We start from the raw sequence: 72089 nt of genomic DNA, 5'->3' as shown, positions 1-72089 counted from the left end.
TTAAAGGTAATAGAACATACAATAGTGTTCCCATATTTTCTAGGCTCTTCTCACTCAACTGTGATTTTCAGTGCAAGCAAACTTCTAAAGAAATGTAAATAACTCCTTGAAGTTAGGTATAACCTCTTTGCACCCTCCAACTGCAAATTATACAGTTTTATTGCAACAAGTGTATTTTTGCATTTTGCATTGTTGATTAGGACATCCCCCAAAACTTATTTTTTGAGAGGCTGAAAAAGCATGTTACAACATCATGAAGATTCAATCCACCATGCCTCACCTCCTAAAGTTAATGCATTGGACACTGTATATTCATTCAAAATTCATTAGTAGGAGTTTCTTACTTCCCAGAAAGAAAGGTTTATCAACTATGTTTAGGAGGTGGAACACCTTCTATTGACATCTAGCATATCTGCTGAGGCAGCATTGAAACCACAGTGCATATAAGAACCTGTTCCTCTAAAGAAATAAGGTTAATTTGCATATGTTTCTTATATTACTATTATTATTATTATTTTATTTACCATGATATAAAAATAAACAGAGTAATCAGTTAAACTAACAAATTGACCATTACAATATTTATTTTATACAAATTAATGTGCAACATTAACATAAGAAGCAGAAATGGAAATTAAATTAACTGTAAATCAGAGATGCTTCAGAAAAAGAGAAATACACTTTAGCTGTATGTATAAAAAGAAAATGGCTCAGTCCCATAATATATATTAACTACTATACCTATTAAATGTAACTGCAAAGTCCGGTTATTTTTATACCCTGTACAGTTAACCCCTTAAGCTTAGGAACATATGTTTACCCTGCTTCTGTTGGAAAATATGTTGCCTTTTAAATCTGTACCAGTTCACAATACAGATCCTCTTCAAATCTATACATCCATATTTAGGAGGTAGCAAACTCCTTACTTTTCAACCTGTAGACTTTGAAAGTAGGTGCAAAGGTTCTTGAAAAGTAGCCATACCCAGCTAAAATAGGAGTGCCTAATTAACATCAGGGGTGTAGCCAGAAAATTCCATTTTGAACTGGCATTCTGTTTTTACTGCCTTCCAATCCACATGACATTAAATAAAAATTGACACATCTTTCAAAATGCTGTACTCTAGCATTTAATAAATGTACACGTCATTTGCAGTAGTCCTCTCCAAAGCGATTAAAGATAATTGTTTTTTAGATTAGCAATCCTCTGTAAACAACTTGTGTACCTGCTGTTAGAAGCCATGCATTAGACAATTTAAGTCATAGGGCGGTATTCATAGTCTGGGGCTGTGTAGGTGCATAGCATGAGTCTGGGAGCAGTGGCTCTATGCAGATATGCAAATAAGGTCAGTGTAACCTAGTTGTGCTGAATACGGAAGCTTGAAGCAAATTCTGTAATCATGCCCTTTTTTATCAACATGTAAATTGTGTAAGGATTGTCTTTTCATATGTGTAAACTATTTTGCAGTATCGTACATAGGATGTGCATTGGCATATCACTGGCAAGTGCAGCTGAGCAAAGTCACGCTTAGAGCATTAGAGCAAAGCTGCAGACTGTGCAGCAGCTAAGACTGATTTTTTTTTTTAAATTAAAGAACTTGTAACAGTCTTATATGGGGTATCCTTTTGTGGATACCCTCATGGTTTCGTTAAAGAAAAGAAAGGGAGTGATATACAAATTCTGTAATCAGGCCCTTTTTTATCAACATGTAAATTGCCTAAGGATTGTCTTTTCATATGTGCAAACTATTTTGCAGTATCATACATAGGATGTGCATTGGCATATCACTGGCAAGTGCAGCTGAGCAAAGTCACTCTTAGAGCATTAGAGCAAAGCTGCAGACTGCACACAGCTAAGACTGTTTTTTTTTAAAAATTAAAGAGATTATAACAGTTTCATATGGGGTATCCTTTTGTGGATACCCTCATGGTTTCATTAAAGAAAACAAAGGGGGTGATAGAAAAGACTGAAAAAGGACAGATGAAGAGGGGAATACACAGGGGGAAATATCAAGAGGGTTTGAGCTGGAGGAAGTGAGAGAGGATGGGTACTGTGTTTTTGTTGAGGGATAGATTCCCCCCTTTTTCAATTTTTTTTTTTGTAAGACGGAAGACTGGATGGGAAATAGGGAAGAGGATGTAGCTGAAATGGTAAGAGAAGAAGGGCTGAAAAAGTCTCAACTGTGTACCCAGTCCACAGAGTCTCAAACATGTCCACAGCTAGATGGTGTTGCAGTGGAGGTCCCTGATGTTGAGAAAGTAGGGGCCTGTGTTGACACGATGATCAGCACCAACAGGGCGAGCATGTCTTCTACACATTGAAAGATGCTCTGACTGGTGTAATTCCTTTGTCTACCACATCTTTTAGTGCAGCCTCAACCAAACTATAGCCACCTGTTCAGTGAGGCCTTTCAAACTAGGACATGCTGGAGTGCTTGCAGGACCAGTGCCTCCACTCCAACTCTGCAATAACAGCCTCGGATGGGCAGAGGGTGATCTGTCCTTAGCCTGGGAGGTACATGCCTGGACTGCTCTTGAGGGATTTGAACCTTTATAAAAAAATGAAGTAGGAGGGAAACACAACAAAGTAAAAAGAAATGCATAAACAAAACAATAAAAAAAGAAAAAGGGTGGAAAGAGAAAAAACAGAAAAAAGCTCAATAAATCCACGCAATACTTTTGGAATGTAAGGTATGAAGTCAATAAACCATTTAGAGAAATATCTTTATTGAAGTCCAGTTGTGTATAGAAAGTGCTTATGTGATTGGGGAAGTGCTTATGTAACTTGGGCAAATGAGTTAGAGTAGTGCTTATGCATACTTAACTAGGATTTAAAATGTTTTTGTATTTCAGTTCCATACTTTTCAAACATATTTTACTGTACACAGTTATCAAACATGAAATAAATCGTAAAAATCAACTACCAATCATTAGCGGACCGGAGTTCCGCTGTGGCGACCCCTAACTGGGAAAAGCCGAAAGACACAACAACAACTACTGCAGATAATCATGCTTTAAAATGATAGCACAGTACAGCACAGAACATTTTCCTTTAGCTTCTCCTGTCTTCTTTTGAATTCCTTTCAGCTGCTAATGTATATCATCACTTGTTTGCAAGGTTACCACTGAAATCAGTTTTAAAAGCATTGCTGTACTACTGTTTGTGCTAACCTGAATCACATGTAATAATTTCTAGTGTAGTTACTTAAGCAATAAATATCTTATGTCCACCTGATACACTTACTAGAAGATTCCACCAGCTTCATGACTCTTCTCTTTTGTCATTGAGAATCACAAAGGATTTCTTCCTCAGCTACAAATAAAAGAGAGAAATATGATCTTGTTTACTTGTATTTGACTTTATTCCACAAATACAAGTCTTATATTCCCTGTACTCATTTTCATTTACATGATCCTGTCAGACTGAAAGCTGAATGCATACATGTGTGTATTAATACACTTCAGTAGTGAAATTTTCTCCTGCATTGTGCAGGGTAGTGAAGAATTATGAATGCAGGTCTATCTTTTGTTTTAGAAAATGTATGTATCACTCTGTGGTAAACCTGAACTGCAAAGGCTGAAGTGTAATAATTTTAAAGAAATAAGAATTTTCTTTTCTGCAGAACTTTTTTTCCTGTACAACAATTAAGCAAAATTCTGAAAGGGTACTGTGATGCCCCTGCACTGGCCCAGTAATCAAGGAGCCTCAATCCTCGCCACTAGCACCAGTGAGGGATGTGCACATTGGGAGGATGACAAGTACACACACAGTAAAGTACAATTTCCCTTAAGAGCACTCAGAGATCACAGTCAGTTTGGGGCTGGTTTCTCCTTCTTTCTCCAGATCCCCAATAAGACTACCCATTGGCACAGCTATAGGGTTAAGATCTCAGCCAAGTGGTCAAGTCAAAACCTCAGGCACCCTCTCTGTCCAACCAGTGCTTTGTGTCCCTGCCCAAGTTGCTGACACACACACACACACACACACACACACACACACACACACACACACACACACACACACACACACTTTGAGATTTGATTTATATACAAACACACAGACACTCCTGGGGAAGGCTGTCACAGGTTTACTAGCATTGCCCCCTTCTGCCCAGACTATAAGGTAGTTATCACTGCCACCAACTACTACTTATCAGCAACTATAAGGCCCTTCCCAAAGGGTGACCAATTCTAGTGTAATGTTACTATTATCCAAATGGTAAGTGTGACCAACAGCAAGGCTATTGGAGTGACCTATACAGTGTCACCAAATACATATGCTAGTACCCTAAGAGCTTAAATTTCTCTAAACAAACCAGTCACAATTAAAAGGCTTAAATATATTTAATAATAAATAATAAAAGAACAAGACAATACTCAATATCAGACACAGTCACTTCAGAGTTCAGAATCATAGGAAATAGTTTAAAACAACATTGCAGGACAGTCTCAAATAAATACAGAAAACATCTAAACTAATCTTTACTATATTCCTATTTATAGCTAAAAGATACTTTTCCCTAGTTACTTACTATTAGCAAGGCAAGTGCTGATGATGGATGTTTCCAGGTCCAAAGACAAATACAAAATGCACAGTCTCTGAGAGACTTCCCAAATTAATATCACATTTTACTGTTAGCTTGGGATGACATAACTCTTTGTCACCTGCCTTCAGTTCCCAGGCTAACAGTAACTTAGAATTTAGCACCTCTGTGTCAAAAATACATATTTCTCAGAAGTTTGCCTAGAAATAGAAGTTATGAAACAGTTAAGCACTTTTACATTTTAAACCTAGTAATTATTTCTGTTTCAAAACAATAGAAAAAACTTTAGCTCTAGACATCCTGTCATCTTGCTGAGCTGAAACTGAGATAACACAATCATAAACAATTTCAGTTTATTTTCTTGAGGGTTTGCATGTTAACTCTGTATGTTCCAGCCTTCTACCATCAAAACATACATTTGCATAGGCATATAGCTTATATACATTTCTGCTCTTTTCCAGTAGGGTACACTGTGGTTACATTCTTGAAGCTCAGTACATAACATACAGTTCAACACACACTTCTGCGCCAGTAGTTTAATATCCACATGACATATAGTTCTCTTACATTTGTAAGACAAGCATACAAATCATATTAATATTCACAAATGATATATGATTATTTACAAAATTCCAGATAGCTGGGCTGGCAGTGTCACATTCTATATAAATCATATTAATATTTTCAAGTGACATATAATTATTTACAAAATTCCAGGTAACTGGGCTGGCAGCATTTCAGTTTGTCACAGGTACTTGCAGGTCATCATTAAAGCGAAGTAACCCCCTCCCCCAACAGTCAATCTTACTAGGGTGTTGTGAATGCCATTTCAGCCATGTTGTATATGCAGCAATAAATACTTATGAACAAACAATTAGGTATGTCAATTATTTTTACTTATATTTATTTACTTCAAACAGAAACTGTCTTCTTGTAATAACTGTAAAAGGCCCTACAACTTTTTCAATGCAATTCAACACAATTCTTTACATTTGTAACTGGAATTTTTATTTCTGAATGTATTACACATCAACAGCATTGCTTTTATTGAGCATAGCTAATACATTTACAGAGTTGCACAAATTATTACTGACATATTCTCTACTGTCATTTTTATTTATTGACTGTAACTTCTAAATAGGTAACAGTATTTTGTGTCTGTCATGAACAGATAAATGGCTGACTATATCATATGGTATTTATTTATTTTTTCTTGATGTATTTTAGAATGTCACCCCCAAGTTCTTATAAGGATAAGCTGTTTGATTGTTGAATTACATGTACTTGTATATTTTTTATGTCCCTGTTATATTTTATAAATACAAATTTATATTTTATATGTCCCTGTTATAGTTTATAAATACAAATCTCTCTCTCTCTCTCTCTCTCTCTCTATATATATATATATATATATATATGGTTCCTATTATGTAATCAAAGTTTTAAAACCTCAAATACGACAATATTGAACTTGTCTGTTCTAAGTTTCAAAACTTCGAACACGGCAAAAAAAAAAATAAAAGATGCAACAGTAAACTAACTGTTACAAGCAGGGGGGCAAGCCACCCTGCCCCCCCACACACCCCGCTCTTTAAATATACCAACTCTGAGATCACACTACAGTGCAGTAAATTGAAATATTCCCTTTCTGCACTATAGTGCAGTCTCGGAGTGGGTATATTTAAAGAGCGGGGGGTGTGAGGGATGCAGGGGGGCTTGCCCCCCTGCTTGCAACAGTTAGTTTATTGTTGTATCTTTTTTTTTTCTATATTCGAACTTCAGCAAGTTCAACTATATGGTTTCGACCATATAGGGTTCGAACTTGTTGAAGTTCGATAATGTAATAGGAACCCATATATATATATATATATATATATATATATATATATATATATATATATATATATATATATATATATATATATATGTATATATGTATTCAGCTATACCTGGATTAAAAATTCCACTTTCAACAACTAAAACAAATACAGTGCCATGGCTCACAAAGGAAACCAAATTAAAAATCAAACTTAGAAATAAGGCCTGGGCCAACTGGCGAGAAACTAAAGTCCCTCTTGACCAACTGAAATACCGTCAGCTTAGGAATTATACAAAAAAAAATCCATTCAGCAAGACAAAAAAGCTACTACCAGAACCTGAAGCAAAAACACCAAAACAATCCCCAAAAGTTCTGGGCAGTTATAAACCAGCTTCTTCATCCAGGACAATCTACCACTCCAACCCCAACAAACTACACCCAAAACCCTCCTGAGACTATCGCTAGTGCCGTTAATTATTTCTTCACTGAAACAATCAAGTATGTTGCTAACCAACTCACTCCCATACACTCTAACTCCACCACTAACTAATCCACTACTCACCTCCCTTTAACTTCCAACCTGACTCTACCACTCTTATCCGAGCACTTATCAAAAAATTGAAGCACACCACCCTATCTGCTGACCTTCTCCCAGCAGAGTTCTTAAACATTGCTGCTGATGCCATAACATTCCCCATATCTATCCTGATCAATAGGTCCTTAACAGTCAGTGCCAGGGGCGGCACGTGCTATCGGGCTGCCGGACTGCAGCCCCCTCAACCAAAAAAAGAAAAGAAAAAATTTTTTTTTAAATTCGCGGACTTCACGCATGCGCAGTAGTCCAGACTACTGTGCATGCCCGCGGCAGTCCGGCAATCCAGGTAAGGAAACACAGGAGATGTCTGTGCACTTTTAAAGTGCACAGACTCGCTGGGAAAACACGTCGGGGCCGGACTGCAACAGCAGCAGTCAGCATCAGGACTGTGGATTAGGGTTTGGATCGCGAGAATCTCACGGGACTATGGAGTATTGCGCAGGCATTTGGATTAACGTTATGGAGAATGGGCAGCAAGGACAGGTAAGTGTGTTAATTACTTTAGTCTAGAATGGTAGGGAAGTGTGTGAATGAATGTATGCCTATTTGAATGGACTGGTGTGTGTTTATTGTTTAGTAGGGAAGCCTATTTGAATGGACTGGGGGTGTGTGTGTGTGTGTGTGTGTGAAAATGCCCCAGGTGCTCATGGTGGTGTGGTAGGGAATACCTCAGGCTTGAACCTTGTACCCTATATGCAGGTGTTAAAGACTTGAGTTCCCTACCCACCACCATTGGTCAAAAAATTGCAGATTTTTGCCTCATATTTGATCTGATCTGTTCCTCATAATATCTGTGGTTTGTAAACATTCCAATGCTTGATATTTGATGGTGTAGAAGTAGCATTGTTGCCTCACAGCTGCAGGTTCTCAGGTTTGATTCTTGGCTGGGGTTCCTTCTTTGTGGGGTCTTTATCTTCTCCCTGTGTTTTTGTGGGTTTGCTTTTGTGTCCTCCCATGTTACGAAGACATGTCTGCATTATTTCTTCCTGGGCCTCTGCTGAAAATTGTTTTTTTGTTCCAAGTCAGACTGTCCTGATTAACAAATGTTAAATAAAATTGACAGGCATTTGAATTTCAGACTTCAGGTTTCTGAATGTTTAAGTTCTTACATATTTGATGGTGCAGTGGCAGTATTGTTGCCTCATAGCTACAGGATTTGTGGTTTGATTCTTGGCTGTGGTGCCTTCTTTGTGGAGTCTCCATCTTATCTCTGTGTTTGTGTGGATTTGTTCTGGTATCCTGCCATTTTACAAAGACGTGTCTACAGTATTTCTCCCTGGGCCTCTGCTGAAAATTGTTTTTGTTCCATCAGAAGTAAAATTGACAGGCATTTGAATTTCAGACTTCATAGTCTTCAGAAAATACATAGTAAAACAACTTTTTATTCTAGCAATAAATATATAGTAACACAACCTTTTATTATAGCAATTTTTTATGTTTATAAGATGACTATTTGAAATTTTTCCTTATTTTTGGGACTGTAATACCCTGTCCTGTTAGTGGCTTTGTCCAGGTTTTTTGTGCTAAGGTTGACAGCTATGGCAAGAACTGAATTCACTGAATATGTTTGAGGTCTGTAGTCCCTCATTACTGGGTTTGTCCAGGTGTTTTGTGCTAAGGGGTTGACAGCTATGGTGAGAACTGAATTAATTAAATGATAGCCATTTAAGTTTCAGTCTTCCTCTCATTCACAAAACAGCTGATTTGGCGTAGTGGTATGTTGCTCTTGACTGTTTTGCACAGGGACCTTGTCTGTAAAATTACGATGGTAACACAGCATTTTTCTTTCACAAAGCAGGTGATTTGGCATAGTGGTATGTTCTGACTCTTTTTTGCACAGGGACTTTGGCAGTAAAATGTATGGTGGTACCGTGGTAACACAACATTTTATTCTAGCAGCTTTCCAAGATTATACAAGCAATGTTTAATGTGTCCCTGGTTTTTGCCCTTTTGACCCACCCCAATAAATTTTGCTTTTTCCAGACTTCTTGTGCTGCGAAGTTGAGATGCAGTTGAGTATTGAGCAGATTTTACAAGGAGCTGAGAGCTGCAAGGGAAGCGAAGTTTGGTGCTAATAGCACAACAGGCTGTGTGCTTGCTTTTGATGCAGAAGGTTGTTGGTTCTACTACCATAAGGGGTGAATGCTGAAAGTTAAGATACTAATTATGAGCCTGTTATCAGTTTGCCATCCATTTCCTATTGCAATATTACTAGCTTATTTTTAATGTAATTTAGGCAATTTATTCCACAGGGGCATCAGACACTTTATTGTTCGATGAAACCATGAAATGTAAAGGTGATTGCTAGCACCAACCTCTTCATTACAGATTTATTTAACGTGGAATTATTTAGATGACTTTTTTACTACTTTAGAGATTGTGCATATTTACTGATAATGGTGGACTGTAGAATTGTGCATATTTACTGATAATAGTGGACTGTACAAGTTTGAGTAGACTTTTATGATGGAAATGTTCTGAATTGGACAGTTTTCTTTCATTGTTTACTGGAAAAATGTTCAAAGCAATAGGAAGGTGTATCAAAGAGCACATGTATGTTTCATATGCAAGGGGCCTATGATTTGAAAACAGCCCAGAATTCATTTTTATCTGCCACGAGTAAAATGTATTTTCTTTGAATATGGATTTTAATGTTGTTTCAGTGAATGTGAGTTTCAAGGGCAGAGAAGGTTTAATGCCAAGTTTGTTATGTCTTAGTGTTTGTGCTGTAAAATGCAAAAAATAAAACTTTCAAATGAAGTTCAAATCATCATAGAAGTAAATCAGTATGCACATTAGTGTTTATGGTAAATGGAGTGAAATAGCAAATTAATGGATCATTGGAATGGCTGCAGGGAGGCTCCATTCAACCAGGGTTTTGTGAGGGGGAAGGGCAGCAAACTAAGACAGCCCCAGCTGAACCATACCTCTCAACTGTCCAGATTTTCAAAGAATGAATAGATGTTTTGCTTCTTATTTTTGATTTATTCCTCACAAAAATTTGTGGTTTTCTGGCAAATCATTTAGGAATTAAGTCACTAAATAATGACACACCTAGTTTCAGACTTCATAACCTTCAGAAAAATGCATGCTAAAGTAAGACCTGTTCTATCAACTGTCCCAGTTTATAGAAGAGCATTTTTTAGTACTGTTTATATGTTCCCCCCAATATATTTGGCCTTGTCCAGATTTATGTCCCAGTTTATACAAGAGCAATTTTTAGTACTGTTTATATGTTCCCCCAATATATCTGGCCTTGTCCAGATTTATTGCATTAACAGGTTGAGAGGTACATGCAAATAAATTGCTTTATAGAATTAGGCATAGCCAAACCTCTGAGCTGTCCCTGATTTTGACTCAAAATGTTGCTCTTCCCCTAATGATCCCTCCGCAAAATAGCAATTTTGGAAGAAAACATGGAGGGTTTATAATTAAGAAATAACTGTAATAATCAGATTACTTTTATTTCAGAAATGCATGTAGATTATTTTATTTTGTCAGCTACTCAAGTTAGCAGTACTAATATTAAAGTGTCCCTTCTTTTTTGTGGCTTTCCCACTGTTATTAAGCTAGCGACTGCATTTCGCCTGTTTTACTGCTACTTTAAGTGATTTCTGCATTTTACACTGTTTATTGCACTTTAAGTTACTAATTGTTGCAAATTGTTTCTGTAGGCTGCACACTAAAGTGCGCTAGCTGATTTACAGCATTTATAGCATTTACTGTCTGTTTTTTTCCTTGTCTCTGTAAAAAAACAAAAAAATCTCTTGTTTTCCCGCCTTACTGAACTAGAGTAGTCCAGTTTCAGAGTTGCTGATCCCTGGGCTTTGTTTTTAGTTCCTGTTACTGATCCATTGCCTTATTAGGAAGGAGGGAAATTTCTTTGCTTACCAGTGGGAGTGGGAAGCACTGAGCGGCCTTTTTATCCGATTTGGTGAAGTTTCAGCCAGAAACTAGTAGTCCATTGGTCGTTTTGGGCCAATTCCTAGCTCCCTTCAGCCCCCTGCTATAAAACACGCTAAACGTGCGTTGCGGAGTTGCCACTGTTGCACACAAGAGCAGCGGTGGTTAAACAAGGTTAAACTATTCGGGCCATCTAAATTCCACTCTTCAAATTTTCCCTTAGAACTACCTTCCTCGAGCTGTACTGCTGATCTAACCAGCATATCCTATAACTGAAAAGTTCATCTCTACTTGATTCCCAAGTAGACTATTCTCTATCTGTAAAGCCTAGCACTTACTCCTACAGTACTTGCACCTTGATAAAGCACTCTTATTATAGATAGTACCCCACCAGCCTAAAACCCACTTCCCCCGGAGTCCTTTGAAAGTCTCTTTATCTACTACTTCTAGTATGTCGAGGGATCAGTTGCTAGTGTCCTCTCCAGCTCAACTGGTGAACCTGGGAATATTGAGGCAATGTTACAATTGCCTCATGTACACAGACAATCCTCTCCTTCTCCCACAAAACACAAATACATGCGAGATGCAACTATACGGCCAAACTGGAGGCTGAGCTCTCTCAACATAGGACTGGCAAGACCAGACAGGAGGAGAAGGTAACCACACACAATACATACCCAGTCACACATGGTACCATCACAACTTCAAATCATACACATACTCACACAAAGACATACTCGGAGGCTCTGATCAAAAATTTACCAAAACAGCAGAGGCCACCAAAGCAGACACCCAAACAACTACCACCTCACGACCCAACACATGCAACACATAGACCACACAGTCAGAGTGTCAAACAGTCACAGCCCTTAAGGCCAAACAAAATGCCAGACACACTTGTCATTGGTGATTCCATAGTCAGACACACTGACGTCCCGCTCACCAGACTGGGTAAGGAGAGGGTCACAGTAAGCTGCCTATCGGGCGCTAGAATCCGCCACATAACGCAAGCACTCAGGTCTCTCAACAGCAGGTACAAATACGACTCAGTCATTGTCCACGCTGGTGTCAACAACCTGAGACGTACCTCCTTGGACTACATGAAAAGGAACATCGAGGAGCTCTCTGATTATGTAGCCCAGGCAGGTATGACCCTGACCTTGAGCAGTATCCTACCTTCACCTAGAATGATGCCACAATACAGTGATAAGATGATCAGCTTTAATAATTGGCTTAAATTCTGGTGTCATTCAAAGGGGATCCAATGTCTGTCTGCCTGGGATGACATGCTGGACAAGCCACGCTGCTTCGCAAGGGACGGCTTGCACCTGTCACCCTGGGCTTCCGGATATTGGCAAAGGCTCTTGCCACCCCCATAGTGCCTTTTTAGGCAAGGCTCAAATTCTAAACCTACCACCCTAGAACACCAAAAGGAAAAAACTAAGGGTAATGCTGCTCAATGCCAGAAGTCTCAATCTCAAGATGCACGCACTCGAGGCCCTTCTCAATATGGAGAACATTGATGTCTGTGCTGTGACAGAAACCTGGTTCAAGGCTCCTGAGAGCACCCCAGCACTAACAGGTTTCACCTCATATCATGCGTTCCGCCCCAAAATCCGGACAACACCAAGAAAGGAGGGTGTCCATATTCATAAAGGACACCCACACCTCAAGGTTGGTGGCAACGACGATGCATCGGAGACCATCCAGGTGCAATTAACCATAGGCAAGACTGCTCTGCAATTTGTAGCATGTTACAGGCCACCCTCTCAAACTCAGGAACCTCACATGGCCTTCCTGAAAACATTGGAGGGGATAAATGTATCTCCAAACACCATCATAATAGGTGACTTCAACTACCCTAATATAGACTGGGAACACTACTCAAGCCCGAACACTCTAACCCAAAGATTCCTGGAGTTCATAAACTCAAATGCCATGGAACAACTAGTCACCATCCCCACAAGAGGAGAAAACATACTTGATCTCATCATCACGAACATGGGATCAAAATGTTCAACACGCGAAGTATACCCCTCACTGGTGAGATCAGATCATAAACTAATCTCGCTGGAGGTCCTCATCCCGCCCCCACCTGAAACAAAAAGACCACAGTGAAAAACTTCTCAAAAGCCGATTTCACACTTCTAAAAACTAGTGTGGTCTCCTTTAAGGCCCCTGAGCCAGTGGTAAACATTACTCAAACTGCTGAATCACTTACAAATGCCTTCTACCAGCACCTACAGGACTGCATGGATCAGGCAATCCCAAACAAAACTAAGACTCTCTGTACCAAAGGCAAGCATCCAGTCTGGTGGACCCCAGCCATAAACAAGCTCTACAACAAAAGGAGGAAGCTACTACAAGATAGAGCAAAATCCTTGAAAGGTAAGACACCTTTGATCATTATAAGTAAAAACTAAGAGCTCTCATAAAATCATCCAAGGCAAATTTTGAGAGAAAAATCGCCAAGGACTCTAAAGACAATCATAAGGCCTTCTTTAGCTATGTTAGAAACCTAGGAGGAAACTCCCAGATATGCTCAGAATTAGTTCAAAATGATGTGAAAATTACTGAACCTACACACATTGCCAACATACTGGCTGACAGGTTCAGTGCAAACTTCCCCCAAAAGGAGAGATATCTATTCCAGAGGATTGTAGCCCCCAAACATCTCCAACGCCCAGGTGAGAACTGCCCTCACTAAGGCAAAAAACACAGCATCCATGGGACCGGATGGAGTCCCCGGCTGTGTGCTTCACGAACTCAACGAGGAATTAAACCCACAGTTAGGACAGCTGTTTAATCTTAGCCTCACCTCAGGATATGTACCCAAGGAGTGGCGCACGCACTGTGGTCCCACTTCATAAAGGCGGTGCCTCCACAGACCCTGGAAATTACCGCCCCATTAGCTTGACAAGCCTTATCTGCAAAGCCATGGAGAGGATCATAATGGAACTCATAAATAAAGACATAGGGAACTTGCAGACTTTGGATCCAACCCAGTTTGGCTTTGTCAAAGGCAGATCCTGCCTCTTAAACTTGGTTGACTTTTTCGAGACAGTCACCAAGGCCATTGATGAGGAAAGGCAGTCCATACAGCCTACCTCGACCTGGCAAAGGCCTTCACACAATACCCCACTCAGGTATCATCGAAAAACTCATCAGCTTGAATGTAAACCCATCCATCACAAGATGGGTTGCAAACTGGCTAAGTGACAGAACCCACAGGGTCAGAGTTGCTGGAGCCATGTCAGACTCAAAGCCTGTCACAAGTGGTGTCCCACAGGGCTCAGTCCTGGGTCCACTCTTGTTCGGCATCTACTTTTCTGAAGTACAAGCAAACACAGGAGGGTTATGGCTGACAAAGTTTGCAGATGACTGCAAACTGGGCCATAGTCGAAAACACATCTGACACAGATATCCTCCAGAAGGGCCTCACAGAAACGGATAACTGGTGCCAGAGCCATGGCCTGAAGTTAAACGCCAAAAATGCATAGTCATACCCTTCAGGAAAAACAAGGTTACCCCTAGCTACCATATAGGTGGCAATCCACTGAGCACAGAAAAAGTCATCAGGGATCTGGGGACCCAGGTTGACAGTAGCCTTCGCTTGACACTCATGTTGCTAAAGTAGTTAGGAAAACCTTCTATATCGCCCACCTGATCATGAAGGGATTCACATCTAGAGCAAGGGAGGTCATCGTCCCCTGTACTCATCACTCATTAGACCTATGATTGAGTACAATGCCCGTTCGAATGTATCTGACCAGACACCTGCTGCAGCTTGAAAGGCCCCAAAAGTTCCTCACCAAAAGGATAAAGGGTCTCAAAAATATGTCTTATGCTGCCCGACTGAAAGAACTCCAGCTCTATTCAGTCTCATACCGCTTGCTCAGAGGTGACCTGTGCCTGACATATAAGGCCATGTCAAACCCAGATTTGATGAATATGCTTCACCTCAAAAAATCTAGATCCCTCAGAACCACAAGGGCGGGAGACTTAAACCTTGACACGGTTATAAATAGAACATGCTGGAGGGACAGATTCATCACCCAGAGACTCCCTGTGCTGTGGAACAAAATCCCGGTACATGTGAGGCAGAGCACCTCGCTGGCCTTGTTCAAGAGGAATCTTGACCAATGGATGGGAGATCGCAGATATACCCCAGGGATTACTTCAGTGTCACTGCTTGACAGAGGCACAGCAAAATGATAGGCATAGTTTTTATTCAAACTAAAGGGGTGGCGAAAGCCACACAACTATGGGCTAGGCTTATAAATGCCCTTGGGCAGATAGCCTAGTATGAACCTATGAACCTATGAACCTTTGACAGGTTCCCAGCTGTATTGTGTTGCTATTTTATATTTTTACATCACATTTTTTGGTCCATTTTTCATAAAATTGTGTTTTTTTGGCAAATTAGTGACAAATAATTAAAGACTGAAGTTAGAAAATAATGACAGACATTTGAGTTTCATATTTCATACCATTCAGAAAATTCATACTAATTCAAGACCTCTATTAGCTTTCTAAGGTTATAAGAGCGATATTTTAAATATTGTCCTTATTTTTGGGCCTTTGTCCCATTTCTTTGTATGGCTTTGTCCAGATTTCTTGCTCTGAGGTTGAGAGGTATGACAAATGTGTCAGGGCCATCACAAGTCAGCCAGAGACATTTCAAACTGTGACATACTTGTTACACCCCACTCCCCCATGTAGTGACTCTGGATGCGTCGAAGCAAGGCAAGGAGTAGTTATGCAGTGTAAATGTGCAGAGAATCCCACCCATCCAAGGTAGACACAAGTACTAGAGTGGCTTTTCATCTGTCCTTGATTTTTGCAGAATGGTCTGGTTTCTGTCATATTTTTTGTACTGTTGATTTATGCTTATTACTCAAAGTGCATGTTGCTCTGTGTTTAAGTAGCAATACTTTAATGACCATCAGGTAAGCTTGGCTGAGATTGCAAGATGCAAGTAAGCTTTAATAAGCATACTGTTAAAGAATTGCCAACATTGAAAGCCTTTATGTTGCCATGTAGAGAATACTTAACTAGGTAATGTATAAGCCTTGGGTATCGAAATGCATATGCCAGTATCTGTAATAAAGGACAGAATTACATTATTTTAAGAGTCTCATTACACTTGGAGACTTACAGTCATCTCTGCAGGCTTTAACCATAAACCGAATGCCAATCGTGTGGTCTATAACCTGTACAGTAATCCTTTTAAGCAATGTATCTTGAGCTTATTTCTTGTTTGCTTTTCATTTTTTACTTTGATCATGTTTTCCCCATGAAACAAGTAGTTGTTAGGCAGCAGGTCTTTTTTTGGATAAGGAACATTTTTACAAGTGGGGGCATCAGATATTTCTACTTTCAGCATGTTACTTTAATAAAGCTGAATATAAATTATAATTAGAACTGCAGTGCAAGAAGTGGTTTGAGTTGAGTGCTGCTTGTTTTTCTTATACTTGATTTTGACTGGCATTCCATTAATGTATTTAAAAAAAAGTAATTTATTTCTTCATGCCTCACAACCTTTTTTGTTTCCATCTAGATAATAAGCTGTCATGCAGCCAATGCATTGAAATATTTTTATTCTTCTATACTTCATTTTGTCTTGATTGGACTCTCATGACAACTGTTTGGCACCCAATGCAGTATATTTAGTTTTTGTGGTTTGCTACTACAGGTGTTTGTGTGTGTGGTAGGGAATACCTCAGGCTTGAATCCTGTACCTTGTATGCAGGTTTTAAAGACCTTAATTCCCTACCCACCACCATTTGTGAAAAAAAACTGCAGATTTTTGCCTCATGTTTGATCTGATCTGTTCCTCATAATATCTGGGGTTTGTAAATGTTGTAATGCTTGATATTTGATGGGGCAGTTGTAGCATTGTTGCCTCACAGCTGCAGGTTCTCAAGTTTGCTTCTTTGTGGGGTCTTTATCTTCTCCCTGTGTTTGTGTGGGTTTGCTTTTGTGTCCTCCCATGTTACAAAGACATGTCTGCATTATTTCTTCCTGGGCCTCTGCTGAATTTTTTTTTGTTCCAAGTCAGACTGTCCTGATTAACAAATGTTAAATAAAATTGACAGGCATTTGAATTTCAGACTTCAGGTTTCTGAATGTTTAAGCCTTTGCATATTTGATGGTGCAGTGGTAGTATTGTTGCCTCACAACTATAGGTTTTCTGGTTTGATTCTTGGCTGGGGTGCCTTCTGTGTGGAGTCTGCATCTCCTCCCTGTGTTTGTGTGGATTTGCTCTGGTGCCCTGTCATTTTACAAAGACGTGTCTGCAGTATTTCTCCCTGGGTCTCTGCTGAAAATTGTTTTTATTCTGTCAGCAGTAAAAATGACAGGCATTTGAATTTCAGACTTCATGTTCTTCAGAAAATACATAGTAACACAACCTTTTATTCTAGCAATTTTCTAAGTTTATAAGATGAATATTTGAAATTTGTCCCTATTTTTGGGACTGCATTCCCTCATTATTGGCTTCGTCCAGGTCTTTTGTGCTAAGGTTGACAGCTATGGCAAGAACTAAATTCACTGAATGTTTGAGGGCTGTATTCCCTCATTACTGGGTTTGTCCAGGTGTTTTGTACTAAGAGGTTGACAGCTATGGTGAGAACTGAATTCACTAAATGATAGCCATTTAAGTTTCAGTCTTCCTCTTTTACAAAGCAGCTGATTTGGCATAGTGGTATGTTGCTCTGTTTTGCACAGAGAGCTTGGCAGTAAAATGTATGGTTCTAGCAACTTTCCAAGATTATACAAGCAATGTTTGTGTCCCTGGTTTTTGGGCTTTTGACCCCCCCCCCAATACATTTTGGCTTTTTCCAGTTTTCCTGTGCTGCAAAGTTGAGTATTGAGTAGATTTTACAAGGAGTTGAGAGCTGCAGGCAAACAGAAGTTTACTGCTGCTTAAGTGAAGTGGGCTTGCCTTGTTAATATAGCACAACAAGTTGTGTATTTGTCTTTGATGCAGAAGGCTGTGGGTTCTACTCCTACAAGGGGTGGATACTGCGGTACTGAGAATGTTCTCCTTGGTGAAGATGCTAACTATGAGTTCGTTATCAGTTTGCCATCCATTTCCTCTTGCAATATTACTAGCTTATCATTTTTTTAATGTAATATAGGCAATTTATTCCTGAGGGGCAACAGGCACTTTATTTTTCGATGAAACCATGAAATATAAAGGTGTTTGCTAGCAGCAACCTCTTCATTAGTTACAGATTTCTTTAATGTGGAATTATTTAGATGACTTTTACTTCTTCAGAGATAGTGCATATTTACTGATAATGGACTGTAGAATAGTGCATATTTACTGATAATGGACTGTAGAATTGTGCATATTTACTGATAATGGACTGTAGAATTGTGCATATTTACTGATAATGGTGGACTGTAGAATTGTGCATATTTACTGATAATGGTGGACTGCGGAAGTCTGAGTAGACTTTTATGATAAATGTTCTGAACTGGGCAGTTTTGTCATTATGGGTGCATGCATTTTGTTTCATTGTTTACTGGAAAAATGTTCAAAACAAATTTAAAACACCCTCTAACAACTGTAATATATTGTACAAGGAATATAATTTAGTACAATGAGGAAGGTGTATCAAAGAGCACATGTATGTTTCATATGCAAGGGGCCTATGATTTGAAAACAGCCCAAAATTAATCTTTATCTGCCACTGGCAAAATGTATTTTCTTTGAATGTGGGTTTTTTCAATGCTGTTTCAATGAATGTGAGTTTCAAGAGCAGAGAAGTTTTAATGCTAAGTTTTCATTGTGAGACTGCATTGCTTTGTTTAGTAGATGACTTAGTGTTTGTGCTGTAAAATACAAAATAAAACTTTCAAATGAAGTCCAACTCATCATACAAGTAAAGCAGTATGCACATTAGTGTTTATGGTAAATGGAGTGAAATAGCCAAGTAATGGTTCATTGGAATGGCTGCAGGGGCTCCATTCAACTGTGATTTTGTCAGGGGGGAAGGGCAGCAAACTCAGACAGGCCCAGCTGAACTATACCTCCCAACTGTCCAGATTTTCAAAGAATGAATAGATTTTTGCTTCTTATTTTTGGTTTGTTCTTCATAAAATTTGTAGTTTTCTGGCAAATCATTTAGAAATTAAGTCACTAAATAATGATACACTGAGTTTCAGACTTCATAACCTTCAGAAAAATGCATGCTAAAGTAAGAACTGTTATTCTATCAACTGTCTCAATTTATACAAGAGCAATTTTTAGTACTGTTTATATGTTCCCCAGTATATTTGGCCTTGTTCAGATTTACTGCATTAACAGGTTGAGAGGTACATGCAAATAAATTGCTTTATAGAATTAGGCATAGCCAACCTCTCAACTGTCTCCGATTTTGGCTTAAAATGTTGCTCTTCCCCTAATAATCCCTCCAAAATAGCAATTTTGGAAGAAAACATGGAGGGTTTACAATTAAGAAATAACTGTAATAATCAAAGTTATAGATTACTTGAAATGCATGTAGATTCTTTTATTTTGTCAGCTGCTCAAGTTAGCAGTACTAATATTAAAGTGTCCCTTCTTTGACAGGTTCCCAGCTGTATTGTGTGGCTATTTTATATTTTTGCATCACATTTGGTCCATTGTTCATAAAATTGTGTTTTTTGGCAAATTAGTGACAAATCACTAAAGACTGAAGTTAGAAAATAATGGCAGACATTTGAGTTTCAGATTTTATACCCTTCAGAAAAGTCATACTAATGCAAGACCTATTCTATTATCTTTCTAAGTTTATTAGAGCAATATTTAAAAATTGTCCTTATTTGTGGGCATTTGTCCCACTTCTGTGTATGGCTTTGTCCAGATTTCTTGCTCTGAGGTTGAGAGGTATGACACATGTGTCAGGGCCATCACAGACAGCCAGAGACATTTCAAATTGGGACATACTTGTCGCACCCCACTCCACCATGTACTGACTCTGGATGTGTCCAAGCAAGGCAAGGAGTAGTTATGCAGTGTAAATGTGCAGTGTGCCCCCCCCCCCATCCAAGGTAGACACAAGTACTACGATGGCATTTCATCTGTCCTTGATTTTGCAGAAAGGTCTGGTTTCTGTCATATTTTTGTACTGTTGATTTATGCTTATTACTCAAAGTGCCTGTTGCTCTGTGTTTAAGTAGCAATGCTTTAATGACCATAATGTAAGCTTGTCTGAGATCATAAGATGCAAGTAAGCTTTAATAAGCATACTGTTAAAGAATTGTCAACATTGAAAGCCTTTCTGTTGTTGCCATGCAGGGAATACTTGACTAGATAATGTATAAGCCTTGGGTATTAAAGGACAGGATTCCATTATTTTAAAAAGCTCATTACACTTGTTGGAGACTTCCAGTCATCTCTACAGACTTTACCCGTAAACTAAACAGAATGCCAATCATGTGTGGTCCATAACCTGTACAGTAATCCTTTAAGCAATGTATCTTGAGCTTGTTTCTTGTTTGCTTTTCATTTTATACTTACATTCCCCATGAAACAAGTAGATAGCTGTCAGGCAACAGGTCTTTTTTGGATAAGAAACATTTTTACAAGTGGGGGCATCACAGAGATTTCTACTTTCAGCATGTTACTTGGCACTTTAATAAAGCTGAATGTAAATTATAATTAGAACTGCAGTGCAAGGAGAAGTGGTTTGAGTTGAGTGCTTCTGGTTTTTCTTGTACTTGATTTTGACTGGCATTCCAGTAATGTATTTAAAAAGTAATTTATTTTTTCATGCCTCACAACCTTTTGTTTCCATCTAGATATTAAGTAAGCTGTCATGCAGCCAATGCATTGAAATATTTTTATTCTTCTACACTTATTTTTGTCTTGATTGGACTCTCATAATGATGGTTTGCCACCCAGGGCAGTGTATTTAATTAAAGTTAGTTTTTGTGGTTTTGAGCATAGCTCCTCCCCTTTCTGATTGACCATACCCCTTCCCCTTGACCCCACCCATTCAGCTGGCTCCTGCAGCCCCCCTTTGATTTGAAGTCACCAGCCGCCACTGGTCAGTGCTAACCCCCCAATCTGGAAAATATCCCATGTTATCCCACTCCACAAAGGTGGAAGTTCTACAGAATTATCCAGTTATAAACCCATCGCCATTCTTTCACCACTGGCCAAAATAATGGAAAAGTGCGTCCACAAACAAATTATGCACCATCTCGTTCAGAACCAAATTCTGGCTGTTTCTCAGCATGGCTTTAGGCCACATCATAGCACCACCTCCACTCTCCTTTCCTTCACCAATGCCATATATCTAAACAGAAATAATAATATGCTATCATCAGCCCTCTTCTTAGACCTCTCAAAGGCTTTTGATATGGCCAACCACCAATTACTCATCCACTCTCTGAAATCTATTTCCCTGAACAACCATATTATACAGTGATTACAATCCTATCTGAGTGCTAGACAACAAGCAGTACTATGGCAGAGCAAACTATCCACCCTGTTACCTCTCACCATTGGAGTTCTTCAGGGCTCTATTTTAGGCTACTGCTGGAGACTCTCTGTTTGCCAACTCTGTTGGGAAAGCTTGGAGCTTACTTCTAGTGGACATTACCCTGGAACCCTCTCTAAGCCTCTTCAAAAAAAGGCCTCAAACAGTATTATAAAATGCACTGGCTCTGTTCACGTACCAACCCCGATTAATCTCCATAACAACTCCCTAACGTAACAGTACTGTATTGGCTTCTTGCCCACAAATGCTTGCAGTGACATTCTTGTTCTGTGCCTTACTTTGTAGCTTTTTTCCCCTGTTAAAATTGTGATTTCCTCTTGAATGCCAAACCTTACTGACTTTGTAATACCCTTGGCATGTATGTATGTTTTTATCTGTATATTTGGAGCTTTTCTGCCCGGGCCTCCACTGAAAATGGACATGTATCCAGTCAGACTATCCCGGTCAACAAATTTGAAATAAAATAAAAATAAATAAAATAAAATATTTTCTGTAGAACTCTGGCCTTCTAGCCTGGACCTATCAACCCACTTGGCCAACTGGTCAGCAGTAAGCTTTTGCAAGTCTTCATACCTGTGACATCACTGCTAACTGAAGTAGGTTACACCTGTCAGGGTTGTCAGATGATCACACAACTCCTGCCAGATAATGATTTTCTTCTCAGTAATGGTATGAGTGCATGCCTGGATCTTCTCCAGGTATAAGTCATGCAGAAGGTAAAGCATGATTATGGTCTGTTTCTCCAACGAGCCAGAAGCACAGCCTCATGCCTTTACAGGTGATGCCATTGTTTGAAATGTGTGAACAAGAATGAGGAACATATGGTGAGGGCTGTATTAACCAGGGTTAGAACCACTTCCTCCTGGTTGTGACATCACTTGACCAAACCCTTTTTTACTAGCAAACTATTAATTACATCAACAGGTTTGGTGTAACCACAAATGCTGTGTCACACTGTTTTTTTCTTGAAGGCAAACACTTACCACAGTACACAATTACTAATAGATAATTTCTAACTTTACCTAAATGAAGTATGTGTTGCCAGTAATATGTACTCATAACATTTTCACCGCTTTTCTTACATCTGCATTTGGTGACATGCAATCAACAGTGACTTATCATTTTTTTTGCCTTTATTTTTTTGTCTTTCTTTTATTAATATGTAGTGGAGATAACAATGTCAATGCTAAAGTGAAGAGGCATTTCTAGGACTTTTGTATATGTACTATTTGTTAGGGTGTGTCATACACACCTGCATGGGCAGTAAATAACATTCACATTCATTGCAACCTGACATTCTGATGATTCATGTTTGAATTTCACCAGTATGTCTGTATAAGGCTAGTTTTGGACAAGTGGAGTGTACCCATGAACAGCTTAGCATTGCTGCCCGAGTTTGTAGCCATCCGCAGCACATCCATACCTTTTTAGACTTGTTCATGTAGAATGTCATGCACATTTATAATTGGAGGAAATCCAGAATACGCAGATGTACTTCATAACATGTTTGGGTTATACTACGTTTCATAGACATGCATATAAATTATCTTAATTTGCATACTAAGCATGTATATCAGCCTGAATTTACACCACGAGGCTGAGCTGTACCATACTGATTAACAAATAGCCAAGATAATTGGCAAATTACTTAGGATACCTCGGATATCCAAAAGTAAGAAAAAAATTATTAAAATAACTAATAGTCAGTGATGTATTAGGAACTGGTGCAGAGTGTTTGACATGTACTTTTTTACATTGAAAATGTAATAACTGATCAAGACATCAGTGTTGTTCTCCATCCAATTGACACCTTCTAATTGAGCTTGCAGTGCTTGCTGTACATAAGACAGAAAGACAGATGTGTAGTGAACCTGTTGTTTTTGTAAAGTCAGTGAGTGAAGAGTAAGCACCTTTCAGTGACAGACGGGACTGCATTTTTGGATTGAAATGCATGATTTCATTTATTGTGTTCTTTGAAATCCAAGTTATGTTAGATTGTTTCTGTGTAGTTGTGCTGGTGGCAGGAATAACAGGCCAGTGTCAAGTGTCTGACAGTAGCCCTTTTTTTCTGTGTAGTACAGATGGAGACTAAGGGATCCAGGCATAGACATGATAACTTTTGATATGAGGAAAATCACGTACTCGTGGCAGCATGTAGGACATACAGCAAACTGATGTTTGGTAAACAGGGGCCTACACAAGTCAAGACCAGCAAAGCATGGAGTCAAGTAGTTTTTGAAATCAATGCAGTTGGGGGCAGAAACAGATCTCTAGCACAGTGCAAGAAAAGGGCAAGTGATTTGGTAGGATGTACTAGAAGTAAGCCCAGACAAAATTAAATTTCCAAGATCACTGGGGGTGCTCCAAACAGGGAAGTTGGAAAGCATACACACTGTACTGATTTCAGTACAACTTCTTTAGAAGAGGGGGTAGCTTTTTTTTTTTTTTTTTAAAAAGTACATATTTTAAAAAGCATTGGCTCCTTTAAGGAACATACCAGCCAGTCAGAAGTGAGCGCATGTCATGTCTGGCTGGCTGTGAGCAGGAAATGTGCAGTAGTGAGTGAGTAGAAGACAATCACAAATGGATTATCACTGCAAGCAGGAAATGTGAAGTTGCAGTGAGTGGAAGGCAATTGCATTATCAGTGTGGTGATTGCAGTGTGTGTAAACACCCCCACATAATACACCTGCTGGCTATAGGTGTTCAGGTTCAAACCCTGCACCTTTGCTTCAGGGTAAGAAGAGCCTAAAGTCCCTAACCACCACCATTTCTGAACTTTGTTCAGATTTGTTTTTCTAACAGTTGTGAGCTATGGTGAGAAGTGAGAACTGAAGTTGTATTTCCCCCATTATTGTTTTTGTTGTTTGTCCAGGTTTTGTCTGCTAAGGTGTGAAGTGAGAACTGAATTTGTATTCCCTCATCATTGGCTTTATTTGTCCAGGTTTTTTTGTGCTAAGTGGTTGAGAGCTATCTAAATGATAGCCATTAAGTTTCTGTCTTCCTATTTTTCAAACTGCTGATTTAGCATAGTGGTATGTTGCACTGACTGTAGTACATATGGTTCTGGGTTCAAGACATGCATGGTAATAACACCGCATTTTATTCTAGCAACTTTCCAAAATTATACAAGCAATGTTTAAAATGTGTCCCTGGTTTTTGGGCTTTTGTCCCCCCCCCCAAATAAATGTTTTTTTCCAGATTTCTTGTGCTGCAAAGTTCAGAGATACAGCTGAGTGCCGACATTTTACAAGGAGCTGAGAGCTGCAGGGGAACTAAAGTTTAGTGCTGCTTATGCTGAGGCTGCTTGTATTGTTAATAGCACAGCAGATAGTGTACTTGCCTCTTGATGCAGAAGAGTGTAGGTTCTTCTCCCACAGGAGATAGATGCATTGCTGATACTGTACTGTATTGTAAAGGGGGGTGGATGCTGTAGTCCGTTTTGGCGAAGATATCTAGTAGTAACTATGAAACTGTTATCAGTTTGCCATCCATTCCCAATTGCAATATTACTAGTGTATCATTGTTTTTAATGCAACATAGGCAATTTATTCCTCGAGGGAAACAGGCACTTTATTTGTTGATGAAACCATGAAATATAAAGTTATTTGCTAGCAGCAGCCTCTTCATTAGTTACAGATTTCTTTAATGTGGAATCATGTAGATGGCTTTTACTAGTTCAGAGATTGTGCATATTTACTGATACTGATGGACTGTAGAAGTCTGAGAAGACTTTTATGATGGAAATGTTATGAATTGGGCTGTTTTGTCATTATTGGTGCATGCATTTTGTTTCACTGTTTACTGGAAAAATGTTCAAAACAATAAATTTAAAACACTCTCTAACAACTATACTGTATTTTACAAGGAATATAATTTAATACAATCAGGAAGGTGTATCAAAGAGCATGTGTATGTTTCATGTGCAAGGGGCCTATGATTTGAAAACAGCCCAAAGTTAATCTTTATTTGCCACTGGCAAAATGTATTTTCTTTGAATGTGGGTTTCAATGCTGTTTCATTGAATGTGAGTTTCAAGGGCAGTGAAGTTTTAATGCTAAGTCTAGTTTCATTGTGAGACTGCATTGCTTTGTTTAGTAGATATTTATTGGTGTTCGTGCTGTAAAATGCAAAATAAAACTTTTCTGGCAAATCATTTAGGAATGAAGTCACTAAATAATGACCGACGTTAAGTTTCAGACATCATAATCTTCAGAAAAATGCATGCTAAAGCAAGACCTGATATTCTATCAACTATCTTAAGTTTATACAAGATCAATTTTTAGTACTGTTTGTATGTTCCCCCACTATATTTGGCCTTGTCCAGATTTCCTGCATTAAGAGGTTGAGAGGTATGTGCAAATAAATCGCTTTATAGAATTAGGAATATCCAAACCTCTCAACTGTCCTCAATTTTGGCTCGAAATGTCGCTCTCCCCCTAATAATCTCTCTGCAAAATAGCAATTTTGGAAGAAAACGTGGAGGGTTTACTTTTATAAATAACTGTAATGATCAGAGTTATACATTACTTTTATTTCAGAAATGCATGTAGATTCTCTAATTTTGTCAGCTGCTTAAGTTAACAGTGCTCATATTAAAATGGTGTCCCTTCTTTGACAGGTTCCCAGCTGTATTGTCTGGCAATTTTATATTTTTGCATCACATTTTTGGTCCGTTTTTCATAAAATTGCAGTTTTCTGGCAAATTAGTGGCAAATCACTAAAGACTGAAGTTAGAAAATAATGGCAGACATTTGAGTTTCAGATTTCATACCTTTCAGAAAATTCGTACTAATGCAAGCCCTACTACTATTCTATTATCTTTCTAAGTTTATAAGAGCAATATTTAAAAAAGTCCTTATTTTTGGGCCTTTGCCTCAGTTTTATTTATGCGTTTTTTGCTCTAAGAGGTTGAGAGATATTTGTGTGTGTGTGTGTGTGTGTGTGTGTGTGTGTGTGTGTGTGTGTGTGTGTGTGTGTGTGTGTGTGTGTGTGTGTGTGTGTGTGTGTGTGTGTGTGTGTGTGTGTGTGTGTGTGTATGTGAGGTTGGTAGGTAGCATACCTCTCAACTGTCCAAATTTTGCAGAATGTCCAAATTTTTGCCCCATATTGTTTGTCTGTTCCTCATAAATTTTGTGATTTTCTAGAAAATCATTGAAGGCTGAAGTTGCTAAATAATGACAGACATTTGAGTTTCCGACTTCATGTCCTTTAGAAAAATTCATACTAGCACAAATCCTGTTATTCTAGCAACGTTCTCATACTAGCACAAATCCTGTTATTCTAGCAACTTTCTAAGTTCATGAGAGCATTGTTTAATATCTGTCCCTGTTTATTTTAGGCTTTGTCCATATTTCTTGCACTAAGGGGAAGGTAGGGGTGTGTGTGTGTGAATGAAACACCCTAGTTAGGGGTAGCAGGTGGTTAGTAATTTATTCTAGCTCAAAACCTGTACCTTAGTTACAGAAAACAAAAGCATGAATCCTCTACCCCAACTACCATGCTGCATTTTTCAAAAAACTGACTTTCAGGTTCATTTTCAATTCAACGAACCAAGTTTGAGTGAATCTATATTATATTACTGAAGAGGCATTACAGCGTATGCCTCTTCATCAGCACTAAAAGAGCGAACCGTGAATTACGAGAATGGCCGTGGCTTGGCTGGGGAGGGGCGGTTGCAGTTTGAGAGCTGTGAGTACAAATTTGAAAATCCTAGCTACACCCCTGGCTCCAAATCTTATTAAGTGACCACCAGATGATGAATTCCTTCTGTCTATCCAAGAGGATGACTATGATACAGATGATGGTGCAGCAGAAATAATAGAGGTGGCATGGACACAATTCCCTCAAACCAAAGTCTGTGGCAGTATCTGCATTCATCCACTCCTGATGTTTAACACGGAATGGTGACAAATAGTGCTGTCATTAAACACGTCACAGTTTATTTGTACATCAGCAGCTAATGAAAAGGAAAGCAAACTTCATGGTAAGTGTCCCACCACCCAGCCCCTGTAAGCATGTTGTACTATATCCTGTTTCAGTATTATTAATGTGCTGTAATTATTTATTTTACAGAGTCAGCATCAGAAACAAACAGTTCAACTGTACCATTAAATATGGATGAAGTCAGCAGTAGAATGGGTGTTGCTGATGGCAATGATGATGATGATGATGATGATGATGATGACGATGATATAGCTGCATTTAAAAGGCACCATGAAGGAAATGGCAGTCAGTTTCCCAGTGTAATGACAGGCTCTCTCAGAAAATGTCAGTAACTCTGCAGAAAATGGCATGGCATCACAAAAACAAACATGGCTAACATACCACTCACATACTGTATGTACACCAACATCAGATGTGCATTTCTAAAGCAGTGCTTTCACAATGCAGAAGAACAGCTTCAGGATGAAGGCAGGTAGTCTGAAGCACTTTGTCCATAGTAACAACATTACAAATATTTTGAACTACCCCAGGAAACACGTAAAGTATTGGCAGCACAACAGGAAATGTGATGTGACATAATTAGGGCTCAAACCAGTGCAACAGAGAGTCAGCTAGAAATGGTTAGAGTCCTTTAGATTATGTGTGAAGATTTCAAACAGTACTTTGAATTGGCAGAGAGAACTGATAATGCCATGGTTTCACTGATGCATAACTTGGTAGAACACCAGGGATCAGTTGCAGCCTTCATTCGTGCACTGGTCCAGACATACCAGAGTCAAGCCAGACTCATTTTAACCAGGGGAAGGGGACATAAGACAGTGCAGACATGTAGGGGGAGATCACATGATAGTAACACAGGCTCTCAAGACAGTAATGTCAGCACTTACAGTGAGCAATTGTTACTCATTTCTCACAGGCTATGCCAACAGTCATCTACAGTTAGGCAAGCCTAATATTCCAAGTCAAGATCACAGTCACGGTGGTCACAAAGCACTGTCAGATCATTAACAAGAGGATCACCTTCCTCCTGTAGATCACGTCATCACACTAAATCACTTTACACATTCATGACAGCCCATCCTCCAGATCTGCTGCACCATCACCAGGCCTAAACATAGGAGATGCTGTCACTCCTTTGATCTAGACATACTATGATTTAACATTTCTTTATAATGATGTTCGTGTTATGAAAGTTAATGAGTGGTTGGTGTTTGGGTGTGATACATGGCAAGTCAATCCCTATCCTGCTATTACTTTCACCATTTGTTTAAATGTAATTGTGTTGTGAGGAGGATGGAAGTCTATGTGCATATCTTAATTACATACATACCACATTACTGCACAAATGAAGAGAGATTTTGACCTTATCAATATTTTAAATGACAGTAAGAAAGAAATGTAATGTGCTGGATAACATGCTTCTTTACATATAAATTGAAAACAAAAGTTTTCATTTCCCAGTGGTGACAGTACCTGTTTATTTTGAATACTAAATAAATAATAAAAAAAACAGTTATTAAATACAGCACATGCAACTGTTGACTCATTTATTGACTTGCTGCCTTTGCAGAATCACTGCACAGAAATCAGTGAGAACTCAGACAAACAGCTAGTAATAAAAAAAATGAAAGTATTTCAACATGAGAGAGAATGTCAGTCAGATGAACAGTGACAGTAGACCATGCACCACACAGCATAGCCCACAGGTATCACTGTGTACATAAATCATATTAAAAAAAGGAAGAAAGAAAAGAAAACACTAATCTGAATGTCCTTGTCTATTGCCTGGACTACAGACCACCTGTTAACGTGTGCAGTCTCATGCCTTGCACCAGCCTGCTGAATGGAGTCCCTTACTGCTTCTCCCAGCTGGCCGTCAGTCATAGTGGGACTAGAACTGGAAGCTGCAATGACAACATGGATCATTTCGCCACCACACTGGCACATAATCACAGTATACAGAATGCAATAGGCAATGAACATCCTACACGCAGTAGCTGGGTCATATTGAAGGGCATCCCCAGACTTATCCAGGCACTTGAAATGGCTCTTCACCAGGCCAACCACCCTTTCAATCACAATACGGGTTTGGGACAGGGATGTGTTATATTCCTCCTCTGCAGCTCCAGATGGATTTCTCAACAGACTTATGAGCCATGGCTCCAGTGAATATCTGGCATCCCCTTTAAAAAAAAAAGAGAGAGAGAGAGAGAGGGAGAGAGGAAGAGAAAGTGGTGGGAAAACAAAGCAAGAAAATACAGGTTAATATACAGCAATTACCTTTAACATTAATAACAATGTACTCAAAAAAAGAAAATAGGAAATTTCCACTTACCAAGAAGATGACCACTGGGCATCCTACCATGTTGGAAGCAGTAGTAACATGAACTTGTGTGTCAGATATGGGAATCGTGTGCACTGCCAGGATGCTGGGCAGAGACTTTGATGAGGCATCCCCATGCAGCACACACTACTGCCAGCTGATGGAATGGTAGCCCTTCCTGTTTTGGTATTGCTCACCCTGTGGACCAGGTGAGGCTCTAATATTGACATGGGTGCAAGCTATCACACTGAATACCTCAGGGAAATGTACCATCTCATAAAAGGCACCCATAGTCCAAGCTTGGTCCTGAGGTGACACCAGGAAATAGATGTCCTGATCCACATGTTTCAAGACTACATCAAGGAACTCCATCGGTGTCCTTGAATCAGAATCCTCTGAGATTCCTAAGGTATCCCCAGACTGTCTATGGAGGGTCCCTGTGGAGAGTATCGTGAGTGTTATACAAACTTTGGTGTCCACAGGAATAAGAAGTCCATGCATTCCTCCTTTACCCCTATGGGGGGTCATACATGCTCACTGAGACCCTTCTAATGTCCCTGCCCACTCTAAATCTATCAAGGATTTCCTGATTATCAAAGTTTTACTCGGTAATTTTTTGCCTATATTTCTGCCTTCATGATGCATGACCACTGTTGGGTGTCAAGACAAGCACCTCTGACCTAGAAATAGCAAAGCTCACCACAGAAGACAGCATTCATCATTTCCAACTCTGATACTTTTGGTGAGTCTTCACTTTTTTATACCTCATCTGCGGCAACCTCAGGAAGCAGGAAAAACTGACTATGAATCCCAACTGGTATAAAATACCTTAATTAGCATAAGAACATGTATGTCACTTCTAATTACCATCTCATTATCTGGTCATTTGCATACCTACATTTGGGGACACTACAAATTGGCATTATTGACCTCTATGAATCATGACTTAGCTGTTCCAGTCTGTGCTCACCCCCAAATTCCCTAACACATTTGCGCTACTGACTATGAATACCCCCCACATTGTAACATGAAAAAAGCTATAATGTTTCTGAGTGATGCAAAGAAAAAATGTACTGCACAGACTACAAGAAGTATGCTTGTCTATACCCTTGATTAACATAACATTTAAGTATCAAATAGCATTTTTTCCCACTTCCAGAGGGACTGAACAATATTACTCAGAAACACAAATTAATAGTGGGACTGACAGAAATATAATGATATTATCAAAGACATGGTGTAAAATCTGTAGACTTTAGAGATGTGCCCGTGAAAGTGCAAACTATATGCATATGATATGAGGATGCAGGATGGTCCATATTCTTTGGTAAGGATGACATATGGGGTATTTTGTGTTACTGACACATGTCTCTCAGATGTTGAGGATGTGGTATTTTGGCTTTTGGGGGTAAGGAGGACTGCTGACATGCTCTCCATAATGCAAGGCACATGGATTAGAAATATTGTATTACTGATTGCACTAATTTTAGGTGTTTAAAAAACATTTTGCATGCTTGGATGGACTCTTTCTCAACATTAGCCTATAATATTAAAGGCCGGTTTTGCTGGCAGTTTGATATGGTTTGGTATAATAAGGCATGGTCTGAGTTACTATATGCATTTAAATATTTATAATTTTGCTTTGCATTTACTTTTTTTCTGTTAGGAAATGCATATGTTATCTGTTGTGTGTATATGTATGTGTTAAATGTACTAGAAGGCCAAGTTATATGTTGATACTCATGTATTTGCAAAACTTTCTGAGTTTCTTAAGGTTTTATGTGTTGACAGCAGTTCTCCAATAAAGATTGTTTTTAATGTGTATACTTTAATGAATCAAAAATCAATCTATTTTGCTTCTAAAAGAAAGTAGATGTAGCATGTGACTCATATATATATATATATATATATATATATATATATATATATATATATATATATATATACACACACACACACACACACACATATATATATATATATATATATATATATATATATATATATATATATATATATATATATATATATATATATATATATATATATGTATATATAAAATTTGTGTGTGTAGCTATCTAAAAAAAGTATTCATGTCACCATCATGTTGGTCTTGTAATTTTTTTTCCTGTGTACTACTGAATAGAATCTTGTGGGAAAAGGGATACATAAAAATGTGTGAAGGGGTAATATCAGACCTGGAAATAGATATAACCCTCCAAAAATAAGCAGACTCCTTCTTCCAGATAAATGCAAACATACAGGGTGGAAGTTTGGAAGAAAATGATTTACAGCAGACAACTTCCACCATCTTGCGTCTGTATACTCTAATCAGAATTCCAACCACTGCTGAAGATGGCATCGTCCAAGGAAGTGGGGTTCACCTAATTCATTACCCATTAATACCGATAGGAAATAATGAGTGGTAATGAGAGGCAATAAATTATCTCTCAATACCAAGTTTTTGAATTGATGGGATTCCCATTATTCCAGGTACATATAAGTGGATTCTGTAACATATTGTGTTAATTAATCTCATTACATATTCTAAGCAAAGCTCCATCTTATTCGAGGACTTGGCAGCAGCCAAAATTCTCTGGCACAGCAGGTCCACCTGTATGTGACATACAGGTGGAGCAGCAAAGTCCCAAATCCATCCAGTACAAGATCTCTAGCTGCAGGGCAAACTGGTGGATGCAAATACAATGGCCAGCATGGCTGTAATACCTTCATTCATGACAAAGACTGGGCATACTAAGACAATGGCCAATCAGCAAATTACTTCCATTTTACATAAAAATGTAACTTCAAGCTGTCCTCAGAGGAGTTCAGAAGATAGAATGCACTGCACCCATAAATAATCAAATAAAATAAAATAAAATTAAAATATAATACAATGCTGAGGTGAGAAGTATACCAAGCGTGCACTAGCTTTAGAAAACTAGGAAACAAATGTTACACCTTAGCACTGTTGTAATGAAAACACTGCATAAAAATCCATATTCATTAACTGAGACTTTCATATCCAGCTGTCCAGTATATAATAATAAACACACACTTCTCCAAATGTTTAAAAAGTTTAGGTCCGGATTAACGAAAGCTTGTATGGAGTGCAAGAAGAGTGTAGGAGCTCACGGAGGCAATATGTCTGCCGTGCGATCCAGGTACAGCCAGCAGGGGCATGCATGAGAGCTGCTAAAGCTACTCTTGCACGGACAGTGTCGTGGTATGCAAATTATCTCATTTGCTGCTGAAAGCTATGCAAATGAGGTAAATTTGCAATCCAGGAAACACTAACCTGTCCGTGGAAGATTAGTGTTATCTGCAGACATGTATTCCATTGGTAACGGAGTACCGTTCTGCAAATAGCTAAACGGAGCTATGATAGTTCCAAATAAAGGATGCATACAGTTGAGGAAGTATGCCAATGGCCAAATATAAGCCACTGGCATTTATAAATGTTTAAAATTATTAAAATATAACCTTTTCCCCCCGATCTCCGATGTTTAAGCATAGCGCAGCACCGTGCAAACGTGTGGCGCTTTAAAAAACAAGAAAAAATGTAAAAATAGCCATAAATAGCCATTTTCACTAAAAAGCTTATCCTGCAATGCAGGTGAATGGTAGTCTGAAGGCAACATGGCCACTGAATACTGGTTGCTAAGGGGGGGAAGCTCAGTGCAATAGATGTAACCATGCATTAGTAGGCAATCCAATGAAAATGAGGATAAGGATAGTGAATCCCAATTTTCCCCAGCATGTGAGCCATGTCCCAAGAGTGTAAGTGTAGGAGTAGGTGAGTAGTAGAGTAGAATATAGGTAACATCATGAGGGGGTGTGTAAGAAAGACTGTAAGCTTATTGGAGCACAGTGACTTGTGTTTGCCCTGAGTTGCTCAGGATTGCAAGAGACGTGCCTACAGTTGTCCTTTTTGTAAGCCAGAAACCAAAGGTGTACACCATGAAAATATCTGAAATTTCTTGCAAATGTGCACACAGCGTGTGCACACGTGTGCGCACATGTGCACTCGTTTGTGTGGTGCTGCCCTGGGCAGAAACAGAAAGAGAAAAGGAAGGAAAAGAAGTAGTGGGAAGTTAACCAAAGAGAATTATCAGAGCTGCCATGTGAAATATATCAGAATCAGCCAATTACACAGGCAGCAGACTAGCCCAGCCCAGCCAAACACTTTAAACTCTGCAAACAGCATTCCCCCCTGTTTTTTCCAAAGAACTCTGCAACACTGCAGTATACAAAGAGGGAAAGCTTAAAAACTTTAAAGTCAGACAAAAGGTTAGGGGCTGCTCTTGCTATCATAAACCAACATGTGCAAGGTGCTGATGGTGGTGATGTTGTGAATGCTGCTGAGCAACCCATAGTGAGGAGACGGAGAAGAGTGTACAGACCCAGGGTAACCTACCAGGGGCTACATGAGCTGGAGATAGTGGAGTGCTATACGGTGGACAGAGACCTCTTGCAGTAAATTGTTGAGCTGTGCTGGCCACGCCTCACACACAGAACCAACAAAGGGTAACCCATCCCAATGGATACCAAGGTATGTGTTGGCCTAAGAATACTAGCTACAGGTACCTTCCAGAGACCAACTGGTGATATGATGGGGATTTCACAGGCATCAGCATCCAGGGTACTGCACCATTTCCTGGATGCCATGTCAGCACATGTCAGTGAACATGTATATTTCCCCAATTCCCATGAGGCATTGGCCAGCAATATGCATCTTTTCCACCAAATAGCAGAATACCCTGAGGTAGTGGGTGCAATAGACTGCAATCACATACACATCAAAGCACCACCCGGTGAATGGGGTAGGGTCTACATCAACCACAAGGGCTTCCCCTCCATCAACTGCCAGGTCGTGTGTGATGCCCAGGGCATAATAATGAATGTGTGTGCTGGCTGCACTGGAAGCTATCATGATTCCCACATCTGGCATCTGACGCAGCTGTACCAGAGATTTGCCATTGGGGATATCCCTGACGGTCACCTAGTGGGGGATGCTGGATACGTACTGGAGCCGTGGCTGATGACACCAATTAGAAATGCACACACACCCGAACAGGAACTCCATAATGAGGCACACGCACAAACAAGAAACATAATTGAGCGTGTGTTTGGGATGCTCAAGTCATGGTTCCAGTGCCTGGACACATCTGGTGGAGCCTTGCAGTACTCACCAACTACATGTACCCAAATTGTCATGGTATGTGCCATGCTACACAATATGATCCTGAGGAAACAGCTGCAGCAGGAACAACATGGGGCAGGGCCAAACAGTCTCCCACCATTGCCAAGGCCTGCACAGGCACAGCGTGACTTGGAGGAGGAACAACCTGAGCCTGCCCCAGTATGCAGAAGGAGGCATGCCCAGTATGCCCTGGCCTTGGCAAAGAGGCAATGCATAGCACATACACTGACTCAGTAGGACCCTGGAAATGACACCTCTCTCTGACTCACACATACAGCAAAAGGAATGCCTAACTTGACACTACATGTTTTCAAACATGTATAGGGAGTGTAATATGTGCATTCGACATAGGCAGCCCTGCAGCACCACCTGAGGCATGAGTCCCTATTTTGAGCAATATAAAGCACTGCTAAGCAAATTTTACCAGTATTGAGCATATTTAAATGCAATTGCATGTAGCTGCGCACCGTGCTAACCAGCGCAATGTCAGGCAATGCCAGGAAATGTCGGGGAAAGTTGAGCAATGTTGGGCAAAGTTGAGCAAAGTGGTAAACACGGTCATACCTGCTTTACTGTTCCTTAATCAGTCAGGTCTGCCCAGCAGGAAAATAAAAAGGAGTAACAGGGCTCAGGATACTGTGCATTATAGTCACAGTACTGAACCACTAAGCCATGACAGCATTTCACTGGCACAGACACAACTTAAGTCACTCAGACATACCAGTTGGGGAGGGGTCACATACCTAACAGTCACAGCCAGCAGGACAATTGTAGACAAACGCAAACACAAACAAATGCTGTATCATTCCCTCTGAAGAGGCATATGAGTAACCTCCCCCCTGTCCTATGCAGACAGATAACAGCAGGCCAGGCAGTGTGATGTGGGTTGGGTAGGCTATGAAGTCACAAACTAATATGCATGTAATTGGAAGCTATGGTCTGTAGTACAGTGGTATGCCTCAAGCCATTATGATAGGCAACAGTACAGACTGAAATGGAGTACCTGACATAGCAGTGCAGGCCTAGCAAATGTGTATAAGTGTCAGGTGTACCCCTCATCCTATGTACACCCACAGTAACAATCAGGTGTGCCCCCCCGGGTAGAAATATACAAATAATAGCTGTCCCCCTGTATGTAGAAATGTTGATAAGTCTATGCAAATTGACACATGGAAGCCCTGCAGGCACAGCATGCTTCCTGTCGATGTACAACACAAAGGTGAGCCCTGAAGTAAAAAACAACTTTATTTTTCACACACATATAGTATATATGCCCATAGTGGGCATGCTCACACACTTAAACAAAGTTACACAATTTCAGTCAGCAACATACTAAAAGGTCATACTGGGCATGCTCACACACTTAAGCAAACGAAGCAAATGTCAGTCAACAACATACTGAAAGGTCATACTGGGCTTGCTCACACACGTAGGCCATGTCTGAGTACAGCAGTGGGCCACACATATCTGGCAGTTGCAGTTCTTACTCCAGACACTTGTCACTATTCACCAATCCTGCCTTGCATACACAGTGATATGAAAACAGATCCATATAATATATTGGACCCCTGTCATAATCAAACTATGTACTACAAATACTTAAGTTATTCAAAGAAAGTGAAAATCCAAAGAAGATCAATAAATCTCCGATCAGTATCATCAAGAAACAATGAGCACTCCTAAAATTATCCAAGCCATGTTCTGGCAAAAATATTGCCAAAGAGTCCATAGAGAACCATGAAGCTTTCTTTTGCCATGTCATAAATATCAATGTAAACTCATATATGTTCTGAGTCAGTGCAAAGTGTAAATGAATACATGTACATGACTAACATTGCCAACATCTTGTCAGACAGGTTCATACATATTTACCCCCCTCTCACTGACAAAAGGGCCCATTACCATACCTGGAGATTGTGAAAACCCAGAAATCACATATACAATGGTTAAACAGCTCTATCCAAACCTAAAAACATGGTGTCTATTGGATGACATGGTTTCCCTGGCTGTGTCATATGTGAACTCCAAAACAAACAGACCCTGCACCTGAACAGTATGTTGAGACTCACCCTCTGTACAGGATATAAAACTGTTGAATGGGTTACAGCAACGTTTGGCACACTCCACAAGTGTTGGTGCACAACAGACCATGGGAACTATAGTCTTATAAGCCTAATAAGCCTGATCTGCAATGCCATGGAACCCATCATTATGGAACTCATAAACAGAGCTATTGGGAGCCTACAAACACCCAACCCTACCCATTTTGGTTTGATCAGGGGCAGATTATGGTTCCTAAACCTGCTAGACAGCTTTCAAGGCAGTCACCCAGGACATACATCAATGAAATGAGCTCCACACGGCCTACATAGACCTTGAAAAGCCCGTTTCCAACATCCCACACACATGTCGTATCCACAAAATCAACAACCTGTGCATAAACACGTATGTCATCTGATGGATTGCCAACTGGGGCACAGATAGATCCCACAAGGTAAGAATTGTGGTCTTCTGTTCAAGCTGGTAACAACTGCTGTCCCCCATGGCTCAGTCCTGGGACCCCTCCTGTCTGGTGTATATTTTTCAGAAATACAGTCAAACACACGAGGGCTATGTTTAGCAAAGTTTGTGGATGACTGCAAAAAGGTTGTCATAATCGATGTTTGGGACAACAGGGACATCCTTAAAAAGGGTCTCAGTCAGACAGATGTGGTGTCAAAATTATGGCCTTGTGCTACAGTCATGCAAATACCACATAGGTGCCAACACCCTAAATATGGAGGTAATAATAAGGGATCTATGGACACATGTGGATAGTCATCTTTACTTCCAGAAACACATTCACAAAGTGGTTAGAAAATCATGCTATGTGTTCCCACAAATTGCCAAGGTATTTGCATGTAGGTCAAAGGAGGTTCCCTTAACTCATCAGTCATCAGACCCATTAGAGAGTACCATGGCACACTTGCGATGAATCTGACTTAGCACCTTCAGCAGCTGGAAAGACCACTGAAGTACTTCAACAAGAGGATTACTGGCCACAAACAGTTGCCCCATGCAACAAGACTGAATTTAACTCAATCTGTACTCTGTTGCATACTGTCTACTCAGGCGATCTCTGCCCAATAGACAGGTCCATGTCCAGTGCAGAACTGATGTACATGCGCTATCTAAAGTAAACCCAAGCTCACTGTGCCACATGCTCTAGGGATATCATCATCACGACAATAAATAGAACATGTTGGAGGGATATATTACTAACTCACAGACTTCCCTTGCTTTGGAACAGGCTCCCAACCTACATTAAGCTGAGTCCCTAACTGACACTCTTCCAGAGGAGCCTTGATGAGTGTATGTGAAACTGAACTGTCACACCATGGATCACTTCATCAGCTCTACTACACAGAGGCCTAGGGAATTAACCCCATGTGTGGTGATAGCTGCACACTCTGGCCATACTAATATATGCCTTCAGGCAGACAGCCTATGGATGGGCAGAGATGTGTGTAAGAGGGTGACCATGACAGGGAGCCATCCAGGACTGTCCCACCCAGCACAGATCCCAATGGCACAAAAGACATGAGGTGCACATCTCACCCACTGTACATAACAGCCACCAGTATCTGTAAGCATTACAGTGTGTGTGGTCCATGTGCCTGCTGTACAACATGACTGTACAATGAAGTACACATCTACTATCTGTAGACATGTACCTGTCACATAGGTTCATAGGTTAGACTATCTTCACGAAGGCATATATCAGCCTACACAAGTTGGGCAGCTTTCACCACACCATTGGGTAGTCTCCCAAGGCCTAGTTCTAATAGTTAGTACCCTAAGTCCCTTTCTAGTGGGGCTGCTGATGTGATGTCTGGCATGAATTGTCTGTTTCCCATCCACTCATCAAGGTTCCTATTGAAGAGTGTCAGCAAGGGGCTCTGTCTGATGTACATTGAGACTCTGTTCCACAGTAAGGCAAGTGTCTGGGATGGTACTCTATCCCAACAGCATGTTGTATTCATCGTTGTAACTAGGTTCATATCCCTGGAGTGTGTAGTGTGACTCAATTTTGTTATCCGTAGATGGAGCATGTTCAACAGTTATGTGTTGGACATGGCTCTGTATGTTAGGCAGAGTGTGCCTCTGAGTAGGTGGTATGCAACAGAGAACAGATTAAGTTTTATCAGTTGTGTTGCATAACACACCTGTTTGAGGTCAGCAATCCTCTTGGTGAGGTACCTCTGTGGTCTCTACAGCTGCTGGATATGCTTAGTTGAGTACATCCAAAATGGTGCATTGTACTCAATGATGGGTCTGATGACTTAAGAGTAGATGACCAGCACTACCTCTTTTGATCCTGATGCAAACCCTTTGTTGATTAGGTGGGCCACATAGGATTTCCCAATCACTTTGGCAACATGGTTGTCAAAGGAAAGATGACTATCTACTTGTGTCCCCAGATCCCTTACTACTTTGTCATTTTTAAGGGGTAACACCTATGTGGTAGTTTGTGGGTACTTTGTTTTCACCAAAGGGGATTACTATGCATTCTTCCACATTGAGCTTGAGGCCATGATTCTGACACCACGCATCTGTCTCATAGAGTCCCTTTTGGAGAATATTTGTATCATCCGGGGAATCTATTATGGCAAACACTTTACAGTTCCCAGCAAACTTAGTCAACCACTACCCTCCTGTGTTGGCATGTACTTTTGAGAAGTCTATACCAAACTGGAGGGACCCCAGGACTGAACCCTGGGGGACACCAGTTGTTACCGATGTAGAGTCTGACATATAGCCAGCAACTCTTAATTTCTGGGATCTATCTGTGAGCCAGTTTGCAATCCATCTTGTGGTGTATGGATTCATGCCCAGGTTGGTGAGTTCATCTATGATACCTGACTTGGGAATGGTGTCAAAGGCCTTAGCAAGGTATAGGTAGGCTGTGCGGAGCTCATTTCAATCATCTGTAGCCTGGGTAACTGTCTCAAAGAAATCCACCCAGTTCAGGAGGCGTGATCTGCATTTGACAAAGTGTGCTCAACTCTGTGAAGGTTCCCAATGTCTTTATTGTTGACTTCCATTATGATTGGCTCCATTGCCTTGCAGATCAGACTCATCAGGTTCATAGAGCATGAATGCCAAGGGTCTTTTGTGGCCCCACCCCTGTGGAGTGGGAAAAATGTTGCTGTGCAACATTCTATGGGTACATATCCTGTAGAGAGCATGTAGAGAGATGTGTAGGTATCATTGATGAATATGGATACATCCCCACCCTATGTGCTATGATCAAGGTTCTGATGCTGGAAGGTATGGAATAAGTAGTATCCTGGTAGTGCTGGTGTGCTCTCTGGAGCCATGAACTAGGTTTCTGTTACTGAACAGATATAAATATTCTCCATACTGAGAAGTGCCACGAGTGTGTGCATCTGGAGGCTGAGACTTCTGTCAGTGAGTAGCATTTAGCTCACTTTGTGGTTATTTGTGTTGGTTACGGGGTTTGGTTTGTCCTGAGTGACCGGTGTTCCACACCTGAAGTCAATGCCTCATTGGTCCGATCTGATCATAAGCTAATTACCCTACATATCAACATTCTGCCCCCATCCCCCCACCCCATTAAGGAAACCATGTTAAAAAATATCTCCAAAGATAACCTCATGATTCTTAAGACAGAAGTGGTGAACTTCAGGAACCCATGCAGATGGACAATACAGTTACGACTACTGAATCCTACACAATTGCACTTTATAAGCATTTACATGAGTGCATGGATTGTGCTATCCCAAACAGAACCAAGACCCTATCCTCCAAGAAAAGGAAGCCAATCTGGTGGTTCCCTGCCATAAACAAACTGCACAACAGAAGGAAGAAACTGTTGCAAAAGAGGGTAAAACTCATGAGTGGAGGAGCTCCCTGGTTGGCCTCAGTAAGAAGCTGCAATCCCTGATAAAATCCTCCAAAGCTAGCTACAAAAACAAAATTGCCACTGATTCTAAAGACATCCACAACGCATTCTATAGCTATGTCAATAATCACAATGGCAACACTCAGATCTGCTCTGAGTTACAGCACAATGGCAGTAAATATACAGACCCAATTGATATTGCCAAAATCCTGGCAGATAGGATCAGTGCTAACCTTACCCCCTCTCACCCATGAAAGAGCCCATCTCTATACTGGAAAAATGCAAAGTTGCTGTCATCACAGCTGCACAGGTAAAAAACATTCTCCAAATCCAGGAACGCAGCATCCATGGGACCAGATAAAATCCCAGGCTGTGTTCTAAATGAACTACAGAACAAACTGGCACCACGCCTAAGCACCATGTTCAATCATAGCCTCACCTCAGGCTTTGTGCCTGCTGAATGGTGCACAGTGATAGTTATCCCACTACACAAGGGGGGAGCCACCACGGACCCCAGGAACTAGCACCCCATTAGGCCGATGAGCCTGGTCTGCAAGGCCATGGAATGTATCATCATATAATTGATAAAAAAGACACTGGTAATCTCCAAACTCTGGACCACAACCAATTTGGGTTTGTAAAAAGCAGATCATGTCTCCTAAACCTGATAGACTTTTTTGAAGCAGTCACCAAAGCCATAGACAAGGGTAAGGTGGTTCACACAGCCTATCTAAATCTTGCCAAGGCTTTTGACACCATCCCCCACTCTGGAATTATAGATAAACTCACTAAACTAGGTATAAATCCCTATGTCACAAAATGGGCTGTCAACTGGCTCACTGACAGAACCCACACTGTGAAAGTAGCAGACTCCAAGTCTGACTTCAGACCAGTGACAAGTGGAGTACCAGAGGGTTCAGTCCTGTGTCCTGTCTTGTTTGGTAGCTACTTCCCTGAAGTACAAGCTAACACAGAAGGTCTTTGGCTAATGAAGTTCCCAGATGACTGCAAACTAGGAGCCATAATCAAAACTGCTAACGATGTGGACATCCTACAAAAGGGCCTCACTGAGACAGATGCCTGGTGTCAAAGCCATGGCCTCAAGCTCAATGCCAAAAAGTGCATTGTCATCCCCTTTGGTAAAAACTCTGTACCCATGAAGTACAACATAGGCAGTAGTATACTTAACACTGAAAGTGTGATAAGAGACCTTGGGATACAGGTGGTCAGTAGACTCTCTTTTGATAATCACATCACCACAGTAGTCAGGAAATCCTTCTACGTGGCACACCTAATCCAAAAGGTTTATCATGCAGAAAAAAAGAGGTAATTGTTCCCCTCTACTCATCACTCATTAGATCTATTATAGAGTACAACGCCCCTTTTGGTATGTACCTCACAAGGCATCTACAACAACTGGAAAGCCCACAGAAATACCTCACAAGAGGATTAGTGGCTTCAAATACATGCCCTACACAGACCGTCTCAAAGCACTCCAGCTTTACTCTGTCACATATCGCCTACTCCGAGGTGATCTCTGCCTAACATACAAAGCTATGTCAAACACAGACCTGTTGGACATGCTCCACTTAAAGAAATCCCAATCTCTCTGAGCTTCGGCCACAAAACCCGGACCGGAATACAAAAGGAGGGGGGTGTATCCATTTTCATAAAGGATACCCACACCTCCAGGTTAGTGGCACAGCATGAGGCCTCGGAGACCATCCAGGTGCAACTAACACTGGACAAAGCTGCTTATCAGATCACCTACCTTGTCTCAGGACCCTCACTCAGCATTTCTGAGAACACTGAAAATATAAAGGTCCTACCAAACACCATGATATTAGGAGATTTCAACTACACAAACATTGACTGGGAGAATTACTCAAGTACAAACTCCTTTGCCCAATGCTTCCTAGAGTTTATAAACTCAAATGCCCTGGAGCAGCTGGTCACCATGCCCACTAGAGGTGACAACATACTGGACCTGATCATCACCAACATGGGGCATCAGTGTTCCACACCAAAGGTAAACCCCTTGCTGGTAAGATCAGATCATAAAGTAATCACACTGGACATCCACATCCTGACCCCACCCCCAGTCAGGGAAACCACTGTGAAAAACTTTTCAAAAGCAAACTTCACACTTCTCAAGACCGAAGTGGAACTTTCAAAGCCCCCTTGCTACAGGATAATGCTATCCAATCTGCAGAATCCTTTACAAGTGCATTATATGAGCATCTACAGGGATGCATGGATCAAGCCATCCCGAATAAAACCAAGACTCACTCCTCCAAAAAGTGGAAACCAGTCTGGTGGTCCTTGGCCATAAATAAGCTATACAACAGAAGGAGGAAACTACTACATGATAGAGCAAAATTCCAAAAAAGAAAGGCATCACTGATCATTATTAGCAAGAAACTACGATCGCTCATAAAATTATCCAAGGCCAGTTTCTAAAGAAAAGTTGCCAAGGAATCTAAAGATAACCACAAAGCCTTCTTTAGCTATATCAAACATTTAGGTGGCAACTCTCAAATATGCTTTGAGCTACTGCAAAATGGCAAAAAATACACCAACATCCAGGCGGACAAGTTTAGTGCAAACTTCACCCCCCCTCACCCCCAAAAGGTCCTGTGTCCATCCCAGAAGAATGCAGAGCCCCAGACATCATGGGCATGCAGGTAAAAACAGCCCTCTCCAAAGTTAAAAACACAGCATCAATGGGACCGGATGGTGTCCCAGACTGCATCTTACACAAGCTCCAAAAGGAACTAAACCCTTACCTAAATTCACTGTTCAAACTCAGCCTTACCACAGACTATGTACCCAAAGAATGGTATACAGCAACAGTCATCCCACTTCACAAAGGTGGTGCCACAATAGAATCTGGGAACTATCGCCCTATAAGCCTGACCAGCCTGGTCTGCAAAGCTATGGAGTGAATTATCATAGAACTCATAAACAGAGACATTGGGAACCTCCAGACACTGGACCCTACCCAATTCGGCTTTGTTAAAGGCAGATCCTGCCTCCTAAACCTAGTTAACTTCTTTGAAACAGTTACCAAGGCCATAGATGAAGGGAAGGTAGTCCACACAGCCTACCTGGACCTCATTAAGGCCTTCGACACCATTCCCCACTCTGGCATCATAGACAAGCTTACCAGCTTGAACATTTACCCCTATGTCATGAGATGGGTGGCCAACTGGCACATGGATAGAACACACATGGTCAGAGTTGCAGGTGCCATGTCCAACTCTAAACCAGTCACAAGTGGCATCCCACAGGTCTCGGTCCTGGGATCCGTCCTGTTCAGTATATACTTCTCTGAGGTACAGGCAAGCACGGGAGGACTATGGATGACCAAGTTCGCAGATGACTGCAAACTGGGGGCCATAATCGACTCTCCGGCTGACACAGACATCCTCCAGAAGGGCCTTACAGAGACAGATACCTGGTGTCAAAACCATGGCCTCAAGCTGAATGCCAAAAAATGCACAGTCATCCCCTTTGGAAAAACCAAAGTGCTCACAAATTACCACATAGGTGGTAATCCACTAGGTACGTAAAATGTAATTAGGGGGCCTGGGGACCCAGGTAGATAGTAACCTCTCCTTTGATAATCACATTGCCAAAATGGTTAGATATTCCGTCTATGTAGCCCACCTAATCATGAAAGGGTTCACCTCTAGATCAAGAGAGGTCATTGTGCCCCTCTACTCATCACTCATTAGGCCCATAATAGAGTACAATGCCCCATTTGGTATGTACCTTAATTGGCACATTCAACAGTTGGTAAAACCACAGAAGTACCTCACCAAGAGGATCATGGGCCTCAAAGAGATGCCCTATGCAGCTGTACTAAAGAAACTCCAGCTCTACTCGGTTGCTTACTGCCTGCTCAGAGGTGATCTATGCCTGACGTATAAGGCCATGTCAACCCCGGAATTAATGGACATGCTCCACCTCAAAAAAACAAATCTCTTAGAGCCACACGCTCCAGTGAATTAAACCTCAGCAAAGCAATAAACAGGACGTGCTGGAGGGATAGATTTCTGTCCCAAAGACTTCCCTCACTCTGGAATATTTTTTATTTTATTTTATTTTATTTTACATTTGTTGACCGGGCTAGTCCAGCTGGATATATGTCCATTTTCAGTGGAGGCCCGGGGAGAAAAGCTCCAATGGTTATAACAAGTTTAGGGAATACAAAAAATAACAAAGCAAAACAAAACAAAAATTGAGCATAAAAGATAAAAAGACTTTAGTATAGGTAATATACATCTCAGAGGAAATATCCATAGCAAGATAGTATTCCTAAAAAAGTTATTAAATAATTGCAATACGCAAATTTAATAATATCAAAACGTAGTGTAAATAATACATAGTCTTACTAATATCGATGTCAAAGGTTTTGTTTTTTTTTTTTATACAGTATATATGAGATAAGTTATATCCACAAAGATGTTATGTCAGTGGGGATCAGTCAGGATGTAGTAAAGAGAGAAGGAAGTATTGTGGTAGAGAAAAGGAAGAAGAAAGGTTAATCAGGGTTGGTACAGGAGCAAAGCCAGTGTTTATTAAGATGGATTCTCAGTTGTCTTTTAAAGAGTGGAAGAGTGGACAAAGATGAGATATTGGGTGGAAGTTTGTTCCACATTTTGCCAACTGAGTTGGAAAAAAGGCAATCTCCTGCAGCATTATTCGGTTTGGTACTATTAACTAGTAGTTTATCTGAAGAACGTAGTTGTTTCAGGTTGTTGTAGGGAGTAAGGAGGTTAGAGAGTATTGGTGTTTTGGATGGTTGATATAGAATGTTGTGAGCTATTAAGAGCTGTTGATAAATGAGCTTGTTAGGAAGTTCAAGCCAGTGTAGTTGTTTTAAGTTCAGGTGGTGGTGTGTTCTAAACTGGGATCCCGTGGCAAATCGAGCAATATTATGGTAAGATGAAGCAAGTTTCTTAAGGTTACTTTTAGAGAGATTAGTGTAAATAGGGGAAGCATATAGAAGGGTAGAGAGGAGGTGAGATTGGGCTAAGGTGGTCCGGGCTCCAGGTGTTAAGGAAGGATTTGATTCTGTAAAGGGATCCAATCTTTTTGTTAACTACTTTTATTGTGTTGTTGATGTGACAATCAAAGTTAAAATTATTGTCAATAGTAATACCTAGCAGTTTTGTAGAAAAATCAGGAGTAATATGAGTGTAATCAGTGGAAGTAATAGAGATGTTTAGGGAAGTAGATTTACGGGTAGGTGAGAACAGTAGTAATTTGGTTTTCTTGGGGTTAAGGAATAGACAACGGTCAGAGAACCACTGTTCAACAGTGGTAAAGTTTTTTTTGGGTAAGAGGTTGGAGTTCAGCTTGAGAAGAAGCAGTGCAGATTATAGTGGAATCATCTGCATATTGTATGCAAGTGGTGTTAGGGATAGCTGATTGGAGGTCATTAATAAAGATAGAAAATAGAAGTGGGCCTAGGATAGACCCTTGAGGTACTCCTATAGAGATAGGAAGGAGGGTAGATAGTGAACTTTTCCAGAGTACTGCCTGCTGACAATTTTCAAGATAAGAAGTAAACCAAGTTAAGGAGGAGGGATCAAGTGCATGAGATTTTAGTATGTACAGAAGACGTTTATGATTAACCATGTCAAAGGCTTTAGATAGGTCTATGAAGAGAGAAGATGAGAGATTATTGATGTTACGGTTATAGTTGACGGAGTTGGTAAAGGAGAGTAATGCAGTAGTGGTGCTGTGGGAAGGTCTGAATCCATGTTGACTATTGGCAAGTAGGTTATTATGGAGAACGTGGTTTAGTAGTTGTTTATGGATACATTTTTCCATGATTTTAGCTATGGGTGATGAGTGCTATGGGACGGAAGTTAGAGAAGTCATTAGACTTGCCCCCTTTGTGTAGGGGAATGATATGGGATAACTTCCAGATAGAAGGGACAATACCCTCCTTTATAGATCTATTTATTAGGATGGCAATGGGATAGGCAGTGGCTTTGGCTCCTATTTGCAGGTATTCTGCAGGAAGCTTGTCTGCAGATGGGGTGGTAGGTTTTAGTTTTTGGAGTAGAGATTGGATATAGGAGGTAGATACAGGTTGTAGGTGAAGGGGAGGAATAGTAGTTTTTAAACTAGGTGAGAGTAGTTTAGAAGTGACAGCAGAAAGGTGGTTTGCAAGAGTTTGGATGGCATTGGTGAAGAAAGAGTTGAAGTCATTGGCTATTTGTGTGGGATTATCTGGGTCAGAATCCTGAGGGTTCAGTATGATTGCTTGGCCTGGGGATAGAAGATTATTAATACTAGTACAGAATTTTTTAGGTTCTTTTATGGTGTTTTTCTGTAATTGAAAGTAATAGTTCTTTTTATCTGTCAGAATAGCTTTTTTGGTGCTGTTTCTCAGCTCCCTAAAGTTTTGGTGGTCAGTTTGGTTTTTAGTAGACCACCATTTATCCCAAGATTTATTTCTGAGAATAATTTTTTGCTTCGTATTCTTGGTTAGCCAGGGCGCTGCTTTAGTTTTGGTTCTAATGGTACGGCTTGTGGCATGGTGATCTAGGATAGATAGGAATGTAAAATTGAAGTATTCAACTGCTTCATTAAGTGAGAGATGTTTTAGTGGGGCCCAATTACAATGTATTAGTTCAGCTAGAAACTGTGCAGAATTAAAATTTTTTTTGTATATAGAGTTTTGTAAGTGGTAGGTAAGGTTAGGTTAGTTTTGTATCTAATGATATAGGTTAGAGAGTGGTCACTAAGATCATCTGGAAGGATGCCTGAGTTGTAGGTTTGTAAGGGAGTATTAGTAAGAATCCAGTCCAATGTGGTTTCAGTATTATTGGTTTTATTAGTTCTAGTGGGACTATTAATGAGTTGTTTGAAGCCATATAGGTTGATATGGGAAGTGCGGTTAGTACTGTTGCAGGAATGCCAATCTATGTTAAAGTATCCTAAGACTAGTGTTTCTTGAGGGAGTTTGGTTGATAGTAGGTCAAGGATATGTTGAAGGGTGTTGATATTATTTCCAGGAGGGAGATAAGCACAAATGATATTTATGGATTTAGTAGTATTGACTTGAAGTTTAGAGCTGATTACTTCAGCATTATTGTCTAGGGTAAGAGTCAGATTTAAGGTACTAATTTGGAGTTTTGTTTTATACAGAATTGCTACCCCTCCTCCCTTTTTGGCAGTACGGTCAAGTCTAATGCTGTTATAACCAGGTGGGGTGATTTCATTGCCATAAATTTAAGGCTTTAGCCAAGTTTCAGTTAAACATAAAATATCAAATTGATGGACTTCTAGAAGGGCATGAAGTTGACTAGTTTTGTTACAGATACTTCATATATTGAGATGGGCAATAGAGAGAGAATTGGTGGGTTCAGAGAATGAGAGAGATGTAGTTTTGGTTTGTATTTTGTGTGTAATGGTTTTATTATGATGTGGGCCTGGATTAGGATGAATATCTCCATCTAGTAGAAGGTGGAGGAGTATGAAATATTTTTGTTGGGGAAGTTTATAGGAGGAGTCATATATTTTCCTGGATCTAGGTTTCTTGAATTTGAAGTGTGCTAGTCTATGGTATTTGGCTAATAGGTAGTTGGTTTGTGTGGTTGGGTTTAAGAAGGTAGGAGATAAATGTGATGTAGAGGTAGAGGTGTATTTTGAAGGAATTGAAAGAGAAGAATTCAGTGGGTGTTCGTAGGAGGTTAAGAAGTAAGTAGATATAAGAGAAGATATAAGTAACAGACAGATAAGTGTTTTAAGTTGTGGATGGATGGATGCTATATGCATATTACATTATATGGAGGTTAGTAAATAGGTGAGATATAGTTTAAAGGTGTGGTGTGGGGTAGATGTGAGAGAAGGAAGATAGGGGAGAAGGTGGGTTTGTAAACTAGTGGGAGAGGTGTTAAGATAAGGGAGGAGCTAGGTTAAATTAGTGGGTGTGGTGTTGAGAAAGAGGGTTGGGTTAGTTAGGGATGTTAGAAATCTGATTGGAGTGGACTGGATAGGGTGTGTCTATTATTGGTGTAAATGTAGGACCTCTGGGGGCGGGTGAGAATTGGAGGCAGGGTAGGGGAACGGAGTGAGCCCGCAGGGTGAACAGAGCGGGTAGAGATAAGAGAGTGAACTACTAAGGAAGACAGTCAGTGGAGTGAGAGAATTTAGCAGGTAAGGTAGAAAGTGAGGAAGAAGTAGAGGCTGGTATAAGGAAGATATACCTGACAGAGAGGTAGAGTATAGAAAGTAAGTTGTAGGAAAAGGGAGGGAGGTGTATAAGAATGTCTATAAAGAGAAGGAATTGAGAGAAAGAAACAGGGTAGGGAGGTCTAATAGAGAAATAATTGTAATGAGGTGAGATACAGATTGGTAATGGTAAAGCGCCACCTAGTGGACAGTAACTGATTGTGACTGAAAGTTCGTATACAAGGGTATCAGGCTATGAGAGAGAGGGAGTTAGGTTACTTTTAAAAGCAGAGAGTATTGGCTGTTTACAAGCGTTAGGTAAAAGGATCAGAACAGGAAAGCTGGGGAGGTAGTAGGCTGCTGGCTATCCTAAATAGGGAACTTGCCTAGCATAACAGGGAATTCTTAGTCCTGAAATTAGTGAAACAATGGTCTATTATCCAGAACAGCACATACTTTCACTGTGTTAATAACACGGGTCTCTCAGGGAGCAGGAAGGTAGTTTCTTTTGTTTCAGGTTGCTATTCTTATAATTCCAGGAAGGTGAGTTTCAGGTATTAGTTACTTGAATGTACTTGTGCTGCAAGCTGGTTAGAATGGAAAGAGAAATTAAAGTAAGGAAGATTATACAGAGATTAGAAAGCAAAAATGAAAGCAGGTTTAAAGAATACAGTTCTACAAAATTTATACTAAACAATTACAATACTGATCTTCTTTTAAGTCATAAGTTCATAACACACTTAACTTGCTTGTAAGCACCAACGATAACATTTTGAAACATAGGGATGGCTGTGAGTCTGGTAGCTCTACTAGACAACACCAGTTTAGCTTTAAATTCAAAAACTCTATAATTACAAGCATCTATTTCGGTTGGATAAAGCTACATTAGCTTCTCTTAAGGGAGCAGATCTTAACAGACAGATAACAGTTGTGAAATATCTAAATACACTGCGACTACAAATGCATTAAACAGAAAAGGAATTATCAGATCATGAAGCTGCCGACATGCTTATTACTAACGCCGTGAGCAGGTACTGAATTTAATAACACTGTGGAAGTAGTCATTGGGATGATTGTTATGCTACCCTAGAAGTTATCATATTTCAGAATCAGGGTTATGCCTAAGGCCAATGCATTGCTTATGTACGCAAGTAACGCATTCAGTAAATAGAATCGCTTAAGGGGCAGAATGAGTGAAAAAGGACTATATTCCTTGTAAGCCGCAAGCACTTATGAGCCTCGTTTACACAACTCTACTTCTGTAGGCAGAAACAGCGCTCTCTATTTAGAGTCGCTTGAAGGTTAGGTAATTATAAAAAGTATACATGACCAGGTGGTCGTCTACAGCCTAAGCCACAGTCAAAATGTTCCGCACATACAGGGTGCTATAGCACTCAGTCAGTAGAGTCGTTACAGGGGTAAGTGAAGGAAGCAAGAATATAATTAAGGAATAAAAACACCTACAACCAAAGTCTAATGTGCATAACTCTGGAATTGCAGGCTAATTTAGTGCCCAGCAATAGAGATCACTTACGCAGCAAGTAAAAGAAACAGCACTCATTAAATAGAGTCACTTGAGGGACAAGTGAATAAAAAGAATAAGAATTCAGTTAGCCATCTACAACCTATGCCAGGGCATAATATACTGGTCATATAGGCAGATGTAGTGCTCGGTAATTAGAGTCTCTACAGGGGCAAATGACCGAGAAACTGTACAGTCAGGTAATAATCACCTACAACCAATATCTGAAGTACTAGACCCTACTATTGTTAGGTAAAAAGTAAGCTAAAGAAACCGCTTCCACCTCACGTACATTAGTTAGGAGTGAAAGTAAGGGAAGCCATCTACAGCAACTCCAGTAGGAACAATACAAACTATTTTAAAGTTGGGAAGGCTAAACAATTAACAGGATTAGATATTTAAGAGTTATAGGGCACTAGATAAAAGCATGAGTCAATAATCAGTAACCGACTTTTATAATCAATTACCCTTTGGTCGACGCTTTAATTATACAAGACTGTAGAGTAAGCGCATTAAACAAACAACAGTATTATACTCTGCCAGTAATTGCAGACATGAATGAGTCAATATTATGGTATAAAATAACCTTATAACATGCCACTAGTGTCGTTCCCACGTACAAACATTGTGTAGAACACCTTGTTAGCAGAGATAGCATTATAAACAGTAAAAAAACATTTGCATGGAATACCTTAGAAGCAACAACAGTTATTCATGTAAAAAGTTAGACAATGCACAAATCAGTGTTAAATAAGAAAAACAACAGAAACACTTACTAAAGGTCAAGAACCCAAATGGAGTGCGCAGCAGCCAGGTGGAAAGCAGGGGAAAAAGATGGCATCCTTACCTACGGGGTATATTTATAAGGTGCAGGAGTGCACAAGGGCAGAGGGGGAGGGGAGTAAACCATACAAAAGGTAGTGAACAAGAAGTCGCGAGATAAGAAGTGTTAAGTTTGATAACAGGAGAGAGAGAAATGTAAGTGAGAAGGGTTCAGCGCTAAATATATAGAGATAGGTGGTAAGTTCCACAAGATAAGAGTAGTAAGAAAAATAAGTGGATTGAGCACTGTAGAAGAGGGAGAAGAACAGAGGGGATAAAGCTATAGGAGGTACAAGAACCAGGTAACCGAGACAAGAGAGTGAACTACTAAGGAAGACAGTCAGTGGAGTGAGAGAATTTAGCAGGTAAGGTAGAAAGTGAGGAAGAAGTAGAGGTAAGTAAACAAGCTGGTATAAGGAAGATATACCTGACAGAGAGGTAGAGTATAGAAAGTAAGTTGTAGGAAAAGGGAGGGAGGTGTATAAGAATGTCTATAAAGAGAAGGAATTGAGAGAAAGAAACAGGGTAGGGATGTCTAATAGAGAAATAATTGTAATGAGGTGAGATACAGATTGGTAATGGTAAAGCGCCACCTAGTGGACAGTAACTGATTGTGACTGAAAGTTCGTATACAAGGGTATCAGGCTATGAGAGGGAGTTAGGTTACTTTTAAAAGCAGAGAGTATTGGCTGTTTACAAGTGTTAGGTAAAAGGATCAGAACAGGAAAGCTGGGGAGGTAGTAGGCTGCTGGCTATCCTAAATAGGGAACTTGCCTAGCATAACAGGGAATTCTTAGTCCTGAAATTAGTGAAACAATCGTCTATTATCCAGAACAGCGCATACTTTCACTGTCTTAATAACACGGGCCTCTCAGGGAGCAGGAGGGTAGTTTCTTTTGTTTCAGGTTGCTATTCTTATAATTCCAGGAAGGTGAGTTTTGATGATTGGATGGGAATAGAATCCCAGTTGATGTTAGGCAGAGCCCCTTGCAGACTCTCTTCAAGAGGAATCTTGACGAGTGGATGGGAAATTGTAAATTTACCCCTGAGATCACTTCAGTGGCCCTGCTAGACAGAGGCCCAGGAAACTAATTTAAAAGGGAGGCGAAAGCCAACACATTCTGGCTAGGCTTATAAATGCCCTTGGGCAGATAGCCTAGTACCTACCTATGAACCTATGATCCTACACACTCTAGGGACCTAAACCATGTCACCACAATAAAAAAAAACATGCCAGAGGGATAGATTCCTGCCCCAGAGACTTCACATACTTCGGAATAAACTACCTATCAATATCAAACAAAGCTCCTCATTAGCACTCTTCAAGAAAAATCTTGATGATTGGATGGGAAATAGGAAATTCACCCTGGGGATCACTTCTGTGTCTCTGCTCGACAGTGGCATAGGAAAATAAATTTCTTGGGTGGCAAAAGCCAGGGTACCTTTTTGGCTGGGTTTGTATAGGCCCTAGGGCCGCTAGCCTAATACCTACCTATGAACCTATGAACCTTTGAGCCTTGCCTAAAAAAGGTAATATGGGGTCAGCAAGAGCCTTGGCCAGTATTCAGAAGCATAGGGGCAACAGGTGCAAACCAACTGTAGTGAAGCAACAAGGCTTGTCTATCATGACATCACAGGCAGACAGAGACTGGATCCCCTTTGAAGGACACCAGAAGCTCAGCCAATTGTTGAAATTTATCATCTTTCTGTTATATTGCAGTATCATGTAGATGAAGGTAAGATGCTACTCAAGGTTTGACCCTGTGTGTGCCAGCATGTGGTGCATCAACCCATATATGATATGGTCATGGCCTATGCATACAATACACTCACAATACACCTAGTATGATAAGCCTGCTGAGGTTAACAAATGTGAAAAAAAAAAACCTTTGTGCAAACTGTCAGCAAGTAATGTCTGTATTGCATCCTGTAACTCCATATTGTTTGCTGAAGTGTAAAGACGTACTTAGTTTGGATTAAGAACACCGCACTTGCCAACTGTGTGTGTGTGTGTGTGTGTGTGTGTGTGTGTGTGTGTGTGTGTGTGTGTGTGTGTGTGTGTGTGTGTGTGTGTGTGTGTGTGTCTGTCTCTCCCTGGAGAGAGAGCAACCTTTTTGGAGATTACTCACACCCCTTAAAAGTGGTATACTCATCTTTGTCATCTCATGATGTCACCATCCCACAAATATACCTGTCGAAAGAAAAAATCTCAGTAATGTGTATAGCACATCATGTAAATGTATACTGCTGTGTTGTCATAATGTAGTTAGGTAGGGGTTTGAATCCTACACTTGCCAACTGTGTGTGAGTGGGTTTGTCTCCTGGGATGGCACAACCTTTTTGGGGACTACTCACACACCTTAAAAGTGGTATACTCATGTTTGTCAAGTCTCATGATGTCACCATCCTACAAATATACCTGTGGAAAGGTGAAATTCCAGTAATGTGTATATCTCGCTGTGTAGATGCATACTGCTGTAGTATCATAATGTAGTTAGGTAGGGATTTGAATACTGCACTTGCTGTGTGTGTCCCCTGGGAAAAAGCAACGTTTTTGGAGACTACTCACACACCTTAAAAGTGGCATACTCATGTTTGTCAAGTCTGGTGATGTCACCATCCTACAAATATACCTTTGGAAAAGTAAACTCGCAGTAATGTGTATAGCCTGTCATGTAAATGCATACTGTTCTAGTATCGTAATATAATTAAGGAGGGGTTTGAATCCTGCACTTGTAAACTGTGTGTGTCACTTGAGAAAAAAGCAACCTTTTTGGAGACTACTCACACACCTTAAAAGTGGTATACTCATGTTTGTCAATGATGTCATCATCCTACAAATATACCTGTGGAAAGGTAAAATCCCAGTAATATGTATAGCGTGTTGTGTAAATGCATACTGCTACATTATCATAATGTAAGTAGGTAGGGGTTTGAATCCTGAGCTTGCCAATTCTATGAGAGTGTGTGTGTATCCCAGGAGAAGAGCAACCTTTTTGGAGACTACTCACACACCTTAAAAGTGGTATACTCATGTTTGTCAAGTCTGATGATGTCACCATCCTACAAATATACCTGTGGAAAAGTGAAACCCATTGTGTAAATGCATATTGCTGTAGTATTATGTAGTTAAGTAGGGGGTTGAATCCTGCATTTGCCAAGTGTTTGTGTCTCCCTGGGGAAGACCGACCTTTTTGGAGACTGCTCACACCACTTAAAAGTGATATACTCATCTTTGTCAAGTCTCATGACATCATCATCCTACAAATATACCTGTGGAAAGGTGAAATCCCAGTAATGTGTATAGTGTGTGGTGTAAATGCATGCTGCTACATTATCATAATGTAGTTAGGAAAGAGTTTGAATCTTGCTAACTGTGTACGTGTGTGCTCCAGGTGTGTGACACCATTGGTCAATGTGGAGTGGGTTTTGATTTTTCTAGTGTATGACATATCAAAATGACAACTGTATGTGCATTACACATGTAAGGTACCTGAGGGGAAAATCCATATACATACATGTGACCTCAAGTATTTCATGGGTGGGTACTCTGCTTTCTCCATGAATGCATCTGTTATCTTTGCCAGAGCGTGCTGGCACTTTCCGGACCTTAGGTCACTTCTGTATGCTTGTGACAAGCTTAGCCACTGCAGTGATCCCTGGGCTAAGTCTTCCATTTTACATCCACTCATCATGGTTTCTATTGAAGAGTGTGAGTGAGGGTTTATGCTTGAGGTATATTTGAAATCTCTTCCAAAGCAAGCAAAGTCTGGCAAAGATGACTAATCATTATAGGTGTGCAACAACCTCTGTGGATCTGCATGCAAACCCTTTATTGCTTATGTGCTCCACAGAGGGATTTCCAAAACCCTTTGGTAATGTGATTATCAAAGGAGAGATGACTTAACACATGGCTCTATGTATACATTAGTACTTGGTCCACATTTTTGGGGCTACTACCTATGTGGCACTCTGGGGATACTTTGTTTTCTAAAAGTGGATAACTATGCTTTCTTTGGCTTATAGCTTTACAGCATGAGTTTGACACCAGGTATCTGTCTCTATGATACCCTTTTGGAGGATGTGTGTGTCATCTGGAGAATAAAGTATAGCCCACAGTATGCGTTGTCATCAAATGTGGGCAAACATATCCCTACTGTGTTTACTTGTACCTAATTAAGCTATATGCCAAACAGGAGTGGTCCCAGGACTGAGTGCAGGTGAATACCACTTGTACTGGCATAGAAAAATGACCCAAAAAATGCCTTATCTAAACATGTCTCTGAACACTTAAATCATAGATTTGTATTCAGAGTGTTACAAAAAAGGATGATAAGTTCACGAAGAGGAGACAATTTCAATGACTTAGAGAACTTAGAATTAGAGTGGATATTTAGGGTCAGAGCACAACAGTACCCAGGTCTTAATAGTTACATTAGTATTAGATCACATTTAAAGAAACGCAAATATCATTGATTTGTTTACACTTTTGGTTATTTAAATACATGGATATGATCTATTATAGCTGAAAGCTAGATAAGCTGTTAGATATACATCATTTGTCTAGGTTTTTGGATCTCACATATTGATCGCTTTACAGGTCTTTCTATGGTTATAAAGAACCTTGATAGTAAAAAATTGACCATCCCATAGACCTATTAGATAGATGTTCCCTCATTGCACATTATGCTCTAAGTCACTTTATATACATACATATTATTAAATGAGAAAGAGGTCATATTATATACATAGGTATTTATTGGTATTTATATAGTTATTAATTAATTTATTTATCCATTTATTTATTTATTTATTGAGTTATTTATACATACATATAGACATATATTTATATACTATTGCTGTTTTTAACTTTTTATATAGGAATTGTCTTAATTAGTCTCATTAGATTTTTATATATAAGTCCATAACACATATATATATATACTTACAATACTTAATACAATGTTTTTACATGGTCGTTCACAGAAGTCCCATATTTGATTCATTTGATTATACATCAGTGAATACTCCAGTCAGTATCCGGAGTATGGTTAGTGCAATTTGAATAACCAGATATACTTGAATATGATGTTATAATATATTTACAGTTTTTTATATGATTTTTATATGAATTTATAGTTGTAGTGAGATAATAGTTTGTTGAATGCTATCCCATACAGTGTTAGCATAACAAATACAATGATTTTACGTTGAAGGAGTGCTGCATAGTGATATTGTGCAGGATAGCTTTAAACTAAGTATGCAAGTTTTGTAGCAATTAAGTTATTAAGCAATTAAGCCTCTTTGGTATATAAAGAAGGTGCTGCGACAATGTTTTATACACATCTGAAGAAGCGTGCATTGGAAGCACGCGAAAGCGCTCATTCCTGTGGATTTTATATGAAATAAAGCTTTGATACATCGTCCGTGGTGTTGATCTACTTCTTTTACTTCATCTGGCATAGAATAGTACATGGAGGCTGCAAATGTTACTGTGTGTCCTACATCTGTGCGTCAGTTGTCAAGCCATCATCTAACAATCGTTTATGGTCAGTCTGTTGAGGTTATGTATAATACCAGAATGTGGGATGGGTATGAATTGCTAGTGAGCTATAGCTTGGCTGTTTTGACCTCCCCTCCCTCACCTATAGCCTTGTTGACTGGCTTGAAGTCTACTAGATGTAGGAGCCATGATCTGGCCTTTAGAGAACCTAAGTGGGTATGGTGCAGTGTTTGCAAGTTCATAATGTCTCTGTTAATGAGTTCCATAATGCTGTGCTCCATAGCCTTCCAGATAACATTGGTCTGGCTTATAGGGTGAGAGTTTCCAGGACCTGTTGTAGTTCTACCCTTAATCAATTTATGTTAACATTTGCACTGGGTGTGATGAGGGTGGATAGGTTTAAGAATAAGTATATTAGAGTGTCAGGCCAGGTTTGAAGGTTAGTAGACCATGCCAGATAGGCAGGATTAAGTTGGTTTGTACATGTCGTGAGGAAGGGTGCAGAGTATATTGTGAAATAGATGCTAAGTATGAAGCCGCCAGGTAACAGGAAAAGAAGAATGCCTAAGATGAGGTTTATGGCTGTGGTGAAAGAGGACATGCAGGTGGATGGTGTGACAGTGCAAGATGCAGAGGGCAGGAAGAAATTATGTACTGTGGCGACCCCTAATGGGAGCATCCGAAAGGAGAAGAAGAAGAAGAATTTGTAGCTCAACCTTTGTGGACTGTGAACACCATTACCGTGTGTCATTCCACAAGTATGTAACCTGCATAGAGGCTGCATCTGGACAGAGCGTTTAGGTGAGTGGTGACTTCATATGTCAGCTTGTGTATGACACAGCCAGGGAAACTGTCCAGTACCATTGCCACTGTGGTGTATACTTTGTTAAAGAGATGTTTTAACTAGAGTGTCTGTGAATCATCAGGTTTTACATTCTTCAGGTCTGGAAATGTGGCCCTTGTGTAATGACAGGGTGGTGAAATCCACATTCAAACTGTCTGACAAGGAATTGGTAATGTCAGTCAGATAAGTGTACTTTGTGACCATTTACATTAACTGTGACCTGATCTGAGATTTCTCCTGTAGATTATGAACAACACTGAAGAAAGCTTTAGTGTTGTCTTTGGAATCCTTGCCATTTTGTATTTTGAAGTTTGCCTTGTATGTTTATTGAGGGATTGTATTTTCCCAATGATACTGACCAGAGAGGTTATCCCTTCTTGGTATGTAACTCTTTTTTGGTACAACTTCACACCTTCTATTATATATTTAGTTTATGGCAGGGGTCCATAAGACTAATGCACTTTTACTGTATAAGTGAGAATTTATTGTGTTTGTGATAGCACGGTCAATGCAACCCTGTAGGTGAACAGTGTGCATTAATAAAGGATTATGCAGCTGGGACGGTATTAACCTTAGTAATGCAAACCAATGACAGATAGCAACAACAGCATCACCCACAGCACAGTGTCAACCCGTGTCATACTCACACATGCGTACTCAAGTTCCAAAATGTGTGCAGTACAATGCATACTGGCCACCAATAGAAAGTATGGAGTGTTAACACTAGCCAATACAGAGCATGTCACCCTGCCCATGTATCCAATATGCACGTACATGCAGACAGTGCACCTCCACCATGTTCACAAATGTACACCTGCAAACCTGTGCTGCACACACCCCACACTTACTGTCCACTGTATAACACATGCTGACACAACTACACACATCAGCCAAGTAGCACATGGGCCAACAAAACACAATTGGAAAAAACACTGGTGGAAACAATACAACATTGCTAATTACAGCTTTAATGCATCATGCCTGCTCAGCTATACCTTCAAGGATATCATTACACTTTACTGCTGACAACATGCTACACATTCAACCATTGCTATACTTTATTAAAGTCACCCTGTGCATCAGCACCATGTTAGCCTGTTCCTGCATCAATGTTACAGATGACAGGAGGTGGCACAGGTTTCATCATATGCACAGGGTGTGTTGTTGGTTTGCCAGAGGCCTACACTAAGCCATACAATCGACATGTGTGTGTGAGTGTGTGTGTGAGAGCCATGAGTACTGTTATGGGCCACTGTTGATGTAATGTGTGCAGGTATGTGTTTGCCCTAGGTTTCTGGTTTATGTGTGTGTGTGTGTGTGTGTGTGTGTGTGTGTGTGCATGCACACAGTTCCACCATGTGGTTGCCATATACGGGGATTTGTGAGACAGCTACAGACTGTACCTGGCAGGCTTTACAGATCACTGTCTCTGGTCATGGATATGGACCTGTGCCTGGCAGGGGTGCTACAGACAGTATCATGTACTAATCCAGACTGGGTACTATCTGAAGAGATTGACATATGTCCACTGGATCCAGGTCCCTGCTGGGACTGGCCAGAACCACGTGCACGTGGTGTTCTAGGACAGTCTATGGACAGCCTCCCCAGCATTGCTGAGGCTGATACTGGCACTACGGGAGCAGCTGTGACTTGCTGGACTTCCACGGTGACCTCCAGCTGCTGATGTTGCTGGCATACATCCACGTCGACGTCTCAACCATCCCACATTGTACTGACACATGGACATGACATTGTGGAGGGCATCCAATGTCTCACCCCAACGTCTATCAATGACCTCAGTGTAATTACATATGGCACCTGCCAGGTCATGGATACTGTCATTTACAGAGGTGTTATGAGCCCTCTGTGCCCTTATCCTCTGTCTGGTGTACCGCTCCATTCGTGTCTGTGCCTCCATGACAGCCTGGAACATGCATGTGGTAGAAAGAGGTGTGGCACATCTGCCAGGGGCATGATGACCAGCAGTGCTCTGACGAGAACCCCTGGGCATCTGCCTATGTGGTACTGTTCCAGACATCTGGCTATGGCTGCTGTGTCTTGATACATGTGCCATAGATACCACACTGTCCTGGCCAGTGTCAACCGTACACTGTCCCTCAGCTAAGGGCAATGGTGATGATGAATGTACAGGCAGTATGACTGTGGCCATGGATGGGGTGGAGACTTGTGTACTGTTAATTGGTGGCCCAACAACAGACCCTGGCAAACCTGCCTGTGCCTCAACACACCTATCCTTATGATCACTGTCTGTCTCAGTGACATGAGGTTCCCTGCTGTACTGAACCAGACCCATCTCGGCACCTGTGAGAGGAAAACAGGAATCACACTTTAAGACCTGAACATGATGTCAGACCACATGCACACATGTGCACATTGGCACATGCACACATGCACACATGCACACATGCAAAATTGCATTCCTCCCTAAAGCAGACACACACAACACCAGCAATCTCAGAACATACACAATTGCAGGTGATGGTGGGGGTACAGTATCACAAGCAAAACAGTCATATCACACATGTCAGCATGCAGGACATGTGTTGTTCAACAGCATGCAGTGCAAGTATAGACAGTCCTTGTTACTAACAGTATACATGGCTTTGATGCATGTGTTTTGTTATTTGGTGATGGGCCTCCCCCTGGAACACAATGCATATATGGACACAACATTGCTGTGCAGGTATTCAAAACTCTGTAATGTACTGTGCACCATAACTCACAGGTGTACATACCATGGCTGGATGTGTATCTGTGTGTCAGATAGGTATCCAATGCTGATTACAACCTCTGTGTCTTTAGCAAATAATTGTAGACACATTTTTAGCACATGCATGATGAGTATTCACACAACATCATCAGTGGTGCATGGGTAATTGATGGAATACCATTCGGCCACATACCCAATATATGGTACTTATGGTGAGTGTAGATCATATTGTGGACATGCCAGTGTCATCCATGACATGGCATGCTAAAACACAATTGCATATTTAAACACTACACATACCCAATGTGTGTCATATGACCTAGCCACTCAATAGCATCACAAGACATATATGTGTCAGTTGTGCAAATGGTGATTGGTATGCATATTGTTTAGAGGTGCATATGTGCGCACACATGTAACATTAAGGTGTATAGCAACGAAAGCTATATGTAGTACTGTGGTTACAGTAACTGAATGGGGTATAGTACCATAGGCCATCATCATGAAGCATCATGTGGTCACTCAAGGCTACAAATGTTTCCCAAACCGGCACTACTCATGCTGTACCGGAACTGTACTATTGTGGCTACATTCACCATATCACAACCAGTTGTTACATGAGTTTGTAAGGAGGCCAGTAAGGAGCATTCCCTAACATGAATGTGTAGTGTGTTGCAGAGTGTTTAAATGCCCCATGATAGGCCTCTACCCCTCAGGTATATTATGTGCAATGTGTGGATGACATTTTGGATACTGGAGTGTGTCTTTACAGAGGGTTTGGAAATCCTTTATGTGTAGCATGTTAAAATGTTCTGTGTATGACATAGATGTGTATGTTATGTGCATGTTGAGTATCAACTGTGCCTATCCAATGGTCACTACAGTCTAGCCACATTTGTTTGAGATGGTCTGGGTACTGCATGTGTTTGAGGCAGCTAATCACATTAGTGAGATGTGCGTGGTCTTACACCAAACATGCCCATCATGCATTATGTGTAGGTGTGTTACATGTGTACATGGCTTACATCTTAACTATGACATGCACTTTTTATTTACAATAATAAACGTAGAACACACTCACCAGCATCTGTCCGCTGTCTTGATGTCACCCCAGAGGGACCTACATAGAGATGAGACAGTTTGTCAGTGGCCACAACTGTGGCATTGCTACTGTGTGTTTCCAGTCTTACAGTACAACAACAGTTTACATTCACAGGGCTACAGATTATGTTCCAAATGATCAGTATTGCACAACAACAGGCTCCACATCTTTTAATGACACACTCCACATCTCACATATGCATGATCTACCAATACAGATAACAGTAGTCTATAGATATGCCATGTTACCTGCATGCTCCATGTGTGCTTGCTGGGTGGCTCCAACCTCCATCATGGTGTATGTCTGCTGCTGATGTTGTTGGGCAGGTGCCACCAGGCTCAGGAGCAGCTCCTCCACTCTGGTGGGGGGGGGGTGTGGATATTAACACCACCTCCTGTTGTAAGCTGTTGTCTCCGCACATCAGCAGCATACTGACAGACATGTGTGAGAAGATCATTGCAGTGTTGGTTTACCTGCTCATATGTCCGGTTATGCAGGCCTACCTCTTTACCCTGCGGACAACATTTTGCCACATTGCAGTGCACTCCTACTGGTCCTGGCTGGTTCATGAGAACATGAGACTGTAGTGCTGAATCATACTGGTAGTGATTATATCATCTTCAGCACTACTGTAACTGGGGTTCCTGTGATGCGCCATGATCCCTGGAAGACATAAATATGAAAATATGTCTGAGCAAATCATATGGCACATTTAACATTAAACAGTACAGATATCACTGAACTGCCATATATAGCAACCTATTAGCTAACCGAGAGTGAAACACTTTAACTGCCACTTATCACTGCTCACCCCACAACTGCTTGGAAGTGCCTGGCTCACTCTCTATCTAATGAACCATGTTCTGCACAGCAACAAAATAAAATCACTATATAAGACTATACAAGAGTACCTGGCACACTGTATGCAACACGATGCACCATCTAGCCACAGCAGATATACATCAAGCTGATGTGTAAAGAAATATATCATCCATCACAATGAGTGTAAGGTCCAGTAAATGTATTACTATTATACCACACAACTTGTTAATGGCAAACCCGTGGCCAAAATATGTGCACAATTGGGAATATAGGTTGCATACTGCTGTAGTACACTATGAATGTTGCTAAATATGCAGTTATATGTTTTACCACACATATGTCAAAGGACATGTTACAGACTTACCCACACACACATCAGACATAATTACAGGACAGAAAGGGATGACAACCCAGATAAGCTTTCAGTGTGTACTATACAGTACTGTATGTCAGTACTTACACAACCTTAATCTTGAGAAATGTAATCTGTGATGAATACAGGGACCACACAAAACAGTGGATGCAAGCAATGTGGACATACACCATACTTTGCTGTACAGGCCCAGAGCTTCAAGTAGTACTACAGTACACACAGGATTTGGATTCAACATCAGTACCAGTCAATAATCATAGATGTAGTTCTTTAGCCTCCAATGACACACCCTAGTTAAAACCAAGGGACTTAATCACACTGAATGCAATAGCACTTTTTCTGCCTAGCAACAGAATACACAGCTTTTGCTAGGATCAAAGCACAAACCCATAATACAATGACATAAACAGTTTCCCACTAAGCTATCCCTCAGATACATATCTTTGACGTATTCACAAACACATTGACCATCACAGTCAGTCAACAGTACAGAGAATCTACTGCAACAAGTAGATGTAGGTGTGCATGAGTATATATAACTATATAACTATATATATATATATATATATATATATATATATATATATATATATATATATATATATATATATATATATATATATATACACATATACACATCCATTGGTGTACATATACATATATATGTAGGCACATATACATTTCACCTTTCATAGTGAGAATATCAATTATACAAAGGATGTGAGGTGTACAGTAATGTAATAAAATCGCACAGTCTTGGGATAAATGCATTGAAGGTGTTCACAGCCCAGGTAGCTTTAGCAGGCCTCACTGGCTTCAACATTGCAAACTGAACAAACCACCCACAGTGTTTAACCACCAGATGTCATATACCAGCACTGTATGCTGTCTTGTTTGTCACACACTAAAACCTACATACAAATATGCGCATGCTAACCTTTACCAACATGTATATCTCCACCCTTCACAAACAGTTGCAATATGTCTCCTGCTCTATGCACATATATAGATGTGAATATATATGGCACATATATATTTCTCCGTATGTGTGTGGCATACACACACACAAGGTCCACACTGTTGTAAGTCCCAGGACCTCACAGCTGAACTGTTGGGACTTGCTGCAACACAAACAGGTGTCACATATGAACACACACTAACATTAGGGGGGGTATATATGGCTACAAATGCTAGATAAGTATACTAGACTGCTACATCAGTTGCCAATGCTAAGCTACACTTTAATATTACTATCATGCATGTGTTGTTCTGTCACACCCATGTTTATATAATGTCAGCGCTAATCCCCCAACAGCCATTGGCCACACTACTGTATAGAACACAGATAACATGGATCAGATCTTTAACATTTAATGCTGAGCTACACATTTCACAGGTATGTCCCACTGCCCACAGGTGCACACTGTATTGTTCATAGCAGTAGTTAAGCAGAACATCTATGCATAAATAAGTACTGCTGCCACATATGAGTGGTTCACATTATGTAGACTACTCTTCAAGAACATCTACTACATGCCAGTAAATACATACATGTCACATACCTTTCCTTTGTTTGTGTCTTTCGGCTTTTCCCGGTTAGGGGTCGCCACAGCGGAACTCCGGTCCGCTAATGATTGGCAGTTGATTTTTATGTACCGGCTTGCCAGGCCTGATGCACAACCTTCAATGAAGGTATGCCCATTCATGCATGTATCCACGCAGAAGACACTCTAGCTGAGAATCAAACCAGACAACGTCTTACTGTGAGGCAACAACGCTACCGCAGCACCACCACCGCGGGTATCTACATACCTTTCCTTTGTATGATTTGGTAATATTTATTTTTATTTTTCCTTTTCTCTGTCTCTCTCTCTCTCTCTCTCTCTCTCTCTCTCTGTCTGTCTCTCTGTGTCAGTTTCTGCAATAGAGTGATTGAGTTTGTTGGCAGAGATTGCAGCCTGCTTTTGTAGGAATTTGCACATGACCATGTGATGGCCTCTGCACCAATTAGTGGCCACCATTTGCTAATTGCATGCAGCATGCTGTGTAGTAATTGCAGTAATCACTGTCATAGCAACCCAGTACTATAATTGCTAACTCAGGTAGGCATGGCCCTTTCAGCTTTCCAAGATGGAGATCATCCTTGTTTGCTGTAGACATCATTGTTCAAAACAGAAGGTTGGTATAGTTCTTATATCAGAAGCCAGGGGTGTAGCCAGAGATTTACATTTTGTACTCAGACCTAATGTTGCTGCTTCCAGTACCCACTTGTCAGTGTAGCAATGTACTCACCCCTCAAAATGCTACCCTAAGATATATGGAAAGATGTACTTTCTTTTCAACTTTTACAATTAACTGCCATACAAAGCTAGTTATTGAGATGTATTCCTTTGGCACAAGAATTGTTTGTGAACTGCTATACTGTCAATATTCATTTACTCAGTTCTAAACAGTTTGTGCTTTTTTAGTGTTGACATTAACACAAGCTGCTCAGAAAAAAACTGGACACATTTCAGTACTGTGAGTATTCTTACCTGCATCCTTGGTAGACCCTGCACACACAGGTATATTCTACATTTGGTTAGAGGTGCAGAAGTACAGACAGTGTAAGTATTATTGTGTGGATTTTATCTTGCTGGACTTACAGGGTTGCTGTGTACATGTTAGTTTATCAAGGCAAGTAGTCTGTCTGCGTAACTCCCAACTGTGGACCTATCCACATGGTAGTCAGAAAATAGCCTGTTATTTTTTGTCTGTCCACCACACAAGTCTTTTCAGCAATAGAGCAATGTCATTGTTACAGTTGGTTGCTACCAGTACATGGCTACATCCATTTGTATTTCAGTGTTGTATTCCTATATAAGGGTATGCTTCCAAAACTCCTTCCAAAGCTATTTGTACAGTGTGTAACAGCAGAAAGGCTGATATGCCTCTTTGTTTCTGCCACATTGAGAAAATCAGAGCATATGAATTAATACACCTTTTCTGAAGTAAAGAAGTGTCTAACACTTAATTATTGTCATTATTCATTAAGTGTAATTCATCACCTTTCTGGCCAAAGTCAATAGTTTTAGGAGGGATTGAGAGGGACGGAGCTAAAAATTGTGTCAAAATCAGGGACATCACTACTGAAAATTAGGGACAGTTGGGAGGTATGGCCTCTGCCCTAAACAGATATGCCAGTGTTTGTCCTGCTGTGATACTGTGTGGGATTGTAAAGTGATGGTGTAACATTATTTCCTGCTAGAATGGCTGCTTCTCTTATCGCAGTCATGTAATGTAATCCCACAACAACTGTTGGTAAAGATCCACAGAACAAGTTCCTATTTTTCCTTTACATTCACTCATTCTGATGCATGATATATTTATTTCAGCACCACCTTGTTGTATATCTACTGTGCCTTAGTGGTACTTCATGTTTTGTAGTGAGTGCAAGGTCTGGGGTTCAAGACTGACAGAGGTGTTTTATTTTGCTCCTGAGCAGAACAAGGGCCCTCACATACAGAGTAACTAACACACTTTTAAGCAGTTGTACGTGGGTTTGCGCGGGTTTTCGCGATGCTTAGCAATGCTTAGCTAAGCGTAAACAAGCGCACACTCGCAGAAACCAGCTAACTACTGCTTAATAGTGCTTACTCCCGCTAACCCCTGCGCTCATTTCTTTGAAAGAAAAGAAAAATGGGGAGATAGGAAAGTGGTGAAAAAGGGGCACAAAGAGGGAAAAACAGTATGGAAAGTAGCTTGGGATGTGCAGGATGGGTGTAGGGAAGGTCCATAGCTGCCCATTTCTTTAACAGCAACAGCTGTGCATATGGAATACATTTGAAGGTAGATATGAAACCTTCAACTCTTGAGAGAGGGGTGAGGACAACAAAGTATGTTGTAATGCCAATTAAATAACATTTCATGTGTCCCGTGGACATGTGTGCAAAATGGGCAGCTATGTATGGGGCTGAATTTTTTTTTTGGGAGCGGATTGCCCTTTTTTTTCAGGTGAGAGTGGAATGTGGGGTAGAGGAAGTAGGTATATTTAGGGAGGTAGACTGGGGAAGTAAACAGACAAGACAAACAAGACCCATACAGGGGCAGTATATGACACATGTGGTGGGTGAACACCTTTGACGGGGAGGGATATTGGGAAATCACAAGCCCATGAGCCCACAGATGGAAACAGTGGGACTGAGGTTCCCACCCATGGGCAGTCACCACTGCACCTTCACAGCCCAGAGGGTGGCTGTGCTGGGGGCTGTGTAGGAGGAGCAGGCTGACCAGGGAGTTGCACCACTCGTGCCTCAAGCTAGCAGAGAGGTTCTGCAACAGAACGTTCACTCTCTCTATGCACCACAGCCCGGACCATTCAAAGGGTGATAGGTGGCCCTCCTCTGCCCATGCTTGCATGTGGAGGCTGAGCCCCATCTCCTGCAGTGCTTCCACCCAGGTGGCACAGGGCCAATGGAGGTGGAGGTCCCAGGCTGGGCACCGTACCTGCTGGTGCCAGGTGCCATGGCCAGCTGAGGTGGGACAGGTGGGTCCGCTGGGACCAGCCTTCCCATACAAACTATGTTTTGGAGGGTTTAATAAAGATATGGGTTAGTAACAGTCAGCAGCATTCCCAATTAGTTATAACAGCATATAGAAGTATTCCCATTAACCCAACACATCAGATTTTCAACAGTTGAAAAGCAAGCATAACACATGCATATATAGAACAATAGTGGACATTGCAACAGCATGCAGGTTGAATTGATGGCAACAGGCCACCAATATTGTGGTATTTTAACAGGGCACATGTATAGAAATAAATGCAAATATTTATAAACCAATAGGACATATGTCCCAACAAAATGTTTTGAAATTAGACATACCGATTGAGGTGTGGAATTGCATTTTTTATGCACATACAGTAGGGTGGAAAAAGATAGCTCAATTAACAACTTATATATCCTTCTAATTTTCACTACATTCCTATTAACTGCAGTTATGTGTCCCTTACATGTATTATTACATTACCCAATGTCCTTATATTGTGCATTTTGGATTTTGCTAGATCATTATATACATGAGCTGTATCTTACATACAAACTGTCCAAGATGCAGATGTTACTGCTACATATTTTGAGAGTTGCTCACACACACTACTGCTAAGATGGGACACTGACAGCTCTACTTTCATATAATTATCTAGATATGTTTAGGTGAAAATTATCAGTTATATGTTAACAGCTCCCTACATTTCTGCCAGCACAATGACATTTCTGTGGAACACAATACCAAGCTACTCATGTGCCAGATTAGCCTGTACATGCTGGGCATGAACCAACAGCTGAGGGCTGTAAATATGCATAAAAGCTACTGGTACTCCCTTCATCCACGTTATATGGGCCTACCCAAGTGTGGGGTTAACACTGCTTAATACAACAGTACTATTTGTAAAATGCAACAGTACAACAACATATCAAAAAAATGACACAGACGCACTCCAGGAATTACACATTTATTAAAGGATTATTACACCTTTATTTATTGGGTTAAACACTTTTTGAAGGCTGTCTCTCATTTATTTTATATAACAGTACATGCAGAATAATTACTAACCTGCCTGATGATGCAGCCTTTGCAACCTATCTTCATGGGTTTGCTGATTCATAGCCAGGACACCTGCAACTGTGAAGTAAATGCAGTGATATTGAGACATACCTATCCATAGTATAGACAAGCATAGCAATTCTTAACTACTTAATACAATGGCTACTTACTCAGTACTGGGGCATTAGGCATCGCATGGGACCCCTGGATCCACTGGTCCAGTTGATCCTCCTTACGTTGCTTCAGGTCAGATTAACGGTGCCTGACCTGCTCACCAGTCTGAGGAATGCCAGTGGCACTGGTGAGATCACGAGCAAGACTGTTCCAGGCCTTCATTTTATATTGGGTGCCCTGGTACTGGCCCCACAGGAGTCTTTCCTCATGACTGTGGACAAGGAGCCAAACCATTACTTTGGTCTCTTCAATGCCCCATTGTTGCACTCAAAATCGAGTGCCTTTTCCAACACCGGCCATGATGACTGCAGAAGGGAGCTACAACCAGTTATGGCAAGTACTCCTGCCTGTGGATCTTAAATATGCCTCATTTCCCACACTTATTTGTGGATAGGCCAGTTTTGAAAAAACTCAGCTGTAGGCACACCTGCTTAGCTGATGTTGGCAATGTTTAATATTCCTTTGATAGATATGTGTCTGTTGAAAGCACATGGTTCTGCAATGTTGTCATAGCTTAGTGGTTATGTACTGTGACTATAGTGCACAGTATCCTGAGTTTGAGCCCTGTCACTGCTTTTTATTTTCCTACTGGCCAGACCTGAATGGTTAAGGTACAGTAAAGGAGATGTAGGCGTGTTTAGCCGACTTTGCCCAACGTTGCTCGATGTTGCCTGATGTGCTGGTTAGTGCGATGCACAGCTACGTGCAAATACGTTATAGTTGCACTGTTTATCGCTGTGCACAGCTTCGCGCAAAGACATTGTACTTGTTAACGCGGTGCTCAGCTATGAGCAATTGATTTTAAATATGCTAAATACTGCTAAAATGTGCTTAGCAGTGCTTTATATTGCTTAAAATAAGTTACTCATGCATAACCATTTCACCTTCATATATATATATATATATATATATATATATATATATATATATATATATAATTCGTTCACTACTACATATAACATTTGAATGCTTTTTACAAAACTTATACATGATAAATGTCAGGAAATATTTTTGTATACAGATTTCCAACAGAAAATGGAATGTGCAGTAGTGGAACTTAAACCGGGAATGCCTCCTCTTTGTGCAAAGGCTCTAACCACTACGCTATTGCTATTTTGCTTAATTTGCATATATTTTTCTTATTATCCTCTTCGGTGTCTAAGCTGCTAACTGTAGCTAATCAATGGGCAATCCCGTGCAAATACAGGAAGCTATATCGGAAATAAAACAAAAAAAAATACATTTCTTTTAATTTTTAAATTTCTACGAGGTTTAACATATGTGGGAGTGTAGTGTTACAATGTACACATGTGAGTGGACTCGCTCAAGTAACTCAACATTTCTCGAGTTTTGTCATTGCAGGGGCGTGGATTTTTGGACTGCTTGGCACTCCGACATGCCCCCTACACTCGTCCACACTAAGCTTTAGAGTTGAGGCAGTGCGTCCTCATTAATATGCATGGCGCGCTGCCATCGTACTCTTAGACTGGCATTTCCATGTAAGACTAATCTAGTCCTACACGGAAGATTAGTAAAATCCTGGGGTATATGTTACATGAGTTGTATGGAATGAAAGAATAAATGAAATTATTTTTAATGGTAAATGGGTTTTAGCAATAATGTTAAATAAACCCAGATGGTGGTTATAGAAAAAGGAGTGGGGGTCTAATAGAGATGAAAATTTAGTACGATTGTAAGGACAATTATATATGTGAATATATTTGTATGTCTATATATTTCTACATTTCTAAATATTTCTAAATGTGTAAATATGTTGTAAATAAGAGTTCTTTTTTTGCATATAAATAAAGGACCCCTATTCTTTTTAACAGGTGCAGAGAGACATCTTTCACATCCACTTGAGCTACCACCAACTCCAGCTGATTGGGCCTCTCTGTTTAACATCTTCAGACGAAGAAGCGGAATTGTAGTCCGAGAAAGCACTTACGTTCTTTATTTCATCTTGTTAAATTAAATATTTGAATTGAATTTTTGTGAGCTATTTATTATATACTTGGATAAACTATTTTTCCTGCTATGACGATTATCAGAGAGACTCACTCCTTCCATTTGGGTATTTCTTCTATATATATATATATATATATATATATATATATATATATATATATATCTCAGTTACATTGTTAATCCAATAAACATTATCACGTCATCTCTGTATTATGTTATATTATGCTTTGTAAGGCAGCCCATGCCTTAACTGTACCTCATTACATGGAAACATTCCTTATTTAAGGTCTTAAAAAGCTCATGGAACTTGAAGTTCCACATTGAAAGGATCTATCACAATTTCAGTTTTAACAATCGTTTAAGCTGATATCTCGGGTAAATAGAATTGAATCATGTTAATTCACTAAAAGAACCATTCTATGATTTTTCTAGTTAAAGTTCTTAGTGAGCCGTTAATATGAGTTCCACATTTTGCTCATTTGTTCCACTTTATAAGAGGTGGTATTCCACATTTAGGAGAAGGAAGGTTGAGAGCTATGAGTCAGTCAGAAAAAATATTTATAAGAATGGATTCTATATTAGCCCTTACAACCTGTCAGCAACTCTACATAAAATGCTAAGAAAGGGGCTACAGCTAGACGGCCAGTATTCATAGTAGCAAACTTGCTTTGTGTTTCATTAATTTTAATATTATTCAATTTAATTTACTTTATAAGGAGCTACCCCTTAACCTCCCAAACATTTGAATAAAATACTGGAAAAAGCAGGGTTTAAGTTACAGGAGAACCCTTGGTAAATGAAGTGAAATTACATTGCATCACATTAAAACTGGAAAACATACTAAGCATTTTTTTTTCTTATTAGGTACACAAATAAAGAATTACAGCCAAAGCTTCTAAACCACTGCCAATCATTCCAACCCTGCCCATCAACTGCTCTTCATGTAAAAGAGACAAAGGCCAAATCTGGTAATTTTACATATTAGTCTAATTAATTTAACCATGTTATTAGAGCAACAGGTTTTGCACCAGTATGTATTTTTTGAACAGTAGAAATATGAAACTCTAAAGGCTTTTTTATGAATGAGAGGGCAAAAAAATGGCAAAATCTGATAGGTCTGACATGACGGCCCCTTATAAAGTAAATTAAATTGAATGAAAGGTCTGATGCGTGTGCGCACATACGTACACTTTGGTCAGAGATGTAAGGAAGGAGGCAATAATGTGTATTACCCAGAATGCAGAGGATGTTATAGTTAGATGTAGCTCTACATATGTATGTTGCATACATAGAGAATCAAGGAAATGAAAACACTGCTTCTCTTCAGTTTCTTTGAAAACCTAGTTCCAATGATGCAAATGGTTGCTTTTCTTGCTTTATTCCCATAACATTAATAACAGTAAATCCACATAAAAAAATTGCCAATGAAATATGCCCTCTCACCATTTTTCTTTATCTTTTAAGTATGTGAGGTGTAGTGCTTAGTTTTGATAATTGATTGTTGGCTTTTACCACTAATATAGGTACTACAATTTCTCCTCTGGGCAAACCTAGAATAGTGGGGTGCATAAGCCAAAAAATTCAAAAATTTTAATTATAGCTCATATAGACTTAAACATTTGCCAGAATAACAGGTTTCATGTTGGTAAGCATTTTTCTGAATGATATGAAGTCTGAAATTCAAATGTATGACATTTAGTAATGTCAACCTTTAGCGG

This window comes from Protopterus annectens, chromosome 10.part0 (genome assembly GCF_019279795.1).
Source record: "Protopterus annectens isolate FY-2018-M chromosome 10.part0, PAN1.0, whole genome shotgun sequence".
Lineage (NCBI taxonomy): Eukaryota > Metazoa > Chordata > Ceratodontiformes > Protopteridae > Protopterus > Protopterus annectens.
The sequence above is the reverse complement of the archived record's forward strand: the minus strand, read 5'-3'. Positions refer to the sequence as shown.